Raw genomic sequence first — 54,975 nt, 5'->3', positions numbered from 1 at the left:
TGAGTATTGGTTTGTATAAGACTTTCAGGGCCATAAATGACATTGTACAGGACATTCGACCCACTGTTCTGAGCCCTCAGACTTTGGTGAAGAGTATACCTGTCCCTAGGTACTCAGTATCGCACTTAAAAGATGCTTTCTTTTGCATTCCGGTTGATCAGGACTCTCCACCATTGTTTGTTTTTGAATGGCAGGACCCGGAATCTCAGGTCCAGACTCAGTGCTGTTGGGCAGCCTAACCACAGGGTTCGAGAACCCCCCTCACAATTTTGGGGGAGACCCGGAGTCAGAACTTAAAGGACCTAAAGCTAGAAGGAGGAACTCTGTTGCAATATGTAGATGACCTCCTAATTACTAGGACATCATTTCAGCAATGTTTAGCTAACACCATAGCTGCCTCGAACCATCTGGCACGTGGCTGTAAAGTTTCAGCACAGAAGGCCCAGATTTTCCAACAGGCAGTTAGGTCCCTTGGGTTCCTGCTTGAACCTGGCAAAAGGAGTCTCGCCGGAAACAGAAAAGAGGCCACAGTCCGCATGAGAGTTCCCAACACCAGGAAACAGTGGAGAGGATTCCTGGGAATGGCAGGCTATTGCCGCATTTGGATTCCAGACTTTGGGCTCATTGCTAAACCATGGTATGAAGCTCTGATGGGACCAGGATGTGGCCCTTCAGAGCGGACGGAGGAGTGCACTCAGGCTTTTGAGCGCCTGAAGGCGCACCCGGCTTCTGCACCAGCCTTGGAACTTCCAAACCTACTAAAGCCCTTTCGATTATATGTGCACGAACGCCAGGGTGTTGCCCTAGGAGTCCTCACCCAAATGCTTGGTGACATTGCGCAACCCACTGCATACCTGTCAGAGAAACTAGATCACACTGTCCAGGGGCGGCCAGCCTGCTTGAGAGCTATGGCAGCCACCCTCGAGCTCTTACAGGAAGCTGAGCAGTTTTCCTTGGGACAGCCTAGGGCTGTGTGCCCCACCAAGTGTTGAGCCTGCTGAAGCAAAAGGGAAATATGTGGCTCCCTGCTGGGAGAACAAGCAGGTACCAAGCCCTTCTTCTCAACAATCCCAACGTCTCCCTCAAAACTGCAAGTCAGTTAAATCCTGCCTCTCTTCTCCCAGAGCTTGACTCGGCTGCACTGATACATGACGGTGCTGAAATAATCGATGAAGCTTATATTCTAGCAGAATTGACTTACAGGACCGCCCTCCAGAGGAGGCAGACTGGACTCTCTGTGCAGATGGAGGCTGCTACATGGACAAAGGAAACGGAGGAGCTGGATATGCAGTTGTGACTCTGGAGGCAGCAGGGGAGGCCCAGGCCTTGCCACCGGGAGCCTCTGCTCAGAAAGCTGAACTGACTGTGCGATCTCCAGTGGTTAGCGCGCGGCACTTATGCAGAAAGCTGGACTGAGGGCATCAGCGAGCGCACTGGAAGTGTCGCACGAAGAGAGAGTGAATGTGTACACCAATTCGAGGTAAGCTTTCCTAATTCCGCACGCACATGGTTCAGGCTGGAAGGAAAGAGGACTATTAACCTCCAGTAAAAAGGAGATGAAGCGTGCAGCAGGCATTTTAAAACTGTTAGGGGCTGTTTAGGTACCTGTACAGGTGGCAGTCATGCACGGCCCGGGCCACCAGAAGGAGGGCACCGAAGGGGCGGGTGGAGCAGCGAGAGAGGCTGCCGAAGGGACATTTCCGGCGCCTTTGTCCCTGTTCCAGACTGGTCACTATTTGACCCCGGATACTCGACTGCAGACTTAGAGAAAGCTACGGGTTGGGGTTTTGATGAAGAAGGTCCTGACAGTGGATGAAAAAAAAGAATAAGAAAGGAGTTATACTGCTTCCTGGAACATTTAGTAAAGCCAGTCAGGAAGCATTTGCATGAGGCCACACGCTATGGAAGAGACTCATGAACCACTAATGTCAAACCATGGCTCACAGGCCCTGGAAATTCTAAAGCCGTGTGAAATGTAATTGCTGGGGGTGTTGTGTGCCAGAAGAACAACCCCAAGACAGAGCCCCATCGAAAGAAAGAGGGGGAACAGTGCCAAGGACGGTGCCCACTTGAGGACTGGCAACCGGACCTGACTCAGACGCCAAAGGCCCGAGAGTGGAAATATTTGTTAGTCTCTGTTGACACCTTTTCGGGATGGAGAGAAGCCCATCCCACTAGAACAGGGAAATCCTGGGAGGTGGTGAAAGCTTTACTGAAGGAAGTAATCCCTCGCTTTGACCTTCCTGGCAGCATCCAGAATGCGAATGGACCTGTTTTTGTCTCAGAAATGACGCAGGAGGTTAGTATATTTTTAGGAATCAAGTGGAGACTCCACATGGTATGGAGACGTCAGCCTTCTGGGAAGGTAGAAAAGATGAATCACACCTTGAAGAAAAATATAGCCAAGCTGTGTCAAGAAACTCACCTCCATGGGGATCAAGCGTTGCCTACTGCCCTGCTCAGGATAAGGGTGGCTCCTCGAAGTGGGATTCAGTTGAGTCCCTACGAAACTGAACTGTAGAAACGGCCCCCCCTGACTCCGGGTGACCACAGCGATTGACCTTTGTGCTCCACAGGAGACTGTGAGCAACCGAGGTGGCATCTGAGCCACTGTGTTCCGGGAAGAGACAGAGGACCGACCGCCTGGGACCGAGGGAACGGCCCAGGCCCAGGGCAGGGATGCTGCAGTGTTCTTTGTTTTTTCAATCTGACTTTCCCTGAATTTCAAACCCCTCACCACACTTTATTATAAAAAGGCTGTCTTGAAAGGAAATGGAGGACGGTCTGTTAGGGTGCAAACCCACCGTCTTCTCAGATCACTGGCCATCTGAATAAAGCACCCAAGAAGATCCCTGTCCTTGCTTATTGGGTCTGGTAGGTGACAGGCAGCTCGAATGCTGGCTGTTCCCATTTCCAGAGCTCGGGCCTGGAGACCCACCATACAGGGTCACTAAATACAGGACGGTGGGCAGGTTCCCTCTCCCCCACAATGGAGATAAAAGTTCCAAAGTCAAGGTTATAAAGCCCCTGTCACAGAGCAGGTCCCCCTGCACACTGCCGGATTCTTGGAGACACCGAGATCTCGACACAGGCAGGAGTGGGAGCCTGCCCCAACATTTTACTCTCAGCTCCGGGCGAAGTTAACTCCCTTTAAAGAGCTTCTCTTTGCATTTTGGTGGGTTCCTTCGTAGGTGGCAGAGATCTATTTCCTTTTTTCTGATTCTGAAATAAAAATGAAGCTAGGATTCTAAGTACTAGATCTCTTCAAGATATAAAGCTGAGACGTCCTGATGCTCCTTCGTCCTTCGCAAGCAGGAGCAGACTCTCCAGGGCCCGCCCAGCAGCCCCCTCCCAATAACAGCGGCTACCCCTTGTTGAACACTGTGCGGACGCTGCACAGACACGACCTCCTGTAACACCCGACCAGGAGGCGGCCATCTATGATTGCCCCCATTCTATCCAGAAGAGAACGGAGGTAAGTGACATCTCTCAAGCCACACGGCTAAATATCAGACTCGAGATGAGTTCCCTTGTCTCTGACTCCAGACAGGAAGTTCTGACGGCAACGGAATATTCCGAACGTGGAATTTTAAGTAAACAGTTGCTAACTGCAGGCCCTTGGGCAGAGTCTCGGTCTAATTACTATTCCTCGTGAGCTGTGTCCTTGAGCTCTGTCCCTGAGAGTAAGATCAGCGAACTTGAAGGCGCGGGTCTTGTCGAGCCGGATTTCCTGCAGAGCCCTGGGCTGGTCCACGTGCCGCCCACGGGGGTCTTGGGTCCCCTTGGACCAGTGGGCATTCTCACCATTTTAGTTGACTTTTGCCAAATTTGTTCCTGAGTTTCCTGTCGCCAAGGACTATACAGAATAAAATGCCCCTAAGTATTTAACCTTTGTGCTAAGTGTCTCAACATTATTGGATACATCATCTGTCCATTGGATACTGGTATTTCCCTCCTAGATTTATATTTATTCCCCCACCTCACTGGGCCATTAAACTCATATTTCCTAGTCCCTTGCTCCTGCTGTTGTTAAGCTCAATGTAATCTCTATCTATTTTGGGTAGAAAATGGTCACTTCTTCACAACTGGGATACATGTGTTCCTGTTTTCCCATCATCTTTTCGGCAGTTTCAATGATGTGGCTTTTAGCCTATTTGAAATCAAGAAGAGTCCGGAGGGTAATGTGCGGGCCTCATTTTAATTTATTCCACAGGTTTCCAGTTTCCACCGCAGTGTTTATGAAATGGTCAAGTTCACATTTCCTCCAAGCCCGGGGTTAACCTTCTGTCCAGTCGAGGAGGGGTTTTGCCGTGATGAGGGTCCGCATTTGTGACAGAGGCGGACGGTATTAGCCAGTATATCTGTGCTCTGCTTCCTCCTCTTCCCAGGCACTTCGTTAAAACACGTCGCCCAGCCTGCCCCGGGTGTCACTCGTTAACTGAGGCGGTATGCAAAGTGCATGTCAAAGTCAAAGGGAATTCCCCTCCCCTTCCTTCCTTCTCTCCCTTCCCAGGACAGAGCAGCCGAAGCACTGCACTGCCCTCTGCTCCACATTCCCGAGCACTGGGAGCGTCAGGGTAGCCAGGTTATCCAAGCTGAGCCTCTCGCTCCACACAGGAGACCCCTCCGGCCAGAGGTCAGCCCCCACTATGTGGCTCGGGCCCACTTTGAAATCCCCCGAGTTTGGCAAACACTCATTGTCTGTATCGGCACCTGTCTGAGTCTGCACAGGACACACGGAAGTCACGAGTATCCCTTAAACGAAACAATGATATGGGTTATTTGGAATTTCCTCACTCCCGTGCCCCTCCCGCCTGCCTCACTCCCCGAGTAGTTCTGGGCTGGCAGGGGAAGCCTGACTCTCCAAACAGTCCCTCGATGTCTGCAGTGTCTAGAACATCCCATTGGGGCACAAAGTGACTTATTCCACAGGCAAGCCTGAGCAGGAGAGTGCTGTGGCTAACTGGGTCGGCAGATTGGGGTCCCAGCCCCACCCCGCCCCCACTTAGCTACACCAGAACTCCGGGATCTGATCTGAAGGCAGGCACTCACCCTGCTGAGTGTTGGGCTCCTTGGGCTGGGTAGGGAGGGTGATGGCGTGGACCTTGCTGGGTGACATAGGCTTCCTGCATGGCACACTCAAGAATTATTCTTGGTCAGCAAGAAAGCAAGGGAGAAAGGATGGCTTTGGGAGCCCCCACCCATTTCCATGGGGCCTTTTCTCAGTTCCTGGAGAGCCGGCCTGCTCTGTCCTGTCCAGTTCTGGGTGGGCCTGGCTTCCTTCCGACTGGAGCCCCACGGCCACCCACTGGGCCCGGGTGCTGCCTCCGGAGTCCTAACCCCGCTGTCATGTTTTCCCCGGTCTGAGCAGGTCCCCCGGTGCCCTGCTGGTTCTCCACCACTGCCCCTTGTCACCGGCTCTGCTGGCACTCTCTCCTTCTTTGTATGGACCACAACAGCAATTAATTAATTACTTGTGCAGTTATGAGTTTAATGTATGTGTCCCCCACCAGTAGCTCATAAACTCTTATGAGATGAGATTTTTGTCTGACTCCTTTCCTGCTGTTTCTCCAGGGCATGGTACTCAATACAAAATTTACTGAATTAATAATGAGTGATTGCCTGTTTTTGCTTCCAAGTTCCTTGAGGGCAGGGGCTGTTTAACGGGCCCATTTTCCCTGTGGCCTGCAGAGAACCTCCTACTGCCTGGGCAACAATAAATGTTTGCTGAGTGAAACAAAGAACGAATGAACCCCCACGTGTGTCTTCCCCTTTTACCTGCCTCATGCCGTAGGGCCCAGTCTCCTCTTCCGTGTGGGTGGTCTCCTGGCCCCGACCAGCCCCTGTCTTGCAGCTTCCCTTGACCCATGAGGGTGACAGGTGAGAAGCAAAAGGCCTTCCTATCTGTAAGGAATTCTCATTGGGAAAGTAAGGCTTTTAGGCCATCTGCATGGGTCCTCTCTACCTCAGCTCCTGCAGAGGACTCACCTACCTGGTCAGAGAGGGTGGGTGAGCTCCAGGAGAGGACACAGGAATACGCACGGGACCACTTTTTTGTGGTCCTGTATTCATCAAGGCCATTACCTGCAAAGTTCCACACACGCACTCATGTATACTGCGGTAGGCGGGGTCATATTCTGGTCGAGAGAATGGAGAAGCCCTTAGAGTTGCTTTGGGAAATCACTCAATCTTTTTATTTTTTCTTATTCATCTAGTATTCCTGCGTTTCCTTTTAAAATAGAGGATGCTTTCCTGTTCACATTTAGACATTCCTGGAATTAGAAGACATCTGACAATCACTGAGTATATCCTTGGTTATACTCATTGGTTAATCTGGTTGTGGCTTTCTTTTTTTGTTTGTTTGTTTGTTTGCCCCAAACAGGGTCAATAAATCCAGAGTCTAGTGCCGAAACCAAGGGTATTCTTGAAAGCCACGTCTGAACTTGGGCTGTCGTTAACACTCAGTTTCTCACAAAGAACACGTCTGACTAGGTTAGGAAAGCGAAGACATCTGCAAAGGTCCAGCCTGGTTTGAAAAGGCGACTTCGTGCTCTAAGTGTCGTCGTCCAGGCATGAACCTGCTGGGCACGGCATGGGTTTCAATGGGGCGCACAGGCTGCACGTGAAGAGCGTTCACGCCGTCACACGTGTTTAATGTGAAACTGACATCCTATCTGTCAAACTCTGGACCAGAAGCACCGCTCACCTTCGCTCAAAAGTCAAAGGGCTTCACAAGATGACTTTGGTGACCAAGACTCTTTGAAAAAAGATGCCCAGGGAGATGGAACCTTTTCCCCCTAAGTAAATTCTTCTAGAGCAAATAGTTCCATTGACCTCAGACATGACTTTGGCTCCTTCTTGAGTTGAGAGCCGTTTAAAATTAAGTCACTGAATCTGATTGTTTGGAAGCCTCACTAGAGATTTCAAACATGAGGACCAGGGGAGAGGGTGTCTCTCTCATCTTTTCCCCTCTGCTGCTGGTCCTTTAGTCCTTTCCTCCTCACAACAGCATGTGCACAGAGGGGAGCCCTCGGGGAAGAGTTCCCCGGGGGCGGTGGGTGGGAAGTCCCCAGGCATTGTGGAGGACGGAGGAGAGCCCATCCTTGTTTCCTTTAATCAACTTCATGTAATAAGGTGCAGTGAGTGTTGACCAACGTAAACACTTGTGAACGGCCACCCTGACCTCGCTTCTTTGACTGTTGCCGAGCATGGAGGTAGGTGCTCAGCATCTGGTTTTGATCCCGTTTCCCAGAATCCCTGTGCAGCCCACCTTGCTTGTTTGCGCTGCAGAAATCAGTGACCGGGTGGGCCTGACAGGAGAGGAGAGACCCCCAGGCTCAGGGAGAGCTGCCGGGCAGTGGGGGCGACCCAGTGCCTGAGACCCCTGTCATGATATCACGGTTGCATATTCATTCATTCAACACATATGCACTGAGTGCTAGTTAAGCGCCAAACGTTGCCATAGGTGCTGGGGATACAGAAGTGGATGGCGGACAAAAACAACAACAACCCTGTGCCCTTCTGGACGCGTCACGCTCTTAGAGAGAGAGAGGCACACACTCACAGAAGACGACTGCGTGTTCGATGAGGAGAAGGGCTGTGGAAAACTAGACGGGGGAGAGGACAGTGTGCCACCCAATGGCAGGGACTAGGGGGAACTTCTCACCTTCGCTATCAGAGATGCTCGCAGCACCTGTCCTCCTGCTTGAATCTCCCTCCCCGCTGACGCCGCGCTGGGCTGTGCCTGAGCCCCGTGTGCCTGCCCTGCTCTGACGGGTCCTCTCCTGCCGCGCTCCTCCAGGATCTGCTCCTCCCCAGCTCCTATGTCCGCACCCCCCCCCCCAACCCCACTGCCGTCCCTGGGCTCAGCTCCGCAGTCCTGTCTGCCATCTCTGGCCCAGAAGGGGGCTGGCCTTCCTTTCCGGTTCCGTGCTTCCACCACGACTAGACATTCTTCCATAGCATTTCCAGGACCGCGCCACACGGTGGAAACCAGGAGACCCTGGTTCAGACGCGCTGAACTTCGGTTTGCTCCTCTATGAAATGCGCGCGGTGACCGTGCCTGCCCCAGGTGGCTGCTGTGAGAACCCTACAAGATGGCAGGTGAAGCGGTTTTCGGAGCCTGGCATTTGGTGGGTGCTGAGCCACAGGAGCTGTTAACACGAGGGCCTGAGCTAATGGAGAGCAAGGCGCGGAGGGGCGGGGGGCAGTGCCGTGGGCACCCTGGCTCTGTCCCTCCCTCCCCTCCCCCCAACCCAACACTGTCATTCTGGCTCCCCTTTCATCAGGGAGCTTAACTCCACGGAATCTTTGCCTCTGGCCACTTAACGAGAAAAACCCCTCAACGGTCTGCTCCCTCCTTCCCTCACCCCCACTTGCATTGCCTGAAGAACAGCCTCTGTTCAAAGGGAAAAAATGCCTTTCTTGTCAGTCGAGACTCAGGAAGACTGGAGGGGATCTTGCCCTTGCACTTCTAGTGCCCTGGTTGTCAGACCCCGTGTTCCTCCTCTCTGAAACTCAGCAGCCTCCAGCACACCTGGGAACCTCGGCCCTCGCTGCCCGCGGCAGCAGCAGCTGCCTCTGTCCAGGGCGCCCCTCTGCTCTAAGAGCATCTCGGTATCTCGGCCTGGATCCCTTCTCCGGGCTGGAAGCAAAGCACCTCCATTATTTCCCAGCTTGGAAGCCTGGCCTAGCCCCCAATGCACATGGCAACACTTCCTGTTTTTTAACCTGTCCCCCGTTCTCACGAGACACTCAGGAGAGTGAGTAACCTCTACCATTCCCCTCTTCCCTGAAGCTTCCTCTTGCTTCTTTCCCCTTGAGCTCCTGGGGTTTCGACGAAGTTGGACGCACTCATCCGTTCTGGCTTCTCGGGCAGCCTTTCTCGTCCTGGAGTGCTGGCAGGGGCGGCTCAGCTTCTGGCCAAGCGACACACTGAGAACAGTTTCTGTGGGCAAAACTGACCGAACGAGTTTTCGGAGACGCCGAACTCCTCTGAACTCGCTCCCTCGCCCTTCAGACGGACAGCAAGCGGTCTGATCCCAAAGGGCTGCTGGGAGTCCCGAGGAGACAGTGATCGTGGAGGGCTTCACAAAGAGCCTCACATATGATCGGCGCAAAGACCAGTCGCTCGTATGTTCGCGCTGGGGGCTGCTCGGATGAGTCTTCTCCTCCTGCTCAGGCTCCCCTGTGTGGCCTGGAGCTATCACACTGAGCCCTGGGCATCTGCTGGCTCGTCTGTCAGGCGTAAGCAGCTTACCATGGGGGCCTTGTCTAGTTCTCTCGAGATTCTTAGAAGTTACCAGCATTTCCTGTTGCCAGGGCTTCCTGTGACTTAAGAGTCTTGTTCCTCACGGTCACACCGGTGCCCAGCATGAAGCTGGACACAAGGCGAGGGCTCAATACATGTTTTAAAACAAGGGACAAAGGAAGGACAAAAAGCGGTCAGGCCCCAGCCAGATCCCACTAGCGTGAGCTGGTTCCAAAGGAGGGAGCACGGATTCACAGAGCGCCCCTGCCGGAAGCCAGACCTTCCCCTGCCACCCCGGCCCCCCTCGGTCCTCACTCCAACCTCCTCTCAAAACCGCGGCTCACCCCGCCTCCCCACGCGAACACCGGGCGGAGTCTGCCCAGAAGAACGGAGCGCCAGCAACGCAGCCGGTGCTGCAGGCGGTGTGTCACCGACACTGCCCTCCCCCCCAGCGGGAGAGTCCACGGTCACCTAAAACCACCTCTCTTCCAGCAACAGGCCAACAGCCTTGCTACCCACAGGCGTTCCAGAAACCCGCCTCAGGGACGGCCGTTCCCTTCCGTAACATGGGTGCAGCTTTCCCTGAACTTTTGCTGATACTTCAGCCTCCACCTCTCTCTCCGGCTCAGCTCCGTCAGCAGAAGGGCTGCCTTGAATCCCAAAGCACGGTGCCATGGCAGTTTCGGGAGACCCAGAAACTCAGAGGAACTGGAAGCAGAAGTCTAAGCATGGCCTTTCCTTTCCTCAGTGGAATTCAAGCTGTAATGCGGGCCCAGGAGCCGCTCCAGATACCCATCATTCCCCACGCTTGTGTCTCATTGCCGTAGACGGGAATGCCGTTTCTAGCAGACGGAGGCTGTGCATGACCACCTCACTCGGAACTGCAAGGGTCTGCTGTAGAGTACGGTGCTCTGATGGAGTGTAAGCTGCAGCTTTGGGGACCATCCCATTTAAGGAACAAGTGCATTAAAAACCAGCATCAGGAACTAGTCACACACAGCATGGGTGAAGCTCGGAAACAAAACACTGAGCGAAGGCAGGCAGACGCAAGGGCATGCGCTTGTACAATCCCATTTGTGTAAAGTTCCAAGACGGGCAAACCTAATCTGTGGTGCTACTACTAGTCAGGAGAGGTTAGCTTGGAAACAGGACTGAGGGGAATTCTGAGCCCCGTGTTTTTTTGATCTGGGTCCTGGTGACACGGACACACTCATTTTGTGAAAATGCATTGAGCTGCTCATTTGTGAGTTGTGTTCTTTTGTGCTGGATCACACTTCACTTACAAAAGGAAAAAGAAAAGTGCATGTGGCCAGCAGGAAATCCTGAGGTCCAGGACTGACTGAATCACACAATGATGATGCAAGCTTTTGTGTAACTTTCTTTAAATTTAAGCTATCTTTCGGGGGCTAGGAAAGACCAGCACACCCGGCCCAGCTTTCTCGTGTTCCCGGAGAGGCCATTAAACTCCCCCAGGAGAACACGTTCCTTTCCTCCAGAGCAGGGGACAAGCCGCTCTCACCCAGGGCCTCCTCCTTGATCACTGTCAGTGCAAGTTCTGTATCAGGACCTCTGACGGAGGCCAGGGGTCGGCAGCTGCTAGCAAGTACAGCTGCTGACGGGAAAAAGACTTTAAGAACGTGTAACAATTTTCCCTGGAGCGGATAAGAATCCTGTCTGGGGAGGGGCTCCCAACCGCAGATTCCGAGCTGCCCTTCCAGCCTGCATAACTCCCCCCAAGTGCTCCTCTGATCACAGGACAGGCTGCCTCCCAGGCATTCTGTAGAATACCAAGTTGACAAGTTGACTGTCATCATGCCCAAGGTGGAGGAGTGGGGTGGGGTGGGGTGGGGGGGGGGTGGTTCTTTGGGGTCTGGATTTCTAAAAGGAGTAGTTAGTGACTGCTAAGACTACTCAAAGAACAAGAAGATACTGTTTTTAAAGTCAGTCGAGCTAGTCATTCGAAGTTCAAAAATAAAACGTCACTGAATTATCGTGAGCCTCCATTTGCAAAAAAGAGGGTGGAGAGACCCGGGTAGCAGAAGCGGCTCGGCAGTGGGCGTGACCGTTGTTATGTGATGTGGTTTGAGGCCGGCTCTCAGTTCCTGACCCCAGGCTCCAGGCTGTGATCGCTGCTCGCAGGCTGGTGGGGCACAGCAGGGTCCTTTCGCGAGTCGGCACATTTAGGTCCCCATGAGGGGAGCAACCTGACCACGACAAAGCCGACTCTCAATACCCCGTCCTTTCTGAAGCGGTTCCTGGCTTGGGGTGGCTGGTTACAAAACACATCGACATTTGCTGGGTGCCTGAACTTACGAGAGGGACTGCAACCAGCAACGGGACAGCTTCATACATTTTCAGCTCTATCACCGGGATGAGAATTTCATGTCTCTATCTCAGCGAGTGTTGCGGTCTCCCCAGTCCCCTGCCCTGCCACTGCCACGCCCAAGCCTTCCTAGGGACTGTAGGGGACTGTCCTAACTCCATCTGAACGGACTTGTTGGGTGCCAGGCCCTAGGCTGGAAGGAACACAGAAGTGTACTGAACAGACCCATCAGGTCTTTACACCCTTCCAGTCCCCACGGAGCTCAGCAACGTGTGTACAAATGACCCCGCACCAGCGACACAACCTAAGAGTGATGGGGGCTCTAAGGAAGGACCGACGACACTGAGATGGGAAGAACAGCCGCAGCTTCTTCGAGCAGGTGGCGTTAGAAACGGACTTCGTTTTGGGCAGGACTGAAGCGCAGCATCCTGGCGGGGGTAGGAAGAAGCGGCCGTCCTTTACAGAGGGAACACTGCGGTGCTCACACAGGGAAGCGGAACGCAAGTTTGAGGACCGCGGGATCGGGCAGGGAGTGGGAGCAGCAACTGGAGAAATGGGGAGAACGAACCAGAAAGGGAGCAAGTCCAAGCCTACAGTCTGAAGGGTTTGGGCCTGCTTCGGTAGGGGACACCTGGGGGACACCTGGAGGTCTCAGAGCAGGCTGGTGACACGACGAAAGAGTGAGGCGGACAGGTGTGTGTAGGATGAAGTGGGGTGGGGAGACCAGGCCGGCTCAGTCATCTAGGTGAGCGATAACGAGGATGGGGTGCTGGCAGCCCACGTCCTTAGAGCAGTGCTCGCAGTTGAGTGTGGGGGGATCGGGTTCCTGAGGCTCCCTCTCAGCCGTCCTCCCCTCGTGACCTTCGTGGAGAGAAGGGGATGAGCATTGCCCTTTTCTGAGGACATCCGTGGGACAACTTTTGACTTACATTTAAGGAATCGCTAACTGGAATTTGACTAGCATGCATGACTGGAAGACGCTCGGCCAGCGCCAGAGGCAGAAATCCTATGAAAGGAAACCAAGTTCGGAGGGAGAGCCTGCAACTCCCATTCTTAGCCGAGAACAGGTGCTGTACCTAGGTTCACAACCACCTCCCTTTGCCAATAAGGCTACCAGTTCAGTGGTGTTGCTTGATTCCATCCCTGACTTTGAACTTGGCCTACCCGGCTTCAGGGTGGCTCCTCCCTCCAGGCCTGTTCCTCACCCAGGAAACCCTAGTATTTGTCACTCCGCCCGTGTGGGGAATGCAGTACAAACAACACGTGTTGGGTCACAGCATTCCATCGGACTCATCTTCCTGACAGCGCTGAGCCTCACCTGTGAAATCAAAGCCACTCTCTTCAGCCAGGGATCTGCAGCCCTGCACGACCTTGGGCACCAACATGGTGTCATTGTCACGAGCCTGGACTCCAGAGTCAGATGACCTAGTTTAGAATTCTGGCTCTGCCACTCACTCACCCTCTCTGAGCCTGTTCGCCCGTGCCTTTCCAGCCGGGGTGTAGTCAGGATCTGAAGAGACATCCCGGGTGAAGAGCACAGCACAGCCCGGCACACAGTACGTGCTCGGCTGCCGACACCCACTGCTGCAGTCCCAACTTGGCCCCCCGAGCTCCATACACTTTCCGATGGTATTTCCACAGCTCCTCCCATCTTTCCCCATCTCCACGCCTTTCTTAATACTTCTCCCTCTTAATACTTCTCCCTCCGGGGGCGGTTGGCCTCTTCTTCACTTCATCCACAGTTCCGCAGGTCAGAACGTCACCCATCCTCCCCAGCCCTGCCCAGACGCTGACTAAGGCGGCTTCCCACCTTCCCGTGGTCACCCCATGTGGGTCTACGCACGTCTCATTAGCATTAGAGAGCCGCCAGTCCCATCTGCCTCCAGAGTGTGACCTCCAGGAGGGCAGGGATTTTTGTGTTCCTAGTTGCCATATCCCCTGCACCCAGAATAGCACATAGTGCTAGGCTCTTTTTTTTTTTTTTTTTGTAAAGCATGACTCTGCCTGCTAGACAGTGCACTCTTTGAGGGCCTGTACCTGATTTATTATTCTACAGCTTCCATATTGTCCTTGTGAGTGCAATGTCCTGAACTGTGGTGGATGGATTACAAGAAAAGGGTTCTGCTCAAAGTAGGGGAATGGGAAACCCTGAGAGGCAGAGACGGGAAACACTGGTGGGGAAGCCTCGCCCCCTTTTCCCCTAGGAAGGACAGCGATGAGGTACCTGAAAACCCAGGAGAGCAGCGGGGATTTGGGGCAGCTAGGGAGCTCTTACAGGAACTGGCTGGACCTCGGGTCTTGGCCTACAGCTGAACTGAGCTCAGGGGCTGAGACCGCGCCCACAGCTGAGAGCATCCCGGCTCCACCCACAGTTAGGTCTGCTTGAGAAGTGTTCTCTTCAAGTTGATGGTTAAATCCTACTTACAGGTCTGGAGTCACGTCTCTGACACAAAGAAACTATCCTGACATATCCATTTCTTTATCTCCTGAGTGTTTTCCACTACCTCGGAGGTCAGCCAATCATCAGCCCAGGGCCAGAGCTGGTGGCCAATCAACATTTGGTAAGTAAATGAGACAATGAATGGACCAAAGGGCATGAAGCTACTTTGTTTTTAGACCCGCCCCACCACATATCTACATTAATACTTTTCAACTATATACTTTTTTGAAGAATATACATAAATGCACTTAAGCATTACTGAATTCATAATAGTGTTTTTTGATTTTGAATTTTTCTTGATCGACTATTATGTGTGTGTGGGAGGGACTCTGCAAAATTTTCTAATATTAAAAAATGATCCTTCTACTTGAAAAGTACAAACATTCGCCCTAAGATGCTTCGGAAACCACTCCTAGCAGAACTGCTTAACACCGTCTTAGCAGACTTCCTCGTGTGAGTCACAGGCTGAAGGCTGACCTTTCTCCGCGCAGACGGTCAGAAGTCTCAGGCTCTGCTCCCTCGGGGCCGGTTCACGAGGAACGAACTGCTCCTATTGCACGTAATCCCTCCTGCTGTCTATCCCAGAGTCTGCTTCCCGACTACAGGACTCTCCTGTTACCTAAGGCTCAATTCAAATGTTGTCCAGAGCCCTTTTGGTCCCCAGTCAATCGTCACGCATTGTAACAGTAGAGGAAGCACCTAATAACAGGTAATCATCTATGTCAGACTGCCAAAATCTCACTGAAAATACGCCCTCTTCTAGAACAAGCTTCTAGAACAAGCTTCTAGAAGAAATGAACAGAGAATCACTTTTCTTCACTATAAGGCTAATATATTTCATGAGGAGTGCAGCAACTCAGTTCACACTGCTTCCAAAGCCAGCCGCCGACTGTCAGTTATTCCACTGACCTTCTGGCGTGAGCGGGACACGGACTTCCCGCTGCCAGGCGTCACTATTTCCCAAATCCCATTGCCCTCTTCTGCCCAGCTTCTCCTGCATCCAGTGTTATAGCCAAGTTCCTCCTCGGACACAGAACCTTTCATTTGCGTTAGGGAAGATGACCTATACTTATCTTAGAATTCTTAGCTAACAGGCCATTTAGGCAATACTTAGATGACATTCAGTGGGAAGAGGACATTTCCTACGGTTGCTAGGTGCCCACACTCCCTAAGAGAGGTCTTGGACGAAGCAAAAGGTCCGTGGCTGTCACTGGTGAGTGAAGACTGGGCAGGAAACCCTGCATTATTTCTTAAAGGCAGCAGCGTGTGCTGGCCGAGATCGGGACTGTGCCAGGCACGGCCGCTGGGAGACAAGCGGGGCCCAGTTCCTGCCTCTGAGGCGCTCGCTGTCTAACAGAACACATGGGCGTGTGTGAAGCATGGATGGCGCACATAAAACGACAATACAGTGGCAACTGCCACAGCAGACCCAAGTTCAACGGTAAATGAAATGGTTTAACACTAAGAGTGGTGTCAATAATTGTCAGGGATGCTGAGGGAAGGCACTCAAGGGAATATTTTTGCAGAGCCTGGAACAATAAAAAGGAGTTTTCCAAGACGACAAAGGCGAGGAAGGGGTGGACGAAAGAGAAGAGTGTTCAAGGTGGGGGGGGGGTGGGAATCGTCCACGTGAGGACCAAGGGAAGTCCCAGGAGAGCGGCCAGGGCCCGAGTGGGGACCGGCAAGCAGAAAGGAACAGGTAGGCCAAGTCGTGGTGGGGCCCGATCCCAAGCTAAGGAGCTAAGATGCTGTCAGGTGGATTGTGGGAGGCGACAGGATTAGATCTGCTTAGGAAGGCGGAGGGCTTGGGGGCCATCCAGTGGTGGGAGACCACATTAGAAATGGAGGCTGTTGTGAGGAAGCAGCTGCCCCAGAGGGTGACAGGAACACAGCCCACCAACCCAGAGATAAGCGGGGGCTGCCGGTGCCAAGAGCCACAGCCTCCGGGAGATAAACCCCACAGCAGTGGTCAGGGGGCCCCGATAATCCCTTGGCCTTCAGACCCCTCTCTGGATGATTTATGTCTGAACTTTAACACCCAGGGCATGAGCAGGCAGAGTGGGGCTTCCTCTGGAGGCTCTGAACCCTGGCGCAGGCAAGTCACCAGGAAGCAAGAGAGAGCATGTAGCTCAGGGGAGCCCAGGACTCGGGCCGCCTGGGTTCGAATCCCGCCTCTGCTATCAGTCCTCCTGACAGATGGGAATGGCACTCACCTACTTTGCAGGGCTGCTGTGAGGATGAAGAATTAATCCACGGCAGGGGCTTAGAACAGTGCGGAACACAAGAGACGGAATAAACGTCAGCTCCGCGAAGGAGTGAGCAGCGGGGCGGCTGCACCACGCGAAATTAAAGCTGCTCTGGTCAGAAGGGGTGGGGGAGCCATGCTCCTTTTGCCTGCCCAATCCTCAGAGTGGGCCTTGATGGGAACCTCTCCACCAGTTTGCAAGTCAGTGGACTCTCCATTCCTGGGTTTAACTTCTACATGTATTTTCTGAGCCCAAGGAGTTCAAGCAGAGTTAGCTGCTGAGGCCAGGCCTGGAACAGGATCTGGACGGAACGGTATTTCTCCAAAGAGAGCGAAGGGCAACAACCTGGGGTCTGCTGGTGAGTCACCCATCACCTAACAGCCCCAGAAGGCCAATCCGGCCCGGGCCGTGCTCCCAGCACCTGAAGGCATGCTCAGGGCCCTGCAGGTGGACAGGGACAACTACCTGTGCAAATGTCACCTTCCGGTACAGGCATCCCTGCTGATCCGGGCAAGAGGGCTGAGGGAGGGGTTTCCCTGAAGCAGAAAAAACCCCAAACCAAACCACCTCTCCCCAACAGAACAGGAGCTGTCATCCTCTCCTGCTCTGTGAGGCGGCCTGGGATAAAAGTCTCCCTCAAGGAACTGGTATGAGGAATGAATGAGTTAACGCAAGTTAAGAGCTTAGCACATACTAAACATGTGACAAAACCTTCACTGATACCTGTTACTTTCAGTCCATAGCCGCGATTCTTCTTACACCCATTAAAATGGGTAAGATGTTCAGTGGGTTGAATGGGTGTGCGGAGCCCAGTGGGTATATAGAACTGCAGAAAGAAAAAAAAAAAAAAGCTCCAAGAAAAACTCTCCCTATCTTCATTCTTGTGAGCAAAGATATTTCATACTATATAAATGTGGTAAAAATCAACGCTTTCTAGCTTGGTTCAAGGTCACTGCTGTCATTTAAAACCCTACAATTTGTACTAAGCCAGACCCTGCAGGAGTTTTAGCAGCTTTTACTGATTTGGCATCCATCCACTGTGAGGGAACTGCCGTGCAGCTGAGAATCTTTCCAGCAAACCCTAAAAGTGAGATTTTCTCCCAGCATCACCGACGCCAGAGCAACAAGGCTGGGGCAGTTCTCGAAGCAGCGTCTAGCTTCCATTAATACAGGTTAGCTGTTCCATTAGGCAGACCAGTATGCTCTGGGGACTAACTGGTGTCTTATTAAGTTATAAATACATTTAATGGCTTCAGTACTTGTTTCCTATTTTGGAATACGAAGAAGAAAAAACCAGAGCTCATAATCATTCGAGTCTAAAAAAGCCAGTTTTTAAATAATACATATTTACCTACAATATTGCTCATAAATTACCTGGGTTTTACAGAGCCCACGTACGCCCTCAAAGGACAGCTGCGATTATCCTGTAATTGCATCCGGCTACGTACAGTGGTACAAGAAAGGGGTGGAAGATTATAAAATCAAATGTTCGGTTTTGATTCAAACTAGTCAAACCAGTTCAGAAAAAGCCGATGAGATGTCTCTCCCCATCCTCACTCTCCTTCTGGCTTCTCACGAAGGGACAATGCCACTCCTGCCCGAGCTCACTTACTGGAGTCCAAACCCAGAGCGCTGTCCAAGTTCCCTTCAAAAGGGCAAAGAACAGAGTGGAAAGGGCACCACGTTCTCTCCTGCATATTGCACCGAGGGAGAACATACTTAAAATCATTCACCACAGAATGCATGACCGGTACATCCAGGTCAAGCTCACCTCATCTCCTGCTGCAGACCTGCTAACTGACCCATCGACCGTGGGTGAGTTCCAGAGCCGCGCGCCCTCCCAGAGGCCCAGGCCCCAGGAGACGCGTGCTCTGGCGGCGTGGTGGGAAGCCGCCCTGAACTGACGAGGGGATCTAAATAAACCGCACAGGTGTCATGTGCTTCATCTGGGTGACACCCCCCCACCGCCTCCTACCCCGCTTCTGTTCCCCAACACGAGCGAGCCGCCTCTCCTTTCCCTGTCTCCCCGTAAGGAGCACCGTGCTTCTCCTCCTCGCCCCAGGGGTCCTGGGCCTGCAGGAGCCACGTGAACAAACCTGTCCCCCAGGTGGGCCGGACTGCCACTCCCCAGGGGCCTTAGCAGGGTCCCCAGGAGGGGTGAAAGGCGGGGTCAGAGGGGTCACCTGCCACAGAGGCATTGTGCCCTTGGATGGACAAGCTCCATCTCAAAAAAAAAGGGGGGTGGCGGCTAGAATTGGTTCTGCTGGACTTCGTCACACACACAGAACGGCTGAGCTAGCTCAGGCAATCTGTAGTTGGCTTCAAAACCAGCAATGCGGGTGGCGGGGGGTGGGGGGGACCTGACAACAAACAGTGGTGACAGAAGGTTTGTGTGGGAAGATGGTTAAGTTTGGTCTAAAACAAGCAGTGTCTCTGGTAATGAGCTGTTGTTAGGAAATATGTGGGGCCCTCAGTGCCTGCGGCACTCTTAAAGGGCACTGCTGCTGTTCTAGAGGGCTTCTTCTCGGGGGGTGGGGGTGACAGGCGGAGGGCCGGGTGAGGGGAGGCGGGGACCCACGTAGAGAGAGCACGGAGGGTTACATACAGAGCAGTGGAAAAAGCCACCCACGTGCAGTAGCCACGAAGGCCTGCACCGGGACCCCAGCTCCACTCCCCGGCTGCTGCACCGCCGCTGCTGGTAGTGCACCCGCCTTCTCTGAGCCACAGCAGGTTCAGGGTGACACGAGCACACCGAGGGTGTCCGCCAGCGTCCTGGCGTGAAGCAGAGGGCTTCCTCGGCTGGGGTGACCGAGGAGGGCTTCTCACAGGGGTCGCTGATGAAGGGTGTGGGCCGGGCTGCCGACTCCTGCCGAAGCCTGGCCGGACAGGGAGCCTGCTCCACTCCTCGGCTGGAAACGACAAGCCGAGGGAGTGGCTCCCAAACCCTGCAGCTGCCTGGCAGGCGCTGTCACCCGCGGCAGAGGGGCCCAGCCACCGTCCACACACACCTGGCGGGAAGGAGCCAGGGGAGTGGCTCCCCAGCTTCCCTCCTCTCCCACACCAAGCTCCTCCGGGCATGTCTGGTGGGTCCTGACCAGGGGCCGGACCCCAGAACGAAGCAGCACGGGGAGGGAGGGGACCTACGGGGGGCAAGCAGGGACTCTGCTGCACACTGCAACGCGCGAGGGGGCTGGTGGGGGCTCAAAAGGAGATGACCGTCGTAAGTGCCTGGCGTGGCCAACGGGCCTCCCTATTTGATCCGACTGCCCGTTTGGCATTTACTATCAAAAGGCCACAATATAACTTTTATTCTCAGGTGGCAAAGCCAGAATGAAAACAAAGACATGTTTCATTTACCCAGAGTGAAAAAACTTTTACAAGTTGACAGATAACATTTATTAAAACATGTCATACAAAAGGGCATGGTCTCTTCTATAAGAAGAAAATATTAAACAGTAACATTCAATTAAGTAAAACCATGCTGTACACTGTAGACAGCAATATATAAAGACAAAACTATTCAACTTTTGCAACACAGGCATAACATTTCACAAAATCAATAAGATATGCACCTAGTGATAATCTGTTTATCATCAAATGGTTTTGTGATCTAAGAGTCACCTGACTTGCATAAATAAAGTAATTTTCTGGAAGAAACATTGGGAACCTCATAAAAGGAAAGAAGGCAGCAGCAACTGACATTGTGACACAGGCTTCAAGCAAAACTAAAAAAAAAAAAAAAAAAAAAAAAAAGTCACATTTGCAAAATGTGTTCCAGCATCTTCCCATAGAGTACTATCAGTAGAGATCTAAAATAAGAGACATGTACCTTTAAATATATTAAGTAGCAAAGAAAAAACTCAAACAAACCCTGGTTTCACTGAACAAAGTTAGTCACCCATGAAAGCAACCTAAATCACAAAATTAAGTGTGGCACAGATAGGGTTGGGGGGCGGGGGAGGGTAATAAGTTGCTCAGTTTCCAGCATTCCTAGATTATCAGAGACCTTTCAAAAGCAAACGCCTGGATTTGGTGTGACAGAGTCCTGGCCGGCCTCAGCGACCAGAGGACCGTAGCAAACCCCCACCCGCGCCCCCACCCCGGGGTGGGGGGGGGGAAGCACAGCTCCGCTGCTTCTGCTCGGCCTCGGCTCCCTTTCCGCGTCGGCCTGGGGAGGCGCGTGCCTCCGCAGGAAGGAGCCGCTGCGACTCGGCAGCTTCCCCACACAGTCAGGAGTCAGCCTAGTTCAGCAAAAGCCCTCTAGAAGGGAGGAGGGCCTTCTGGCAGACTCTCTGAAAGGTGTGGCCAGAAGAAGAGACTGGAGGAAGGTGAGACTTGAAATCAGAATCAACAGGCGGGGCCAGGAGCACCTGAGGGTACCCTCAGTACCTGGGGAAAGGCCGTCAGGGCCCTTCCTCGGACAGTGATACCTGCTTTACCAAGCGGATGACATAATGTCTGCATCGAAGATTAAAGGCATTGTATAAGTTCTAATGTTAACATCAGTGGTGCCGTGAAGCCCTTTCCCACTGGGAGTAGAGAAAAACCACAGTTAAGACTCAAAGTAGAGGACGAATACCTTGGTGGCAGGCCACTGACAGGATCCCTGAAAGACTGTTTGAAAAGTGTCACCCACAACCATCCAAACTTTGGAAGGACAGAGATTTTCTAAAGCTGTATTGAGGCTAAGGAGACGACTATCCGCCCCAGGGCAGGCAGGGAAACAAGGTAGTAACACAGTATAATCTCCTACTCTGAACAAGCAGAGTTGATAAACATCCACTTTCAACATCCAGGCTAAGGCAATCCCCTTCCCCACGTCTCTGACCGCGGCCTGCAGTTCAGGTGCTCAACGTCTCACAAGGCCTGGCTGACCCAAGGGACAACCTAGTTTCTATGGAAACCCCAACTACCATGAGAAACTTAAAGCTGCAGATGTGAGGAACTGAAGACTTTAACTTCTACATTCGGCAGATACTGTATGTGCACACGAGGGTTTCCACAAGAGACACACCTGCTTTCACAGCGCGTGAAGGGCATTCCAGCACAGCGGACTGCCTCCACAACCGCCGCCCGGGGGGGGGGGGGGGCCGCGCCCCACTCGGGGACGAACAGGAGCGTTTCGTTGCAACAAGGGCGCTGGCTGACTGCGGCATGACTGGGGGACCAACATTTTTCCACAGTATTTCACTTCTACCTCTGGGACCCTTCTCAAACGTCTCCATGCTCACTTGAACAGAATCTGTAACGGGAAACAGGGTGTCACGCCTTCCAAACAGGCAGAAAACGGTTTGCTGATACCATGGAAGAGGGTCATCAGTTTTTGGCAGAACAAAATGGCTTCCCTGCCTTAGCACTGAAATTAGGAGTAATAGAAGACTCTCTCCTCACACTCAATGGCTAGGATCACATCTGAAACCCGCTGGCTTCCAACACGAGAAAGAGAGGAGGAGCCGGTGGGCTCGACCGCACAGCCACTCTGTCCGGCACGCGGGGCAGGGACTGTCGGTGGGTAAAGTTCCGACACTCAGAGAAGAGGCTAGTAATGTGGAAACAACCAAGAGGTAATATCTAGTTTCTAAGTTAAAAAGTCTATATATATATATATTTATAATAAAGTTTTAAATACAAAGTGCTTCTTTTATATACCAAGAATGATACAGTGTTCATGAGTAGACCCCTGTTTCGCCTCCGTCATGACAAGAGCTAGCCGGGAAACAGTCCTCTCCCCTTGCAGACAACATTCAACGAGTCGACACCTGGTGCAGGAGCTGAAGGACCAGTGGCCACTGCCAGCAATGTCTATCACATTAGAGAAAAACCAAACCTTCGAAACAAAATTTCGTTCCAAATCCAAGAAAAGTTATTTTTATTTTCAGGAAAAAAAGTTTCCACTTGGAAGTAACAGACCAGTAAGTTTGTGGAAAAGATGACACGGAGTAGCACCCGGCCTGCCCCGGGGACAGCTGCAGGTGTACTCCAGGGCGTAAAAGCATCCTGAGCGGGTGCTGCTCTTTCCCTGCAACACCTGGCCGGTCGGCGGGAGAGGTCTCAGAATAGCTGCTCACCTTATTGTTTTTAGTAGGTATACCTATGTGGACTTGCAAATTTATGCAGCTTTATCTGTGATTTGGGAGCATGAGTCTGTAGACTACTTTCTAAAATTAGGACTCTTCCTTTCCCTCCTTTTAAAACACATTCCAGAGCTCCTAAAAGAACTGGCAGTATTAGCTCAGTGCGCCCCTCCAGGAGAATAAACATCTCCCCTTCCAAAGTATTTCCAAGACTCCTCCTTCCTTGTGCAGTTTCTCCCCCCTCCAATACAACCTGCCACTCGAAATTCTCTGCTCGGCAACTCTTCACTCTGACAGTTGGGTTGGAGTGTCACTGTAGCACTCTACTAACTCGTGAAATTCACAGGTAATTCTTAGGCGTGACTTTTGGCTCCTTCCCACTAACCGTGGTCACTGACTGACCTCTTTGGGAAGCACCAGAATCTAAGATAGAGCAAAATGGCTACAGCGGCCAATGGTACCGTGGTCAGTCACAGCAGGCTAGACGTCTACTAGCCACAGAGCAGGTCCCACTGTGTGGATGCTATAAACAAACAGCAAGGATTCCGGACAGCAAACCAATTAGAAATACCCATCTCGGGCACATGGGAGAATTACAATTAGATCCGACTGTTCAAACTAAGTGTTAGCACTGAAACACAAAACTTGGCCTTATCAAGAGTCTGAAACACACTGCAACGGTGGCATCTTACAGAAACTGAAGCTTGTACCATAAGTTGTTTCATACTTTAGCCTTTCACCCCCTTAACATCTCCCTAGTTTTAGTTGAAATAGCCTTTTAGAAAGAATAAAGCCAGACGAGAGCTCTGTTAATCAGTTTTGCATCCTAGGCATCACATTATTTGTAGCTTTTACATAAGTAGCATGTCATTCAGTAAAGCAGCTACCAAAACAAATCCACATCACCTAAGTATCTATCGTAAGAGCAAAATAAAATTCCAACATGACCTTGTAATAATGAGTGATCGGACACTGCTACCACCTGAAGTGGGACTGGTGGGCTGGCCAGAGCCCAGTTCCAAGTGCAGGAATCTCTACCACCAAGTCCACCTGCCTCATCACTACAGGCCTAAAGGTGTACCTGGTCAGCTGGGAGGTGGGCTAACTTACCCCCTTTACCTACTGCAGGCCTGGGCTGGAACATACAAATCTGAGGAATTAGATTTTTTAATTGGCCTACTTAGAACTGGTCTTTCAGAAATATCTCCCATTTTTTTTTAAGCTTCTCTCATAATAGCAAGTAGCACACATCATCTGTGCCCAGATTTGCATAATTACCATCGTTTATTTTTGTGCCTGCCACTCAAGGGCCGGATACTATTTTTAGTTAGCCTCAGTCGTATTCTGTTCAGCCTTTGCAGCTTCATAAGACTTGGTGCAAGAAGTCACATGCCTGTGGAAACTGTCCCTCCACATGAATCTCTTTGCACAGATATTACACTCATACGGCTTGATGCCCGTGTGAATCTTCATGTGGCCCACGAGGTGATGCTTCATCTTGAACTTCTTCCCACAGACGCCACAGCCATACGGCCGAAGACCGAGGTGCATGCTCATGTGTCGATCTCTCTGACTCTTGTGCGTGAAACTTTTCCCGCACTGACAAGGGTACAGCTTGTCGGTGGCTGAGAATCCTAAGTGGGAAGCTTCTTCTTTAATCCCTGTTACCATTTCAATATTCTCGCTGTAGCCTGCTGCCAGGGCAGCCTCCTGTCTGTGCCCAACCAGATTTCCCTCCGACCTCTCTCCAGAAAACTCCTCCATGGAAGAGCCATAGAAATCCACCTGCTCGTCGTAATTGCTTTCATCGGCCTGTTCATCAAACTCTGCTTCCACTTTTTTCTCCACGATGTGGAAGTCTTCCTCCACTCCCGAAGGCTGGACTGCGTGCTCTGTCTGCATGGTATTGATGGACTCCGTGACCTGGTGCTCGTCGTAGGGCGCGTGCACGTCCATGCCCTCGCAGGCCTGCTCAAAGCGCTCAGGCTTCACGTGGATCCAGCGTTTGTGAGCCATTATGCTGGGCTTGCTGTACAGAGGCCGGGTGTAGTGGAACTCGGCACTGTCGCTGGCCCCCTCCTCCCCGTCCTGGCTTGTCATTTCAGTGCTCAGCCGGTCATGCTCTGTGGACGAGTTGCTGGGGAGGTATTCATGCTCAGTGAGCTGAGATGACAGCTCGTCTTTGGTGCTCTCCTCTTCATTCTCTCCATCCCTCAGTTCTTGGGATTTGGGAAAGTCGGCGTGGCTCCCAGTGCCCAACTCAAAGCTCTCTACCAGGCCATTGTAACTGCTGCTGCTTGGAGACTGGTGGTCACTGCTGTGATTTAGCTTTTGACAAAGGACTGTGGGATTTCCCTCTAAAACCTCCGTGCATTTGTCTACCACATGCCACATCTGGAGGAAGCTCGCTGCTGTTAAGTAACTAACAATTTCTGGAGCGGGCATTACGAGACGTCCCGTATAACTAGACAGGAGAATGTTCTCAAATACTCTTGGGTTCATCACATCAGGCAAAACAATCCTCCTGCTGTTCTTCAGGAGCACCTGGTCACAAAAGTAGGGCGAACTGGCGGCAAGAACAGCTTTGTGTGCCCGGAAAATGTGGCCTTGCACGACAATGGAGACATCACATAATTGTCCTTGCTGGCGCTGCTGGTTCAGTTTCTGCAAAATGGTGCTGGAAAAATCAGGAAATTCTACTCGAAAAGAGTTTGTTCCAGGCTCCATTTCATCACAAATCTTGTTCAGTGCTACAAAAGAAAGAAAAATTAGTACTGATTTCAGCCCAAAGAGCAACTTACTGATCACTGAGATAACTAAGGCAGGTTCCATAGTTCCACATCCCCTGGCCTGTGGACACTGGGGGGTGGAGCCTTCATTGCCCGGAGCGAGGCTTGCAGGTATGACGTGTGCCAATGGCAGGGACCACCCACCATTCTTCATGGCATTAACTCTTGATTTGGGAGTGAGAGAACACAACCCACAGAGATTAGATTTGCAACCTACACAAATCCCGTATGTAAATCAAACTACTTTTAGTCAAAACAAACATGGTATGTATCAAAATGATAGAATTTTTAAGAGGCCTCAGATCCAACCCAAATTTCCAAGTCGGAGTGCGGATGGAATCGTGGGCAGAAGGAGGAGCACAGGCAAAGCCTCCGAGGCGGGCCTGAACGCTGCAACTCCGAGGCAACGGAAGGGGACCACCAGGCTAGGCTCCAGTGAGGCAGCAACGGGCGAGGCGGCTGCAGTGGCCAGGCCAGAAGGACCGTGCCTGTGCTCCGCTGCACCACGGGGTGAACGGGCTAAGGCCCCCGGCAGTGTGCGTTTCTCCAGTGCTGTCAGAAATTTGGCCCTTTGGGGGCTCTCCGATCCTCTGAAACAAACGAAATGGCAAGGCAAGGTGTCCTTTTACCTGCTGGTCTTCAAATTGTTAAATCAGTTACAGACCAAAGATAAACTTACAGCAAGCAGTAAGAGATTACCTGCGATGTTACTCTAAGTATATTTTGTTGGGTAAGTCAGGCATCAGAGACAATTTCTAACAGCAACGAACAAGAAGAACTTTGATGGAGATGCTGTGCATGCCCCATAATTCCACAGTAAATGGAAACAAACCAGAAAACCCAGCGGACGTGTCAGTGCTGTTTGTCATCTAGCCCTTATCTATGTCTAAATATTGCTAAATACCAGGTATGAGATAAAAGCGTAAGATAAAAAGAACCAGACAACCCAAAGATTACAAGTCCTCTTTGAGAGACAGGGAGAGATGCCAAGAGAAGAAACTAATGTTTCTTGAGTAATTACTATATACCAGAGACTGCTGTTCATCTTTTTTCACTTAATCTTTACAAGGACTCTGAACATATAGGGATTGATATTCTCAAGTTCAGGAGTTGCAAGCAATTCTACCAAGGTTAAAATAAAAGCTAGTTTTGATTAAGATAGGACTTGAATCTAGGTTTCTATCATTCCAAAGCCTATGCTGTTTTTCCTGTTTTATCATTCTGCCTCCTCTAAGAAAATGCTGAAAGACCAAATTAGTTATTAATAATTTTAAGAGGTAAGACAGTGTTTTTAGAATGAAGTACTAACTTAATGGTTTATATCTCCGAAAATATTTTATCATAATTTAAAACAAAAAAAGATGGGGAAACAACTATTTAGATGTTTGCATTTTCAAAAAGGAAAGAAAACTATATAAATGTATAGACTAGAGGTATGTAAATTTTAAGAACTACATCTGGGTAAACAGGATCTCTGCTAGATCTCTGCATTGCAGAATTTTGTTTTTAGCTTTTTGGAAAAAAGGAGGCGAGGGACTAATACAAACATGTAAAAAAACAACAGAAAGCTGTAAAAAAACCCCTTCACCGTTTAGCCCTAGTCGCCCTCACCTTTGCGCATAGATCAGAATAAATCACGCACGTCCTTTAAAAACCCCTGCCCAAATGGGCTCATTCACTACCTTTTATTCTGTACTAAGCTTTCGTCACTTAACATGCCTGGCAGATCTTCCAACATGCTGCAGACTGAACGCTTCTCCCAAAACTCATGTTGAAACCTATTCCCCCAATGGGATGGTATGGGAGGTGGGGCCTTTGGGAGGTTTTGAGGTCATGAGGGCAGAGTTCTCAAGAATGGGATTAGTTCCCTTATAAAAGAGACACTACAGAATTCCTTGAGAGGCCAGGGACTTCTATCTATGAACCCAGAAGTGGTGCTCCCACCAGACACTGAATCTTCTGGCCCCTTGACCTTGGACTTCCCAGACTCCAGAACGCTGTGGAATAAAATGTCTGTTTCTAAGCCACCCAGTCTGTGATATTTTGTTACAGTATCGCAAATGGACTAAGACACCAAATTAGCACAAAAAGAGCTAACTCATTCTGTTCAAATGGCTATAAAGTTTCCTGTTGTATAGACACATCATAACTTAAGCAGTTCTCTTCTTACAGAATTGTAATTGTCCAAGTTTTTGAAATTACGAGCAATGCTACAATGGACATCTGTGTAAATATCTATAGATTAATCTCTACCAATGGAATTGCTGGGTCAAAGGGCCATGCATTAGACATTCTGGTATGTATTACAGAAGTACTTTCCAGAAAGGCTGCAGTGAGTCATACTCCTACCAACAGCGATGACAGTGTCTACTCCTGCACACTCTTACCAACACTGGATGTTACCAAATGAGAAAATAAAAATTTGCAAACCACCAAAGTGAATAATCCATGATTCACTGTTGTTTTGACCAACATTTCTTTTTTGTCTTCTTTTTTTCTTTTATTCTCACCCGAAGACATTTTCTCACCGCTTTCAGATAGACAGGAAGGGAGAAACACCAGTGCGAGAGAGAAGCATCGGCTGCCTCCAGTATACGCCCGGACTGGGAACTGAGCCTTTCAGCTACGGGACAAGGTTCCAACCAACTGAGCCACACCGGCCAGGGCTGACCAACGTTTCTTTAATTATGAATAAGGTACTCTTTGCTCACGTCTACAGGGCATTTGTTTTTTCCTATAAATTATCAGTCATATCCTTTACTCAAATAAATTGGGCAATTCATCTCATTGATTTGTTGTTTTTTGGTAAATTCAGGAAATTAACTTGGAAATTTATTAAACTAGCCCATCTTTTATGGTGGCTTCAAGGTTTTGTGTTAGATATACAAAGGCATTCCCAACTCCAAGGTTTATTTTTTTTAAAAGTAAAAAGAATCATTTAGTTTTTTCCTGGTACATATTTTTAAAAAGCACTTAAACTTGTAATATACAAAGAGTTTACTTTGGCATAAAGAGTGACACTGAAATCCAGGCCTTCCCCCTCTAAAATGGTTAGCCTACTTTTTCAACACTATTATTGAATATCCATCTTTTCTTCAAGATTTCAAGTATGTGCTGTAGAATTTTAAATGGCCGAGAACAGACTTTTAAAAACAGTTCTACAAAAATAAACGCCATAAGTCATGTTACAGAAAACGGTGGAGTAGGAAGCTCTAGAGGTCAGTCCCTCCACAAAAAGTAGTAAGTTGTTAAAATGATCAGCATCAACTATTTTGGAACTCTGAAATCTGATCAGACACTTACAGCAACCAAGGCAATGCTGGATGAAGGTCAAGGCTACTGAACCTTGCTAAGAAAGCAGCGTACCCAAACCAGCTACAATCCCCACTCCTCAGCCTTGCCACAGCCTGGGGGACATTGCCAGGGTGGACAATAAGGATCACGTCCTTTACAGATCGGGGGATTTTGCATCCTGTCCATTCTGGCAGACCCCCACAGCTCTCTTTGTCCCCTCAGGCTGCAGTGGCTTCCCCAGAAGCACCCATCATAACATTTAAAAAAAAAACAACACACTTCCCCCGCCTTTTCTCTGGGTCAAAGCATTTAAGGAAATCTTTGTCAAGCCACGGGCTGAGCACATAGATAAAGCAACAGCAACTTCAGTGACTGTGTGCAAAAAGAAATACTAGACTTTGAAAAAGTTTGGAAAAATCACCATGCTAACAGGCAACTGAGCCCTCAACAAAGAAAAAAGGAAATCTCCTAGGAGGGGAAAAATCTTATTTCAAGAGTTATCACATTACAATACTCAAAATGTTCTAGTTCTCAACTAAAATTATGAAGTATACAAAGAAAAAGGAAAATAATGGCACATTCACAGGAAAAAAAATAATCAGAAACTATCTCTGAGCAATTTCAGACACTGGGATCACTAGTCAAAGATGTTAAATCAATCATCTTATCAATCATCTTGTATACATTCAAATCACTAGAAGCAAATCAAAACCCAAAAGCAAAGCAAAACAAAACAAAAATGCATGTGACAGAGAACTAAAGGAAATCGGGAGCACAATGTCAATGAAGAGTTAGAAATCATAAAAAGGAACCAAACAGACATTCTGGAGCTAGAAAGTATAATAGATGTGTCATGGGCAGAACTGTCCCCACCCCCCATTCATATGTTGAAGCCCTATAATCCCCAGTACCCCAGAATGTGACTATACCAGGACATAAGGACTTTAAAAAGTAATTAAGTTAAAATAGGGCCATATGGTGGGCCCTAATCCAAGCCGACTGGCCTTTCTGTAAGAAATGAAACTTGGGCGCACAGAGAGACCTCAGGGGTGTGCACAGTGTGAAGACAGTGAAAAAGTGGCCATCTGCAAGCTACGAAGTGCTCAGGAGAAACCAAATCTTCCAACAGCACACTCTCAGATTCCTAGCCTCTAGAATTGCGGGAAAAGAATAATAATTCACCTAGTCTATGATATTTTGCTATGGTAGACCTAGGAAACAAATACAAGTTGAAATTAAAAATTCACAAAAGGAGTTCAATAGCAGATATAAGCAGGCTGACATAAAAAAAATCAGAAAATTCAAAGATAAAGCAAGTAACATTATTCAGCCTGCGGAGTAGAAAGAAGAATGAAGAAAAAGGAATACAGCCTGTGATTTCCGTGGGACACCATCACATGTACCAACATACGCACCATGGGAGTCTCAGAAGAAGAAAGGGCAGAAAAGGTATTAAAAGAAACAATGATCAAAAACTTCCCAAGTTTGATAAAAGACACATCTACTCATCTGAAGAGCTTCAACATACTTCAACAAACTTCAAGTGGGATACAGTTAAAAAGATCCACATGAGAAACATTGTAGTCAGTGTTTCAAATAGTAGAAAGCTAAAGATAAGGGATAATCTTGAAAGCACAAGAAGAAACTCACTGCATAAAGGGACTTCTCAATAAGACTGACAGCTAATTTCTCATCAGAAACCATGGTGGCCAGAAGGCAGTGGTATGACATATTTAAAAATGCTAGAAGAAAAAATCTGTCAACCAAAAATTCTATATTTGGCAAAACTATCCTTTAAGAATGAAGGAGAAATTAAGACATTTCCACATAAGAAAAAGTGAAGGGTGTTGTTACCAACAGAGCTCCCTGGCCTCCTCTAAAAGAAATGATGAGGGAAAGATCCTTCAAGATGAGATAAAAGAACACTAGACAATAATTCAAAGCCACATAAAGAAATAAAGACAACTGAAAAAGGTAACGACATCAGTAAATATAGAAACCAATATACTTTTGATTTATAACTTCTTTTTCTTTATGATTTAAAAGGCAAATGAATAACACATAATTCTAAATCTATGTTAACAGGCACACAAGTATTAGGATGTAATCTGTGACAATAACAATATGAAGAGGGTGGGAGGAAGATGTATAGGAACAGAGTGTTTGCATACTATTAAAATTAAGTTTGAATCAGTCAAACTAGGTCGTTGTAAGTTTAAGATGTTGACTGTAGCCGTGGCTGGTGTGAGTCAGTGGACTGAGTGCCAACCTGTAAACTGAAGGGTCACTGGTTTGATTCCCAGTCAGGGCACAGGCCTGGGTTGTGAACCAGGTCCCCAGTAGGGGGCGCAGGAGGCAACCACACACTGATGTTTCTCTCCCTCTCCTTCCCTTCCCTTCTCTCTAAAAATAAATAAAATCTTTAAAAAAATGTTGATTATAAATCTCAAGGTAACTACTAGGAAAATAACTGACAACATATACAAAAAGAAAGGAATCAAAATGGAATACAAAAAATAAAATAAAAAAACAAGTATTTTTAAAAGGCAATCATGGAGGAACTAAGGAACAAAAAACATACAAGATATACTGAAAACAGATAGCTAAATGGTACAAGTAAATCCTTCTTCCAATTAAAAGGCAGAGACCGGCAGAATGGATTAAAAAACATAATTTATTTTTATATGTTGTCTATAAGAGACTCACCTCAGATATAGAGGCATAAAGAGGTTGCAAGTAAAATGATGAAAAAATATTCCATGCAAAGAGTTACCACACAGAGCTGGAGTGGCTCCACGGGGGTGAGCAAAAGGAGGTTTACAGCTGTGAGTACCCGAAACACAGACTTGGCTCTTGTGTTATTTATCAACTAGCGCATTATTTCCCATGCCAGCAACCGTAAGCCTGCTTTTGTCCACCCCTGTATTATCATCAGACAAAACTGATTTTAAGTTACAAAGTTACAAGAATGAAGGACTGATATATACATTATATACTGATAAAAGGTTCAATCTATTAAGAAGATAAAACCATTATAAACACATATATACACCTAACAAGAGAAGTATAATGAAGCAAAAATGGACAGAAATGAAGACAGAAACAGACACATCTACAGTAACAGGTGGAGACTGCAACACCTTGCTTTCAGTAATGGATAGTACAACCAGACAGATCTATAAATAAACAGAGGTATCAAATAATATTATAAATCAATTATACCTACAAGACACATATACAGAACACAAACAAAAAGGAATGAGGTTCGGATACATGCCACAACATGGATGAACACTGAAACACTATGCCAAAAACCATGCTAAACATTAACTTACATAAGCCAGACACAGAAGTACAAATGTTGTATTATTCCACTTTGTGAAATATCTAGAATAGGCGAACTCACAAAGACAGAAAGTAGAGTAGAGGTTACCACGAACTCAGGAGAGTGTTGCTTCACGGGCAGAGCTTCCGTACAGGGCGAGGAAGGGTTTTGGAAACAGAAAGTGGTGCTGGTTGCACAAGTGTAATTAACACCTCTGAACTGTGCACTTGAAAGTGGTTCAAATGGCAAACTGAATGACACATCTATGTTTTACCACACATTTAAAAAACTGGAAGTCATATACCAACATTTTTAACCTTGTCAATTGCAATGTAATAAGTATCTGATCTCTGCCCATAATTCTGGGTCAGTGTGGCATTTCTACATACACCCCGATCTTAGTGACACGCAAAGCCTGAACTTCTGAAGGTTTTTCTGCTATGTAAGTAATATTTACTAAGTAATATTTTCAAAGTTACAGGTAGCTGAGATCTATATTAATAGTATAGTTGCTGTTTCAATTGTTGAAAAGCCTTTAACTCACTAACGACAACATAAAATACTACATGCAAGGTACTGTGACGGATTTCTAAGATGATCAGGGCATCTCTCTTTCAGACTCTAAAATGTGGTAGGGGAGATAAAAAAGCACCCATACAGCCCTATTATTCAAGGTAAATCCTGATTTTAAAAAAAAGCACCATAGGAGAATCACAAACTCTGGAGGAACTCGGGGGAGGGAACCCAGTGTACCCCACAGTTATGTTTCTTGTCACTATAAATGTTGGTGTCACCAGGTTAAGGGGAAGGCCTGAGGGCAACCTATAATTCTTCCCTTTTATACATCCTAACCAAAATAATCTAAGAAATACAGAAACATTGGTTTGAGTCCTAGAAACTAGGGATCCAGGACATCTACATGCCACGAACTCTACTTCAGGACACAGACAGGGTGGGGCCAGACTGCAGGGAGACCCTGCCCCTGCAGCCCACCGGCTGCACCAGGCAACCCCGGTGCAGCAGCAGCACCTGTGTCAGAGGATCACTAGTAACTGCTCATTCGGAAGGTCTGTAAGTGAAAGGTGAGGGTGGACCTTGGGACACGTCCCAAGAATGTCAACATTCAGAGGTGGCTGCACTGGGATACCAAAGGTTGCCCAAGTAGTGAGTTCTTAAACCCCACCCCCCCAAAAAAAACCAACCCAGACTTGGTATGAGAAGATGGGGCTCAGTAGCGGCCCAGGAAGGAGGCAAAGGCAGCCCATCGTTTGCCAGTTGGGCCAAAGAGACTGAGGCAGGCCCCTGGTGTCACTGCTGCACCAACACAGAAGAACATGCGGAGAGCTCAAGCTCTCCTGAGAGCCCCTGAGACCTGGCCCCCGGCCCCAGCCGTTCCACTGAAGCTAAGCCCCGGTGTCAGCAGGGTCCAGGCTGTCCGTCCGCACAAGAGCCGAGTGTTGATGCTGACAGCGCCCAGGTGTGTGGTGAAGGACCCAAACCGATCCGCTCTAAAGGGAGAACATGTCAGAGCTCAGCGGAATTTTTCCCTCTAAAAAAAATTAATGAATGAAATCAACATGGTTTTATTCTTTTAAGTAAATGGGGTCTGTAAATAAATTCTACCAACACAAAAAAGAAAATAGCAAGGGATAAACAGAGTACAGTTCAGATAGCATGTTTAAACCGTAGTTTTCCACCAACTTGTGAAAACGTGGTCTCTATGAATGAAGTGCAAAGATGAGACAAAAACAGCAGAATGACGTAAAAAAAGAACAGCCTGAATTAAAGAAAGGTATAAGGAAACCACTAGAGCAGAAATTTAAACAAGCAATAAGAAGAATTTCGGCTACAGAAGACGGAATCAGCGATGTGGAAGGCTCTTTGGGGAACTTCTATCAGAATTCAGGAGGAGGACAAAAATATGAGGACAGCAGCAGAGAAGATAACAGAACAGGAAAACAGAGACTGGAGATCAAAATTACCACGACATATGGCTAATTAGTGTCCTGGAGAGAAGGAACACCATGACTGAGTAGAAGAAGTAACCAAATAACATATTTAGTAGAAGAGAACTTCCCTGAGTGGAAAACCGTAAGTACTCAGAAGAGTCCTGCAGCGGGACAAACTAGCCCCAGGTAAAATGCAGTTCTGGTCTCACTGAATAAAGCTTAAAAATAAGCCTCAAAAGGACCAAACTATTTCCACGTAACTTGTGACCCAGAATCAAGCATGAGAATATTTACACCACAGAAAAATATCCAGAACCCAACACAGTAAAAGTCCTGTCTAGCCTCCATTTAAAAAATCACCATTATGCAACAAACATACAAACAAATGTACCCAATATGAGAGAAAAAAACTGATCAAGAGAAACAGACCTAGAATGACAGATTTATGCAATTAGTGGATCATATGTTCAAGACAATAGAGAAAACTTAAGCATATTAAGTAGATGGGGGAAAAAAGACCCCAGTTGAAATTCCATCAATTAAAACACAACAAACAGCGGATGGGAGTAGCAGCAGAGTTAACAATGTAGGAGAAAAGGTGAGTGAACTTGAAAGCAGAGTAACAGAGACAACTTCAAATAAAACACAGAGAGGAGAGAAAAGAGCAGGCGGAAAAGAGTGCCAGTGAGCTGTGGGCCCTCACGGTGCCTGACCAGCCCCTGCAGGAGGGCGCAGGGGCTGAAACGCGCACTCATTTGCATGCTTACTATAGAGGGCACATTTTAACACAGTAAGTACTACTTCAGTAAACCTAAGGACTGGAACAAGTGCACAAAAATGCCAACACACCCTGCCCACCAAAATTTTCAGTCAAATGCTTTACGGTTTACAAAGCAGACTACGTAAACTCAGGTCTCACAACAGCGCTGTACCGTCACACTCATTTCAAAGAGGAGTAGGCGGAAGCTCAGGGAGGTGACAAGACCTGCCCGAGGTCACTTCTCTAAGAAGTGGTATGTCGGGGTTCAAACAGAAGTGCAACTCCACACCTAGTCTTTTCCTAAGTTAAAAAAAGAGTCACTGAGCAGAAACATTTCTCTCAAGTTACATGCTCAGGCAGGACAATGTATGGCAGTGAATGGCCTTCTAGTATCTCCTTAGAAGTACAAGAAACTTCTGGCCTAAGGCAATTAAATGCAACTACATTGTTACTTTTACTGAAAGAGAAACCATTCTAGTAAATTGTTCTTAAAATTGTATTTTTAGCAAATTTATAACTTACCTAATGCAAAGTTGTATTGGTCATCAAAAAGCAGTATGAATGAATGAGAAAAAGGCATCCATTCCTCCGTTTTGCCTCCAATTAAAATCACACTGACCTCTGAAAGGAAAAATGGTGTGGAAAAAGTAAAGGAGATGCTGGTGCTGTTCGCCGTGTCCACGTGTCCGGCCAACAAATACTATGCGGGTGTGAGAGCAGCAGCAGAAGACCGGTCAGGATGGGCATTTTTGGTAATATTGTCTATTCTGCACCTGCTTGGCTTCTGCCTTTGTGGTTTTTAAATAAACTTTTAATTTTGGGATAATTTAGCTTTACAGAAAAGTTGTAAAGAATGCTGCGAGTTCTCACTCAATTTCCCTTGGTGCTAACATCCCACATCACCATGACACAGTTGTCAAACACAGAAACCCACACGGCTCCATGCCTGCGTGACTCTGCAGAGTTAAAACACCCTTTGGAAAATGTTTTGGTTTCTAGACGATGATCAATCAGCACCCCCAAATTTTCTTAAATTGGAATACTTTAAAGAAAGAAAGAACTTAGTAAAACCTATTTTAGGATTTCTAAAAATTACAAGCTACTTACTTTATACAGTTTGACTCATATCTCCCTTAAATTTTAAGCCACAGCTGAATGGTTTAAAATTTCAGGACAAACATTCCACAGTGATAAACAATTTGAGATTTAAACACAAAAAGAATTACACACCCTTATGTTTACTGTAGCATTATTTACAATAGCCAAGATGTGAAGAGACCCAGGTAAGGTTACAGTGTATGTACACAATGGGATATTACTCAGAAATTAAAAAAGAATGAAATCTTGCCATTGAGACAACATGGATGCAACCAGAGGGTATTATTTTGACTGAAATAAGCCAGGCAAATACTATACGATTTCACTTATGTGTGGAATCTAAAAAAAAAAAAAGAACAAACAAAACAAAAACAGATTCATAGAAACAAAGAACAAGCTGGCAACCGCCAGAGGGGAGGGAGGGGATGGCGAGCCGGTGGAAGAGGTGAGGGGAACAAGCTGTACAAACTTCCAGTCCACGTGAGGTCCATCAGCCGTGAAGATGCAGTGCACACAGCACTGGGAACGGTCAAAATACTGTGGGTGCTTTGCACGGTGGCAGATGGTTGTCAGACTAAGCTGGTGACCACCTCATAAGGTCTATAAATGTCAAGTCGTTATGTTGAAACTAATATAATGTTGTATGCCAACTATACTTCAACAACAGCATTTTTTTTAAAGAAGGTATTGTTCTAGCCACTAAGCCCCAACTGGTCAGTCACCCGGCCATCACATTTCAGTGAAGCCAAGGAAATGTTCTTAACTGCGCCCTCTCGCACCCATTAGCACTCAGGAGAAGCAGCTCCCATCAAGAACGCAGAAGGCAGAAAGGCACTTGTTTCGTGAAAACTATTAACTACATACCAAAAAAGTAAAAGGGAAGTTTTTTTCCTCTACATATTACAAATAGGACAAAACTCTTTCTATACTTATGGTAGATATAAATACGGTAAAAATAAATAGCTCATGAAAATGATATCGAGTGTATCATTTTCATCTTTAAACTTCTTAGATCAGGCTGTGGTGGCCGGGTGGAGATTTAACAGTCGTCACTGCTGGAGACAATGACAGAGCGTTCCTGAGAGCCTCACCACCGTGTCCGGTGGCACAAGGGCGGCACCGTGGAAAAGCTCGGACACGGCTCTGAACTGAAAAGCATTCGAAAGAGAAGGAATGTTAACAGTGAACACTTTCACCATGTTTCACTCATTGTTCTTTTTATATGTGCATTAGCGCATCATTTAACATGTCTAAGTCAGTCTAAAAATGTTTCCAATAAAGTTTTCAAAAGCCTAAATGATAAGAAAGGGTATGTCATAGCTTAATTAACAGTGTTTTCTCTCCCTTGGGTGGTAATAAGATAATCGATGGTATCTAGGATTCAGCATGGTAGTAATTCAGTTGCTACATCTTACAAGAAAGTTTGATAAACTACTTTACAGGCAAACTTCTATCTTAAGTAAGAGAGCAAAAAATAAAGGCCTGCCCCACCAGAATGCACATAAGAAATAATACATAATTTTGCATTATTACAGTAAAAGAGCTATTTTTCCAACCCTGTGAGTTTTCCTCATGTGAAAAGCAAAACGTTCCTCAAATTTCCTGCTTATGCAGCAGATTCCTGCCTGAATCTGAGAAACAGGGAGGGAAGAGAGCCACGGCAGGAACTTGCTGTAAGTAGAAAACCTGAGGAAGATTCTAACTGAAATTTTTTAACTCCTGTGGACCCTGGCTGTGAAGAGAGCAGATATCAATAAATGTAGGTTCAACTAAACACTATTCCCAAAAGCCACAGAGTGAATTTCTAAAATCACATTTTCAAAGAGCTGGTTAGTTCCAGGGGTCTCCAATGAGCAACTGTTTTGCATTGTAGTGAAAACCTACTTAATGTAAAACTGACCATTTTAACCACTTTAAAGTGCACAATTTGTGGCATTTAGCACATTCGCAATGCTGTGCAACCATCACCACCATCCATGTCCGGAATGTATCATCCCACACTAAAACCCAGTGTCCAATTAAACAGCAGTTCTCCTCCATTCCCTCCTCCCCCAGCCCTTATGTTTACTGTAGCATTATTTACAACAGCCAAGTAGAGCATATGGTAAACTATACTCTACTTTCTTTCTCCATGAACTTGCCTAGTATTAGATATCTCATATAAGCAGACTCATACAATATTTGTTCTTCTTGTGCCTGACTTATTTCTCCACTTTTGTGAAGCCCAAGTTACCAGGTTTCTCCTAACTGAACTGTATGTGCCGACAATCTCAGAACTAAGCATACAGCTCCCCCAGAAATCCTTCTACTGTCCCTTGAGACTCAAGGGCAGAGGATCTCAGGCTGACTCTTCCTTAGGCTGTAGACCGCCCTGGAGACCATCCTGGGGTAAGTGGATGGAGCAAAGGGGAGGCAGGGAACTGCGCGGGCCTGAAAAACCCTGGGTAAGAAGAGGCAAGGGTTCCTGAAGTTGCCTGGGCTCTGAGATGGCTTCTATCTGCCTGCTAAGAGCTCCTGACCCCTTACACTTGGCTGGGGCAGACACCTGTCAGAGCCGAGGGCAGTCGACACGGCCCAGTCACTGAGAACGTCACCACTGCAGAAGGCTTCAAGGGGTCATGAGTCACCTTCCGTGGCTCAGAGGTCTGGGCAGGCCTGTCCGCCTCGCCCAAGTAAACCCAGTTAGGAGAGGCAAAAACAAGAGAGAAAAGGCAGAAGTGGCCGAGTCTGAGAAGCATGGGTGGCCGAAGAGCTGCCGAAGGCCATGAATGCGGATAAGGGCTAGGAGGGAAACACACGGTCAAGAGACACAAAAGCAAGCTCGAGACAGAAATAAAGAGAAGGCTGAAATACTCAGAGATGGGCTCCAGAGAGAGACAAAGTAGTGGCAAATACAAAGTTAACAGGGACCGAGTTGAGAGGCAAAAAGGACAGGTGACAACAGGTAACAGAGACAGCAACAGAGGTGAAACACGGAGGAAAACAGGAAGGTATCAGCTAAGTCCTGGCGCAGCCTTTCGCCCGGCGAGGCTCGAACCCAAGGCTGCCCTGCCGCGCCCACCTGGCGGTCGCGAAAGGCCGCCGGACCGACGGGGGCTGGATCTCTAAGCGCTCCGGTCCGAGGTCGGCCACCGCGGGGTGACCTTGGACCAGACGCTACCTCAGGGGCCTCGGTGTCGCGGTCCGTGCGCCGGGCCGGCTGGAGACCGCAGAAGTAGGACCTGGCGCACCGGGACTCTAACCACCCGCGCACGGTTTAAGCATCCGGGTCCGCGGCACAGGCCTGGAGGGGCCGCCGGTGCGCGCCGGGACCCTCAGGGGAGCCCTCAGACCCCGCTGGCTTCCCTCCCTCCCCCCGCACCGCCCGGCGTCTAACCCGGCCGTACCTGCCAAGGGCTGGCGCTCACATAGCCGGCCCGGGACACTTTCCGTGGCCGGAACCAGGCCCGTTCAAGCTGTCGCCTCCGCGACCGCCTCAGCCAGTACCTCCCGCCCCCGGAAACGCTTCTCGGGGCCGCCCCCCGAAACTGACAGTGCTTCCGAGGGTGCGTCTGCAAGAGAAAGCGTTGCGCGCATGCGTGACTCACGTCCACGTGCACTGCGAGGTATCCAGCGCCTGCGCAGTAAAGCCCTGAGTAGGTCCGGCAGCTTAGGGACCTTGAGACCACCGCCTTTGTAAACTTTGACCTACTTCGCTCAGCTTGCCAAGCGGAGGTCGGGTCAGGTCGGTTTCTGCGTTTAGAGAACCTTCGGCACGTAAAGGTTCAGTTGAACGACCAGTACTTTCTGTGCGGCAGGAGCTGTGCGGGGTCTCCTAGGAAAAAACTCATTTTGTGCAGGTACTTGAGGCGATCCTTGGATCTCAGGGCAGGTGGATCTTCACCCCAGCTGGAAGGAATGGCTCATTATTGTTCCAGAATATTCATGGAAATCTCATGCTCATGGGCCCGGTAGTTGGGTAGCTGAGCTAGGCTTAGTCACGTGACCAGCCAACCTGTGGGGGGTGGGGGGGGGCTTAATATTTATTGTAGAAGTCACTGAGTGAGGAAAAGGTTTGTTTTTTGTTTTTACAAATCCACTAGGACTTCTAGTTGAGTATACCCCTTTAGTGCTTTGCCACTTTTATTTCCTTCCTGTCTCTAAGCAGACGTGGAAGTTAGAAGTTCAATCGCCATCGAGTGCGAGAGATATGCCGAGGAAATGCTAAGACCCTCGAAGCAGAAGTTGGAGAAACCCTAGGTCTCATATGACATTAAAGCCACATTCCCGGGCTTGAACTGTTTAACCCTGGACGTTTTGTTGTGTAAGCCTAATAAACTTTTTACTTGGACTATATTTCTAGCCATATTACAGACTATGCTTCTGCAAATATCACAGCAATGAATTCAAGTTGCTAGGAGAAATATTGAAAACACCCTTTTAAAGGCATAGATCAATGTGTGAGAAAGTCAGAAAAGTCATTTGAGGCCAGGAAGAAAACAGAAACACAGGCCTAGGAGGTTAGATAAAGTTGATATACGGAAGTTGTGTACAGGTACAACCTGCATTTGTGCCAATTAGTTGGTGCATGTGCTATTCTGACAGTCATCTCTGGCCCAGACTGGTGTGGCTCAATTGGTTGGGCGTCATACCACAAAGCAAAAGTTCGGGAATCGATTCCAGGTCAGGGCACATGCCTGGGTTGCAGGTTCAGTCCCTGGTTGGGGATTGTGCAAGAGGCATCTGGTTGATGTTTCTCTCTCTCATTGATGTTTCTCTCCTCCTCCTCCCTCCCTTCCTATTTCTCTAAAAAAATAAATAAAATAAAATATTTTAAAAAGAAAAGAAAATCATCTGCTGAGGTAGGTAAACAATGATGCTGCTACCAGCTGTAGGGGCATCTGCTCGGGTCCAGGCAGAATGGGAGCCAAATTGGAACATCGGGTTGGGACCAAGAAGGAATATATCTTCAGGGGAAGGATAAACTAGAGGTGGGGGGGCCTTCCCTGCAGAGGCAGGCAGCAAGGAAATTTGTCTCACTCTGCCTTGGCTCTGGGTGGAAAGGTAAAACATTTCCCTAGTAGATATGTAGCCAAATTCTGGCCACGCTGTTTGCATGGTCCAAATCCCCACACGCTGAACACTTAAATCCAGATGGACCTAGGTAGATAGTGCCTATGATACTTGGGGAAAGCAAACACAAGTCCTCACTGGGAGAACGCACTGTCAGAACAGGTTTCAAAGAATTCCCAGACAGGCTTCCAACTGAATATGAACTCAGTTTAAAAACACAAAACCCGTGAAGAAATAAGCAGAGAAGACAAACAGCAGATACAGATCCATTTCAAATGCGTAACTCGTGGGAAGGGTTAAATACCAAATTAGATACAACTGGAGAGAAATTGGTATGAAGAATATAACATAAAAGGCATCCTAGAGAGACAAGGAAATGGGTTAAGAGTGAGAAGGTTTATCATGTGCTTATCAGTTAACGGTGGAAGGAGATAATAAAGTAAACGTGAACAAAGTAATTGTCAATTAATGATGGCTGAGATTTTTCCAGAATTGATGGAAGGTAAGGACCCTCAGGAGACACCATGAATCCCAAGTAGGAGAAGGAAAGAGAAAACCTAGATCCAGTCTGGTAAAACTGCAGAACACCAAAACATAAGAGATACTTTTAAAAAACAGAAAATCTCTACAATGAAATGACAGTGATACTAATTCCTGACAGTTCAACGGCCAGAATGACAGCAACAATAACAGTGTGAAATAATATCATTAATGAAACAGTAGTCTCCATGTGGTGAGAGAAAATAACTGTCTACCTAGAATTGTGTACTTAGCAAACAATGTTTCAAGAATGAAAAAAACAATACTTTTCAGATCAACAAAACTAAAGAGTTACTACCAACAGAATTTAACTGAAGGATCTTCTAGAAGATATATTTCAAAAAGAGAGAAAATGATTCCAAGAGGAAGGTCAGAGGAAAAATAAGGATTGGTGGGCAAAGAAAATAGCAAATGTGGGTAAATATAAACAAACATCCAGGGCAAAATATGAGAACAATTTATAATTTGTGGGACTATAAAAGGTAAAACCCAAATGAAGGAATGACAGTATGTACAGTATAAAAGGATTATTGAAGTTAAAGCATTATAAAGTATGCATCAATTATCCATCGCATGACAAGTAGCCACAAGACCTCAGAGGCATACAATTATATTTGTTTATTGCTCACACACCTGGTGTCTGCTGAGGTTGACTTGGCTTGCTTACAAGTCCAGGATCAGCTGATCTATGATGGCCTTGGCTGTCGGCCACTGGCCTTGACACTGCTCCATGGGCCTCTTACTCACCAGCCAGGTACTCTGGACAAGATCCATGGAAGGGATAACAAGAGAGCAAATGGAAATACACAGGCCTATTCCCAGGACTCTTCTCACATGTCACTGGCCAAAGCGAGTCACGTAGCCGAGTCCAGAGTTATAGTAGGAGGGAGCTGTGAAGGATTACGGCAAAAGGTTTGCATACAGACAGAGTGAAGAATTGGAGTCATTAGTTCAATCTAGCGTCTTTGCACTGTCCGTGAAATATTGACTGGCATTGGGTTTTTAATGAAATATGAATATTGAAATTTTGAGGCTTACCATTGAAAGAATAATTATTGACCAAACATGAAGAAGAAAAATAACATTTTAAAAAAGAAGGAAAGGGTCCTGGCTAGTGTGGCTCGGTGGATTGAGTGCCAGCCTGTGAACCAAAGGGTCGCAGGTTCGGTTCCCAGTCAGGGCACATGCCTGGGTTGCAGGTCAGGTCCCCAGTAGCGGGTGTGCGAAAGGCAATCACACATTGATGTTTCTCTCTCTCTCTTCCTCTCTAAAAATAAATAAATAAAATCTTTAAAAAAGTTAAAAAGAAGGAAAGGAAGAAAAGAAAGGAAATAAAGACAGAAACGAACACAAAAACTGGAAAAAATACAAAGCACAAAATAAAGTGGAAAAATAAATTCAAATATATCCGTAATTGCAGTTAAAATATATTTTAAAAAAACCAAAACCTAGTTTAAAGACAAACTGTAACATCAGATTTAAAAAAATCAAACTACACGTTGTTCAAAACACAAAGACAGAAAATTTGCAGTAAAAGAATGGTAAAAGAGGTTCTGCTGGATCTGTTAGCTATATTAACATTGGAGAAATAGACGTTAGGGCAAAAGCATTGCCAGAAATAATGCGGCGAATCATATCCTTGTTCTCAGTAATTTGCTGCCTGTCCCGGAGCAGGCCTGTGCCTCCCAGCTGGTGGACTTCACGCTCAGCCGCTGAAATCTGAATGGAAGTGACGTGTGCACTCCTGAGCTGAACTTTAAAAACCACTGTTCTTTCTCTCTGCCACAAGAAGATCATGTTCCAAGTGGGAATACGCTTTCTGCCTGGATCCTTGACTGAAGATGACGTAATATGAAGAATGACAGTATTACAAAGGATCCAAAAAGGATGAGTGAAACATGAACGCTCGCTGTCGTAAACTGTGGAGATTTTTAAGGGAGGTGTGTGCCTTTCTTTGACTAATGTAGTGTGAAACGTGTCACTTGCAGGTGGGCGCTCTAAGAGTGAGTGCAGGTTTCCTGCTATCAGGTCGTAACTGCAGCCTTCTGTAGCAAAAGATGATTAATACAAACAGGCTATTTTAGACTGGGAAAGGCTGCAGTACGGAATAATTCTGAGTTGTAGCCACAAAATATCATGGCTTCGAACTGTGGTCTAGAGTAAAAGCTGATGGAACTATGCAAAGAAATCAACAAAGTCACCGTCCTAGTGGAGACTGTGGAATTCATCGGGGCTGTCCACCACATCTCGGATTTAATACCTGGTGTTGACAGTTGTTTTTGAAGCCATTTAATAGACGTGTTGTGATAGCTCATTGCGGCTTTATTTTACATTGTTTGATGACCGATTATGTTGAACGATCTTCATGCGTACCTGTCATCTTCAGGGAAGTGTTGACTCAAGTCTTCTGCCCCCCTTCTTAAAAACTGGATTGCTTCCATTTTAATGGCTGAGTTTTGAGGTTGTTTATATGTTCTGGATATAGATTCTTTATCAGATATGTAATTTAAAAATATTTTCTCCTGCCCTGTGGATTACCCTCACACAGGGGGACCACTGTCTGTTCTTTTTGTCTCTGTTTGCCACTGTCTGTCTCTTTTTGCTCCAAAATAGACTCCTCTGTAGAATGCAGCCTCCTGAGACTGGCTTCTCTGACTCAGCACACAATGCATCTGAGGTCAACCCATGTTGTTGTGGTGTCAGCAGTTTATTCCTTCTATTGCCGAGTGGCATTCCATTACATAGATGTACCACGGTTCGTTTATCCGCTTGCCAGCTGAGGAACGTGTGAGTTGTTTCCTGGTCTGGGTAGTTAGGCATGAAGCCAGTATGAATGTTAATGGTAGGTTTTAAGTTTTCACTTTTGCGAAAAGCTACGAGTGGGATTGCTGTATGTATATGTTCAGCTTTTTAAGAAGTTGTCAAATTGTTTTCCACAGGGGTAGTATCATTTTACATCCCCACAAGTCAAAGTGTCCTCTATATTTGGACATTTAAAAACACACGTGAAAATAATTAACAGGTTAAAAAAGAGATCATAATGAAGATTTGAAACTTTTTAGAATCAATGGACAGTGGAACTACCACATTCCAAATCTGTGTTATCAGCAAAAAGAGTTTTCAGAGGGATATATATAATATCTATATGTTATAATATCTATATGTATAGATAGGATATATATTTTTATATATATATATTTCAGTTCTTAGAGGAAAAGTGTAAAGGTAATGAGTTCATTGCTTAACTTAAAAGGTTGGGAAAAGGAAACAAAATAAGCCCAAAGAAAGCGAAAGGAAGGAAAGATAAGACCGTATATTAATTAAACTGCAAACAGAAGCACAATAAAGAAGAGCAATAAAGTCTGAGGTGAGATTTTTGGAGAGACCAATAAAACTGACAGGCACTGCACCTGGCGAGACTGATAAGACTGTGTGTGTGTGGTGTGTGTGTGTGTGTGTGTACACACACACACACACACACACAGTTCACCCCAAAGGGGGCTCAGAACAAGTTACTCATCTTCTCTCCTGTGTCAGTTAAGGGCTGGCTGATGTCAGTGGGGCGCAATGGGCAGCCTGTCTCACGCCGCTGTGGGTCCGGCTGGGCCTGGCTCCTCCTTGCGGGTGGGGCTCAGATCCGCCCCGTGTTTTCCTTCGGAGTCCACCTCCCCCGAAAGGGACAGTAGCTGCCCAAGGGGAGCACTCCCCGTGGAACAGAGCGGTGTGAGAGATCAAGCCTCATGGTGCAGATGCATCCCGTGTGCTGGCTTCTACCACTGCTGTCGTCTCACTGGCCAGCGCAAGTCACGTGGCCGAGCCCGCAGTCCGGGGGTAGGAAGGTCCACTTCCAGTGGGGGCAGTGCAAAGTCCCGTGGGGAAAGGACACAGGGCGGAGTGACAGATTGGGCCAGTGCCTCAACCTGCATCTCCGTTACTCTGTGTTTTGGGATGAGAAGGATTCCGGGGAGCCCTTCCAGGAGAGAGGGGTGAAGAGGACGGGGAAGGGAATGGAGAAATCAGGGAGCTTTGTGGGGCGTCCAGTAAGAAACCTCTGGTGCAGGAAGCATGAAAGGTCATTTACAATAAAGGATATTTAGTATGTAAATTTAAGGAGTCTCTTGCTTGGATGTTTGTGATGTTAAATCCCCCTCTGTCATCCTAGACTTTCAATAAAAGGTGTTAGACCCGCAAAGGCCCTGTGGAAGAACTGGTGTGTGTGTGTGTGTGTGTGTGCGTGCGCGCATGTGCATCAAAGGGAAGGTCAAGTTCCTTTGGAGGTGACAAGGCACAGGGACAGAAATTCAATAAATTCAGCACAAGCTGGCGCTTAGACCCAGGGGTGCCTGGGAAGAGGTATACCCCGGCTACGTGCAGGCACCTGGGAAGCACACTGAGCTCTCCTCAGGAGAACAGATGGTGGTTTCAGCTGACATTATTTGTATCTAGAGGGGCCAAGAGTCTGGTTAAAATCCGGGTTATACCTGGGAGGAGAATCGATTCCTAGTCCAAAGGAAATTACACTTGCGTCCCTGCCATTCTACTTGGGAGGCTCATTCTTCCTGACCCTGCATCCTCACTGGCCCCAAGGAGTTCTACTCTGATCCTTACCTCCAGGGAGAAGGGTCTTCCTCTCCAGCTCCCTCTACCTCCCCTGGTCCCACGCCCTCCCCGGGGACCACCCACTCAGCTCCTCCACCTTCCCGGGGGGCAGTGCTGTGCCAGGTCCGGCTCTCTGCATGTGGGTGGCCTGCCTCCCCCCAAGCTGGTTTCTAACATTCTGCTGACTTTTTGGGTAACTTTCATGGATTAGTATATTAGGCAGAATAATAGCTCCCTAAAGAGGTCCACATCCTAATCCCCAGAACCTGTGGGTATGCTACCTCGCATGGAAAAGGGGACTTTGCAGATGTGACCAAGGCCACGGGCCCAGAGATGGGGAGGTTATCCTGGATTATCTAGGCGGACCCGGTTTGACGCTATGAGTCCTTAAAAGTGAAACACCTTCCCCACCGAGGTCCGAGATTGGGCGAAACAAGGAAGAGAGGTGGGAAGCATTGGAGGGACTCACCTGCTGTGGCCGGCTTCAAGGACGAGGGAAGGTAACCACAAGCGAGGGATCTGTGTGGCCTCCAGAGCGTGGAAACGGCCCTCAGCTGACGGCCAGCAAGGAAACGGCCCGTCCACTCACGTGGAAGAAATTAAACCCTGCCAGCATCCCAAACAAGCGAGAAACGGGATCCTCCCTCTGAGCCCCCGGAAAGGGTGAGGCCCAAGTCAGACTTCCGACCTACATCCCCTCTCTACGGGACGGCCCCGCAGAACTACCGAATAATAAATCTGGGCGGTTTAAGCTGCTCGGTTGGTGGTAATTGGTTATGGCAGCGATAGGAAACCAATACAAGTAATCAAAGGTTCTTGGGGGTTTGCAATAGTCCAGGCCGCCCGGGCCAGCCTGCGGGATTCGGGGGCGACTCCAACTGGCACAGGTCTGGCCCTCACAGGGTTTACGGCATAGCAGGGAAGCAGGGGTAAAAAGGGAATTTCAGTCCAGCGTGGGAGCTGGGGGCCAGGAGAGCGGAGAGGAGGCCCCCAGCTCCGGCTCACAGGCCAGGAAAGCTTCCCAGAAATGGTAACATCCAACCAGAAGGCTGAAGGGGGAGCCGGCCGAGTGAAGAGGTGGGACAAGTACCTGTGTTCCAGACGGAGGGGGCAGGCGAAGAGAGGAGAGCATGAGAGCGGCCACAGCCTGTTTAAGGAGCCGGTGGGAGTGTGGTGCTTGGAGAAAGGAGGGGCGGAGATGAGGCTGGAGAAGAGGGCAGGCCTCTGATCACTGCAGGCCTGATGAGCCACGTGGGGAGCTTGACCTTGATCCTGAAGACAAGGAAAGGTGCTGGGGTGGGGAGAGTGTTTGATGGGAGTGACACATTTGGGGCTGTTTGGAAAGATCGTGCCGGCTGCCATGTGGTGGCTGGAAGGGAGGCAAGCAAGCCTGGGTGCAGAGAGACCAGTGAGGAGGGTGGTCCGACGACCCAGGGGTAGGGGCTGTGTGGGGTTAGGGGTGCATTTAGGGAACCGAGGACGGCTCTAACTCTCGGGCAAGCAGAGTGTCTTGCCTTGCAGAGTCTGAGCCCAGTGAGTGACAGTGGCCTTCGCACTCGCTCTTTGGGCGTTTACTCTGTAGGAGGCACTGCGCTAAGCCCTTTGCATGCGTTACCCTATTGAGTATTTACAACAATTCCACGCAATAGGTGCTGCTGCTACCTTCATTTTACAGGTGAGGGGTCTGGAAGAGGGAGCCCCCCACCAACACTCCATCCCTAGGTGCTGAGGGTAGGGATGCTGGAGGTGGGGCTTATCAGGCCGAGAGGAGAACCCTGCCACCGGTCAGCGGGGGCCACCCTGCCCTTGGAGTACGCATCACACGGCTCAAGGTCTGACCACTGCAGCTTCACCAGCCTGGTGGACAGACTGGCCCTTGCTCCCCATCTGCTCCCTTGAATACCTTTTGGTCCCGCTCTTGCCAATCACCGAGTCTGCAGGTGGCTGCCAGAAATGGTGGGCAGAGCAACCGCTTCCGGAGGACGTGTCCTCCAGCAGTGCTGCCAGGCTCAGAGAAGTGGGGTGACTGGCCCAGGGTCATGTGCCCGGTAAGAAGCAAAGCAGGGATGCGAACTTGGCTGGACAGACCCTCTCCTTTCACAGACACTCCAAGCTCATGACCACTGGATGTGTCAGTTCTGGATGCTGGAAGCCCAAGATCAGGGTTTGGTTTCTCCTGGGGCCTCTCTCCTTGGCTTTACCAATGGCCACATTCTGACCGTGTCCTCACGTGGCCTTTTCTGTGTGGTACGCATGTGCCCCGGTGTCTCTCTGCATATCCTAATGTCCTCTTTTTAAAAAATTTTATTTTATTTTATTTATTTTTAGAGAGAGAAGGGAGGGAGAAAGAGAGAGAGGGAAACATCAATGTGGGATTGCTGGGGGCTGTGGCCTGCAACCCAGGCATGTGCCCTGACTGGGAGTCGAACCTGCAATGCTTTGGTTCGCAGCCCGCACTCAATCCACTGAGCTACGCCAGCAAGGGCCTAATGTCCTCTTCTTATAAGGATACCAGTATGATTGGATTAGGTCTCTCTCTAGAGGACTTACATTAATGTATCACTTCTTTAAAGCTCTGTCTCCGCAGGCAGGCACATTTGGAGGTACTGGGCATTAGGGCATCAGAGTGTGAGGGTGGGCAGACGCAATTCTGTCCACACAGCCACAGACTGGATGTCCCACTCCTGCCTCCCTGGAGACCCCCAGACCTGAAGAACAGCAGGGCTGAAAGGGCTCCAAAACATACCCCACCCTCACCATGGTACAGATCTCTGGCCAGTAGGCATGAAGAGGAAAAGGGACCGGCCCAGGGTCACACTGGAGGGCTGGGGTGGATCTGAGCCCTGCCCCAGATATCTGAGTCCCTCAAAAGTTCCCAGCATCCACGCCCCACTTCCCACTGACAGGAAGATGACTTTTGGGGGGACTTCACCACTGGCCCCATTCTCACCGTGCGGTTTGAGAAGATTCAGCTCCAGGGATGGGCTTTGATTTGCTTAAGTCAGTCAGCTTATCCCCTTTCCCCGCCACCCCGGTGTGTGCGGGGACAGGCATGTGATCCCATCTGGACACCCCAGGACTTGCGAGGGAGCTAACAGAAGGGACTCTCTTTTGTGGGATGGCGCGGGAGGATGCAGGGGGAGGGTCAAGGACTTTTGTAGTCATTGTATTGCTATGACAGGAGGTCCTGTGGTTGCAGAGGCCGAAATGAGGGGGCTGAAAGTGAACTTGAGAAAAACATAAAAAAGAGCCATAGGAAAATCAGTTTCTTGGTGAGAGTCTGCACCAAGTGCCTGTGGGCCAGCACGTTCCCTGTATTGCTTGTCGGCTTCAGGCTTTGCTTTGCTTTCGTTTTGCTTTTTTACAAGCAAGACCGTCTCAACTGGCGCACCGTCTGTGTGGCAGCCGCTGGGGTGGTGGTCGGGGGACCATTTACCATCTCATTCCTCCAGCGTTTTGGCCCTTGGGGTATGCGGGCACCAGCATCACTTGGAGTTCGAAGGTATGTGGAATGGAGATGGAGTCTATCTGGTTTCAACAGACGAGGAATTCACTAAAAGGGTATTGGCGGCGGCTCAGACTGTGTCTGGGAGAGAGGGCTGGAAAATCAGGCTTGGGGACTATGCAACCATACCCACAACTGGGTCACAGAACTGGAGTGGCCAGGATGCTGCTGCCACCACCATTGTCACTGCCGATGGGCACCCCAGTCTGCCCTGTTGCCTCTGCTGGCTTGGAAGCCAGTCTTGCTGCAGCTGCCTCCCTGAGCCTCTAATGACTACTTCAGGGTCCTCTGTCTGGAGGAGCCTGCTCCTGTGCCTGCTTCCTAGCTGCAGGGGAGGCTGGGAAAGTGGCTAACCGGCCTTTTGGGGGCTTCTACAGTGGGAGGTGGGTTCTATCTAAGTCTCATGAAGTGGGGAATTCCCTTATAGGCCCACAGGATGAGAGTCTATGCTAGACAATCAAAAAACAAGCCAGAGGTTCATTATAGGGCACAGGGAATCGAGATCGAATGGGAACAATAGCTTCAGCCACATTAACGGCAAATCTGAGATGGAGAATGCAGCTCGAACCTGGGGCTGAAGTGAGGCTCCTGGCTTCTCCCGCCCTGAGTTTCTTTCCCAGCTGTGGGGAGTCATTAGGCCAGGTAGCACCCCCCAGGGTCGGGGGAGGGGTGTCTCTGCCTTGCTGAGCTGCTGTGTGGCAGCAGGAACAGGCACAGAGCAATGAGCTGTTCTGGAGGGCAGATCCGGGGAGGCCGTGTCCATGCTGAGACCAGTCCCCTGCCTTGCCCCACAGATGAGGGGAGTGGAGAGGAGGGTGGGAAAAGGGCCTTCTTTCTGATGCTGATTCCTCCTTAGGGGATGGGTGGAAATCGCCTTCTCCATATGGAAATGGAAAGAGAGTGCGGTGACTTGGGAGTGGGGCGGCAAGGGAGGGTGTGACTTTCCCAGTGTCACCGACACAAGGTCAGATGACTCCAGGGACCAGGCAGGTGATGCCGGTGCGAGCACCGGGCCCGGCCTTTGCACATTAAATATAGAAGAGCACGTATTCTTAGCTGCCGCATGAATACACACACGCTCTCCTCCTTTTCCTTAAACATTTGGTCCTCTCCGTGTATTTTTTGTCGTGCCACTTTTGATGGACACATGGCATGCTGGCGCTCTTCCATATGGCCCTTCCGCCAGATCCTCTCATTGCCTCTCCCCTCCCCAGCTCCGTGTTCGGGGAGGCCAACCCATATGGGCAGCATCAGGGAAGACTGGAGGGAGGGAGGGAGGGAGCGAGCGAGGGAGGAGAAGGCGCCGGGAGGGTTCTTTCCCAGGCTGTGTTCATGTGCAGCCACACGCCTCGCTGCAGCCTGTGATCCAGCCTCAGCTCCCCCAGTACTGGCGCTTTCTCTCCAGACCCCGCGTGGCAACAGCGCCTGGTGTTCCTAGCACTGGGGCACGGTGTCATTCCCCGCTGCCTTCCCTGAACCCTGTCCACACCCTCGCAAATAATCCCATTGCTAAACTCTCCTCAGTTACCCGGCCTTGAGTGTGCTGTCTGTTCCCGGCTGGTGCGCTGAATGATACACATGGAATCAGGGAATGTCTCCCCACCAGAAGAAAAACAGCAGCTCACATGCGCCAGCAAACAGGACCTGAGTGAGTCCCAAACTCCTGAACGTGAGGGAGACAGTAGGGAATGGTAGGGATTGCGACACACTGGAAAGCACGGGACCTCTCACTCCAGCCTTTCTTTTTGCCGTGACAACAGTCCAGTGTTGCTAGTACTTCCCAGTTTTCAAAAGTAGCAAAACATCCAGATGTTCAAGGGAGAGCTCCTGACTTTTTAAACATTGGCTTGTAGTTTCAGAAATTGTGAAGTGAGCCAGGTTCACGATCGGTTGGCTGAACTTAGTCCTTGGGGACCAGTTTTCAGTCTCTGCTCTCAGCACACGGCGTCCCGCCAAGCCCCAAATCCTATGTGAGGACGAGAGCCTGTGGAAGACCGCGGTGTGCTGCCCATTGGGAGATCCGGGGGGCTCTGGGGGTGAGGAGGAAGCCTGGCCGTGCCATCTCCTCCAGAAAGGCTCAGCGGTGGAGCCCGCACGCGCACGCGCACGCGCGCGTCCCCGCGACGCTGCTCGGAAGCCTGCAGCCTTGCGCTGCCTGCCTGGTCCATCACGTCTAATACGGGTGTCAGCAGAAAGCAAATTAAACCCGCTAGGCTGTAATTTGCAAACAAAACATTTTGTGGCAGTAACTAAACAAAGCATTATGTTTTAATCGGCCTTCTTTTTTTAAATGTTGTTTTAAAAATCATTTTATTGTGCAGAAGCTGGTACCCTAAGAGCTATAATTCCTTAACTGACAGTATGCTAATGCAATACCCTCTGGTCTAAATATTCTTACCAGCTGGGGCATTTGTCTTGATGATCTTAAACCAATATTTTCAGAGTAAAAGTGCTGCACTGCCTCCCAGCCTCCCAGATGGGGAACCCCAGCAGCTGCTTCTCTAGAGGGACTGCCTTTTGCCCTGGCTCTGAGAGAGGTGCAAAAATTTTCACCTTTCCTTCATGTCTGTCTGTCTATCTATCTACCTATCAATCATCTATCTATCTACAAATACTTGTATACTGCTAAGTGTTTGGCAAACATTAACCCAATGAATTCTCCTACTAACCCCTTAAAAAGGTGTTATTATCTTTTTTAAATATATATTTTGTTGATCATGCTGTTACAGTTGTCTCAACTTTTCTCCCTTTGCCCCCATCTGCCCAGTACCCCCGTTCTCTCCAGCAGTCCCCTCCCCCACCTTAGTTCACATTTGTGAGTTATGCATTTAAGTTCTTTGGCTTCTTCATTTCCCGTACTGTTCTTAACACACACTCCCCCGTCTGTTTTGTTCCTACCAATTATGCTGCATAATCCCTGCACCTTTCCCCCATTCTCCCCCTCCCCCCTCCCAGCTGATAACCCTCTGAATGATCTCCATACCTATGATTCTGTTCCTGTTCTGGTTGTTTGCTTAGTTTGTTTTTTAGATTCCGTTGTTGATAGTTGTGACTTTGTGGCCATTTTAGTGTTCATAGTTTTGATTTTCGTCTTTTTCTTAAATAAGTCCCGTTAACATTTCATGTAATAACGGCTTGGTGGTGATGAACTCCTTTAGCTTTACCTTGTCTGGGAAGCACTTAATCTGCCGTTCCATTCTAAATGGTAGCTTTGCTGGTGGAGTGATCTAGGTTGTAGGTCCTTGCTTTTCATCACTTTGAATATTTCTTGCTTGTCCCTTCTAGGCTGCAAAGTTGCTTCTGAGAAATCAGCTGACAACCTTATAGCTACTCCTTTGTAGGTAACTCTCTGCTTTTCTCTTGCTGCTTTTAAGATCCTCTCTTTATCTTTAACCTTTGGCAATTTAATTATGATGTGTCTTGGTGTGGTCCTTTTTGGGTTCAACTTGTTTGGGCCTCTCTGTGCTTCCTAGGCTTGTATGTCTATTGCCTTCATCAAATTAGGGAAGTTTTCTTTCATTACTTTTTCAAATAAGTTTTCAAGTTCTTGCTCTTCTCCTTCTGGCATCCCTTTGATTCTGATGTTGGTATGTTTGGAGATGTCCCAGAGACTCCTTATACTATCCTCGTTTTTTTGAATTCCTTTTTCTTCTTGCTGTTCTGGTAGAATGCTTATTTCTTCCTTATGTTCCATATCGTTGGTTTGAATCTTGGTGTCATCCTCTCCATTGTTGGTTCCCTGTAGATTTTCTTTATTTCACTTAGTGTAGCCTTCATTTCTTCCTTTATGCTGTTGCCGTACTCAATGAGTTCTTTGAGCATCCTGGTCACCAGTGTTTTGAACTCTGCATCTGGTAGGTTGGTTGTCTCCATTTCATTTAGGATATTTTTTTTCCCTGCGGTAATTGTTCTGTTCTTTCATTTGGGCCGCATTTCTTTTTCTCCGCAGTTTGGCAGCCTCCCTGTTTGTTTTCTGTGTATTAGGTAGAGCTGCTTTGACTCCCTGTCTTAGTAGTGAGGCCTATTGTAGAAAAGGCACCTGTAAATTGTGTGGGGGAGCAGAGCCTTAGGTAATTGCCAGGGCAGGCAACCCGCTTCACTGCTTTGTGGCTCTGTGGGTGGGGGGAGGGCTCAGAGAGGGGACAATGCTGCTGCCTGGCTTCTGGAGGTTTAGCCCAGCACCCATGGTCTTTCCAGTCACTTCACTTGCTCCCCATATGTGACTGGTGCCCTTCCAGCAGTTGTCCTGCTGCTGAATCCCACAGGGGATGGTTCTGTGTGAGCTCTAATTCCACACAGGCCCTTTAAGTGGAGTCTCCTGTAAATCTAGCAGTTTCTTCCACTACCCCAACCCCCACTGGTTTTTATAGCCAGAAGGTATAGGGATTTATCTTCCTGGCACTGGAACCCTGGGCTGGGTGGTCTGGCGTGGGGCTGGGATCCTTTGCTCCCAAGGTATCCCTCACTATTTTTATCTACCATGTGTGAATGTGGGACTGCCCATTCTGCCACCTCTCTGTGCCAAACCTGGTCTCCACACCTCTCCAATTACATCTCTGCCCCTCCTACCTGTCTGGATGAATGTGGCATCTTTAAATCTTTGGTTGTTGGACTTCATACAGCTCAATTTTCTGATGGTTCTGGGTGTTATTTGTTTTGAGGCCTGTTTGTAACTTTTTCTATAGTTGTGCAAGGAGGCAAAGCGTGTTTACCTATGCCTCCATTTTGACCAGAAGTGTTTTTTTTGTTTGTTTTTTTTTTAAGACGAGCGCAAGAGGCACAGAGAGGTGAAGTAACTTGTTGGAAGCCACACAGCTGGTAAGTGATGGAGAAGGGAGCCTGGCTCCTGGCTATACTCTGAACTGCCCTGCTGTGCCTCCTCTTCTTCCTGCCTGAAGCCCCCAGCTCCCCCGCCTGTTTCCTTCTACTCATCTCTCATCTCCTGGCTCTTCATTTATTCCTTCGTTTAATGAACATCGAGTGTCTGCTGTGTGCCCCGTGCTATGCTAAGTGCAGAGGACCCCAGCTGAGTTGTTTTGGTGTGGTCCCTGCTAACTGGGGCTCGGTCTGGAAAGAGACACCGTATAGCAGCCACGTACCACCATCTCTCGAGATAAAGGAAGGGCAGCCAGCCCTGGACGGGCTCTGCACACATCTGTGAGCGTTAGAAAAAGATGCCCGTTGCTCCGGTCATTTTACTGACACCCGTGGGAAAAGTCATGTGAAGGTGGGTGTTTGTGATGGCTGAGAATGGCAATTGTGCCCTTGGAGTTGTCAACCTCCCCAGCTGGTGGACCCCACAAAGTGGGCCTTGGGGGACAGAGGAGGGGCCCACCCGAGTGTGGAGGAAGGGCCAGAGAGACTTGCTGCTGGAAGCTGAGATTTGGAGGTGGAGCAGGAGCGAGAGGGTGGGAAGGGGGGCAGGGGAGGGGTGGGACTGTGTTCCAGGCAGGAGAACACCCAGAGCGAAGAGTGGTGGGTGGCTCTGCACTGGGAGTGGCTAAGCCGGGACTAACCGCACTTCCCAGAATGCCCTTCCCTGGGACCTTAGGAAGGTGGGGATGAAGCGGTTGCACCGCACGTGCAGATGCAGGGACGGTGGACTTAGAAAACCCGCTTGCCCAGCTCCTGTGGTCCAAGGTCAAGTCATCCCACTGTTAAATCACTTTTTAGAAATACAGTCAAACCTTGGCTCTCGAATGTCGTGGTCCTCAACCAAGTCATTCACAGA

The 54,975-nt window shown here is 48.7% G+C and overlaps 1 protein-coding gene across 2 annotated transcripts; it reads right to left on the bottom strand.

Moving 5' to 3' along the window:
- Positions 1 to 19,631: 19,631 nt before the first annotated feature.
- Positions 19,632 to 39,070, bottom strand: ZBTB43 (zinc finger and BTB domain containing 43). 2 transcript variants are annotated; one of them, XM_045846280.1, is made up of 3 exons: positions 38,935 to 39,070; positions 34,973 to 35,071; positions 19,632 to 25,083 (listed from the first exon to the last, which is right to left on the bottom strand). In XM_045846280.1, the coding sequence occupies exons 2-3, from the start codon at positions 35,028 to 35,030 to the stop codon at positions 23,657 to 23,659; spliced, it is 1,485 nt and encodes a 494-aa protein (XP_045702236.1). In that variant the 5' UTR covers positions 35,031 to 35,071; positions 38,935 to 39,070; the 3' UTR covers positions 19,632 to 23,656. The 2 variants fall into 2 exon arrangements, with proteins under 2 accessions (XP_045702236.1, XP_045702237.1); XM_045846281.1 differs by lacking the exon at positions 34,973 to 35,071 and having other exon boundaries at positions 38,935 to 39,067.
- Between the last annotated feature and the right edge of the window lie 15,905 nt (positions 39,071 to 54,975).

This window comes from Phyllostomus hastatus, unplaced genomic scaffold (genome assembly GCF_019186645.2).
Source record: "Phyllostomus hastatus isolate PE091 unplaced genomic scaffold, TTU_PhHast_1.1 phas_contig_495, whole genome shotgun sequence".
Lineage (NCBI taxonomy): Eukaryota > Metazoa > Chordata > Mammalia > Chiroptera > Phyllostomidae > Phyllostomus > Phyllostomus hastatus.
This window is presented reverse-complemented; position numbering and strand designations above follow the sequence as displayed.

Excerpts from the sequence above, each read along its gene's own strand:
- ZBTB43 (XM_045846280.1), bottom strand. The coding sequence starts at position 35,030 with ATGCCTTTTTCTCATTCATTCATACTGCTTTTTGATGACCAATACAAC. Across the intron at positions 25,084-34,972 it reads CCAATACAACTTTGCATTAG|CACTGAACAAGATTTGTGAT; the intron begins GTAAGTTATAAA and ends TTTCTTTTGTAG.